Genomic DNA, 71,339 nt, shown 5'->3' with positions numbered 1-71,339 from the left:
CCCCAGTGCTGATTCTGCCGGATATACGCAAGGATTTCCAAGTGTATTGCGACGCTTCTCGCTTAGGACTTGGAGGTGTACTTATGCAACACGGACGAGTGGTTCCATATGCCTCACGTCAGCTTCGACCGCATGAGTTGAATTATGCCGCTCATGATTTGGAGTTAACAGCTGTAGTGCATGCACCCAAGACCTCGAGACATTTTCTTATTGGAAATCGTTGTGATGTGTACACGGATCATAAGAGTTTGAAGTACATTTTCACATAGAAGGAGTTGAATCTCAGGCAAAGGAGATGGTTGGAGCTTATAAAGGATTATGACATGAAGCTGCATTATCATCCAGAAAAGGCCAATGTAGTAGCAGACGCTTTGAGCCGGAAGAGTTATGTCAATACCCTCGTAAGCGAAGGATTACCAAAGGAGTTGGCGGAAGATCTCAGGGAGCTTCGTTTGGAGATAGTCCCTAGAGGTTTTGTCGCAGCAATGGAGGTTCAATCAACATTATTGGGAAAGATTCGAGAAGCTCAGAAGGATGACAAAGAGATTGCCGAGATAAAGGAGAGGATGAGTAAAGGTAAAGCCAAAGGTTTTCGTGAAGATGAGCACGACACTTTATGGTTTGAGGACCGTGTTTATGTACCCAATAATGCAGAGATCAGGAGGCTGATACTTCAGGAAGCTCATGACTCGCCATACTCGATACACCCCGGAAACACCAAGATGTATTTGGATTTGAAGGAGCGTTTCTGGTGGACTGGTATGAAGAAGGATATTGCCGAGTATGTAGCCGTATGTGATGTATGTCAGAGAGTGAAGGCAGAACATCAGAAGCCAGCAGGATTACTGCAGCCTATGCCGATACCCGAATGGAAGTGGGACAAGCTTGGCATGGATTTCATCACCGGATTGCCCAGGACCCGATTGGGATATGATTCTATTTGGGTAGTAGTGGATCGTTTGACCAAAGTGGCTCACTTTATCCCAGTGAAGACCACCTATACAAGTGCAAAGTTGGCCAAGATATATATGACCAGGATCGTATGTCTGCATGGAGTTCCGAGGACCATCGTATCGGATAGAGGGACCCAATTTACTTCGAAGTTTTGGCACCAGCTGCACCAGACTTTGGGATCTAGACTAGTGTTTAGTACAGCTTTTCATCCACGGACAGATGGACAGACCGGGAGAGTCAACCAGATTCTGGAGGACATGTTGAGAGCTTGTGCGCTAGATTATGGATCTAGTTGGGATGATAATTTGCCCTACACGGAGTTCTCCTACAACAACAGCTACCAAGCCAGTTTGAAGATGGCACCTTTCGAAGCTTTGTATGGAAGGAGGTGTAGGACACCATTGATGTGGGATGAAGTTGGAGACCGTCAGTTGTTTGGACCAGATTTGATCAAGGAGTCCGAAGAGAAGGTTAAATTGATTCGCAATAGACTAAAGGTAGCTCAGTCCAGGCAGAAGAGTTATGCAGACTCAAAACACAAGGAGGTAGTCTATGAAATCGGAGATAGAGCATATCTTCGTGTGTCACCTTTGCGAGGAGTTAAGCGTTTTGGAGTTAAGGGAAAGTTAGCCCCGAGATTTGTAGGACCATACCGAGTTTTGGAACGTATGGGAGAAGTGGCCTACAAGTTGGAGTTACCCGAAGGACTGTCAGGAGTTCATGATGTGTTTCACGTTTCCCAGTTGAAGAAGTGCCATGCTGAGATGGCTGATATTCCTCTGAGAGATACAGTGCCCCTGGAGGCAATTCAATTGGATAGTGATCTGACCTACGAGGAGAAACCTGTCAAGATTCTCGAGTTTGCCAGCCGAGTTACCCGCAGCAAGGTTATCAAGTTTTGCAAAGTTCAGTGGAGCCACCATACCGAGGATGAAGCCACCTGGGAATGAGAGGAAGATCTACGGAAAGACCATCCACACCTATTTTCTAGCCAACCCAAATCTCGAGGGCGAGATTCATCTTAAGGGGGGTAGGTTTGTAACATCCCAAATTTTCAATTTGAAATATTATACATAGGTCATCATATGCATATCATATTTTATTGGCATTTTGGTTTTGATCCTAGAAATTCTAAGCAACTCAAGGACCCACACAGAGAGTTGGGGATTTCTTTTATTTTCATATTTGAATTTTCTCAAATTTGAAAAGAGGATCATTTTGATTTTAATTATTTTTCCCTCCAAAATATTTCAATATCAAAATAAAGAGCGCAGATAAATGACTTCTCCAAAATAAATGAAATATTGGAGGAAAATATTAAAATCAAATAAATATTTTATTTGGATTTTTATTGCTATTTTATTCGAATTAGAAAAATATGCATTTTTCAAAAATTGCATTTTAGGCCAAGAAAATGTTCACTGTGTTCTAAGTATTTTATTTAGACGGTGAAAATTCTTTTTGGCATTTTTTGAATTTTTTTATATTTATTTAGGATTTAAAAAAGTCCCGGACCGAACTGGGCCAAAGGCCCAGCCGCTCGCCGCCGCCTTCCCCGCGCGCCGCCGCGCCTCGCCCGGACTCCGGGGGAGTCCGAGCTCCGCCCGACACCGCCCGACCCCCTCCCTAAGTCAGAGCGCCGTCGTCGCCTCTCCCCCCCCCCTTTAAATAGCCACCCGGGGCCCCCTCCTTGGACCCCGAGTCGCCCTGCCGCCAGCGCCGCACACCGCCGCCGCACTTCGCCGCCGCCCGCCAGCGCCGCCCGACGTCGCCTCGCCCCGCCGGACCTCGCTGATCTCGCCACCGTTTTTTTTGGTTTTTAGGTAAACCCGCTCGGTTTTTTATTAAACCCTAGTTTCGTTTTTTATTTTATTAGATCGGTTCGGTTTTTCCCGGTTCAAGTTACTTTGCGTTCGTTCGTTTTAACGAACGAATTCGCCCGTTCCTCTCTGTTAGCGGACGTTCGTCTGATAGATTTTTCTTTTTCCGTTTATTTTCGGCCAGGGACCTATCCGCGATTATTTTTATCATAGATTAGCCCCTGATCTTCAAACCCTCACAACATTTTAACCGTTCGTCCAAATCAAGTGAAACCAACGCCAAAATCTTCGTCTCGAGCCCTTCTTTCTGGTTAATCAACTTGAACATGATTTTGACAATTTAGAATTTGGTTTCAAGCAGATTTGATTTCGAAGTTCTTTTTACCGTAGTTTTAGTTCCGTAGCTCTGATTTGACCGATTCTTTTTGCAAATCGAATCTCTTCAGTTGAACTTTCAGATTGGATCTTCTTATTTGAGTTTTACCCTTGCATCTATGCTTGAGTGCTTATGTATGCTATTGTTTGTTTGCGATAGAATTCCTGGAGTGTGAAGCGTGTTACTACGAGTCTCTAGGGTTTGCAAATCGTCAGCAAGGCAAGTAACACATTGATCATACCCCTTTATTACCCAGTTTTTATGCATTAGTTACAATCCTCAAACATTGCATGATTAGGATGTGATTAACTTGTGGGTATTGGGAAGTAGATGATGAGGTAGAACATATTACCCTTTTATTATCAAACCCTTTGGGAGTTACTTCTACGTTATGCTTATATTGTCCTACTATGCTCGTAGACATGGATTGGGTTCGAGTGTATCCATGACAGATGTGAGATTGTTAATTAATGGTTAACTTAAGGTGGCTACTTAAACACACATCTGGGTGGATTGGTTGCGGTCACCTGGAGAATCCAGTGTCGTCATAGGATATCCCGGAGTACCCGTGTGATCATCCTATGGAATGCCACCCAGGCTCAAAGGGATCATAAGATTATTCATGCTAGAAACTTCCGTGTGCAGCCATAAGCTATTATGGGCTCTAGCATAGTTCAGTATGTTGCATGACCTCTTTCAGTGGTAGGCTAGCAGATGTAGGGGAAAGTAGGTGTAACTGTCTACCCAAAGTAAAGAGTTCATGCTTCTGAAAGACTGTGTCTCAGTCATCCGTTTCTCAAACACCATATAGTGCGAGAAATCCAGCGGAGGAGATCGAGTCTTGTGGGGAAAAGTGCGCAAACCTCTGCAGAGTGTACAAACTAATCATGGTTAGCCGTGTCCCCGGTTATGGACATCTTGAGTATCTGGTTCTTGGATTATCATGTTGATCTCATCACTCTAAATTAATCTGTTGGGTTATTAATACTACTTAATTGGGATTGAGTTGGAGGAACCTTCTCAATGTTTAACAACTACCATGATTGTTAAACAAAATATATTCCTTTGTTGTAGGGAAGAATTGGCTTTTCGCAAAAACATTATAACCATAGAGCCTCCACCAGCCATATATGCATGTAGTAATAGCATTTATCCTGTTCATTGCTCTACTGTGTTATATTTCAGCATATTCCATGTGCTGACCTGTTTCGGGCTGCAAAATATCATGTTGCAGACTTTTCAGACGAAGAGTAAGGTGCGCTAGGTCGTTGTCGTGCACTCAGCTATGCCGTTGGAGTTGATGGACTCACTTTATCTTCCAAGCCTTCCGCTGTTATCTTATTTAGATGGCCTTAAGCCATATTATTGTAATAAGTTCTCTTTTGAGACATTCGATGTAATAAGTGTGTGATTGCACTCTGTTATAAATCCTTCGAGTATTGTGTGTGTCAGCATTACCGATCCAGGGATGAAACTTATACACAGAGACTTGACCGTTTGAGGTCGGGTCACTACATGGGCCCAGTCATCTTGGTCCATTAACAGGCCTAAATGTAAACTGGCCCACAAGTAGATTCGGGCCTTTAATAGGCCGAGTAAACCGTCGACCCTATTTTCGCAAGAAAACTCAATGGGCTTTTAGGAGGCTGAAAAGTAGGTTGGGCCTGAAACGTGCCGAACAGCTCACGGGCCGGCAGCAGGCCGAAATAGACCCCGGCCCATGATTGTGCGAATCACATCATGGGCCGTTAACAGGCCAAAATTGTCTCGGTCCTTGTTTGGCCCAATCAGATTATCGGCTGTGAGCAGACCGGATGCAAACCGGGCCGTAGTTAGGCCCAACTATATGACGGGCTTTTAACAGGCCAAAAAAAATATAGGGCCGAAATGTTAAACGGGCCTTTAATAGGCCAAAACTAATATCAGGCCGAATTACTAAATGGGCGTTTAGCAAGTGGGCCCAAAAGTATAGCGTCCAGTTGACGGGCCGAATCTAATATGGGCCATAATTTGGCCCAAAGCCTCTTAAAGGGCCGAATCTTATCTGGGCCGTAATTTGGCCCAGAACATGGTAGGCTTTTAACGGGCCGGATCTCATATGGGCCTTTATTAGTCCCGGAACGTGGCAGGCTGTTAATGGACCGGATCAAATATGGGCCGGCATTTGGCCCAAAATATGGCAGGCTGTGAATGGGCCGGCCCACTAGTGTCCTCAAAATCTTGTGGGCCTTTAGCTGGGCCGGCCCATTATGGTCGGCAAAATCTCGTGGGCCTTTAGCTGGGCCGGCCCATTATGGTCCACAAAATCTTGTGGGCCTTTAGTTGGGCCGGCCCATTATGGTCTGCAAAATCTTGTAGGCCTTTAGTTGGTCCGGTCCAATATGGTCCATAAAATCTTGTGGGCCTTTAGTTGGGCTGGCCCATTTAACCTATATGGGCCTCTGTTGGGCCCTGCCACGTGTCGACGTATCATAGGCATGTCTCCTCCAATGGACAGGCGACATCTGGCCCACCGAGGAGCAGACACGTGTTTCCTCCGGCCAATGAGAATTTTACACGTGGAAAATCACCATTTGTCCGGGCTGTTAACGGGTTATCGGATCCAAAACCGGACCCGATAGCTTAACGGCGAGCCGTTACGGTGATGTCACGTGTCGGTCACCCTTGACGAAAGCACTTCTATGACGCGCGATTTATCGTCATGGAAGTGGACACTTCCGTGATGATAATTTTGGTAATGGCATGGAACACTTCTACGACAGCACAGGTATGACTATCTTGATTCTGTCTTAAAATCGTCATGGATATACATGCATGACAGAAAACGTGACCTACTGTGACAAACACGTATTATCACGGAGTGTATTTTTTTGTAGTGGATCCCGCTTCATCCGCCAACTGCTCGCGCGGGAGGGAGGTTTCACCTCTCTCCTCATCCTCCCATGAGGCCCATCTCATCTCGATGCCCTTGCCAACGGCGCACACGGTCAAACGCCCATGGCACTAGGAAGTAGGCCAATTGATGGAGGCCGCATGTGCCCAACTTCTAAGTCCTTCGCCCACCATATTTTCCCACCGCTCACGGTCATTCTCGTCATGTTTTCCCGTCATCGACCGCTATAGGAAGGTTGTCTCAGCCCCGTGTTGGCACAAAGCTCATCCTCCTCTTCTTCCTCTCTACTTCCCTCTCCACTTTTACCATATCGCTTCCCCTTTCGCCAGACTATTCCACTCTCAAAGGAGGAGGAACAACTGCTCGACGAGGAAGAAGTCATGACGCCATTGTTCTAAATTATAGTAAGCATTAGGTGGGAGATCCAATGATTTTGTACCATCCAGCTTGATATAATTTTGAACAACAAGGTCATGGGCGCTCGCGCCGCTCGACGGTCCTAGCTGTTGGACGCTCGGAGGAGGACACACGTTGTTGTTGGGCGGGCGTGCGTGCTTTGTGTGTTGTGTGTGTGGCTACTTGATTATTAATGGACGATGCGTGTGTGCTTATGTGTTATGTGTGCGCCACTGGAGCGACTGGATGACGCGTGTGTATATCACATGGCAGTTGCGACCACAGCTGTGTTGTCGGCGCGCGTTGTGTGGTCTCGGTTGGCTGATGTGTGCGTGAACCATATGAGGGGTGTGGAATTGCAAAAGAAATGTGTATCCAATGACGAATGGATCCTACATGTATTTTCTTTTAAACCATCTTTCAGGCGAATATGAGTTTTCGCCTCGCTTCGGCAACATAAATAATATTATAGAGTGCATGCCATACGTGTTATGGAGGCTTTCAATGTGGCAACTCTACCACAATTGTTCAGAAGGCATGGCATTTTATACAACAGTTGTCTATAAGCTGAATTTTTGGTATCACATTATGTTTCCTATAAATTTCATGGGATTTAGCATACACAACAAGAAATTAAAAAATTTAGCTATTAGAGCAACTCCAACGCGCCGACCCAAACGGATGGCGCTTTTGTCCGCTTTTCGTCCGTTTGGGTCGGCCGCCCGCCCGGCGTCCGCCCTGTTTGAGATATGGGTCGGCAGTGTGCCCAACGCGCCGATCCATATGTCTGGCCGCCCTTTTCAACAAATAGCCCAATTTTTTCACACATAACTTTTGCATTATTTCACAAGCAAACATATAGTACACAACCAAATAAATATCATAGTTTCAACCGGATAAAAATGGGGTAGTTTTACAAGCCGAATAAAAGTAAAAATGACTCGCATAATTTTGCAAGCCAAATAAAAAAGATACATTTATTGATTGCCAACATGAGCCCACATATGCTCAACCAAATCATTTTGCAGTTGCATGTGAGTTTTCCAATCACGCAAGTCATGATAAAATTGGGTGAACTGTTCAAACGTTGCCGCTCCTCCATGCTCAGGCATAACATTCTCACCCTGAAACTGAAACCCTTGATCATAGAGACGTTCCGGGCGCTCATCTTCTACGATCATGTTGTGCATGATCACACAAGCAGTCATCACCTCCCACAGTTTCTGCGTGCTCCAAGTATTAGCAGGATACCGAACGATGCCCCATCGAGATTGCAAAACACCAAAGGCACGCTCGATGTCCTTCCTAGCACTCTCTTGCTCTTGGGCAAATCTTTTCCTCTTCTCTCTGACAGGGTTGGGGATTGTCTTCACAATGGTGGTCCACTGAGGATAGATACCGTCACCCAGATAGTATCCTTTGTCATAGTTGTGGCCGTTGATAGTAAAGTTCACCGGTGGGTTGTTGCCTTCGGTAAGCCTAGCAAACACCGGCGAGTGCTAAAGCACGTTGATATCATTGTGTGATCCGGCCATGCCAAAGAAAGAGTGCCAGACCCAGAGATCTTGAGACGCCATGGCCTCAAGTATGACAGTGCAAGCCCTGACATGGCCCTTATACTACCCTTGCCAAGCAGAATGGCAGTTCTTTCACTCCCAGTGCATACAGTCTATGCTGCCAAGCATCCCTGGGAAGCCCTTGCTGGCATTCATCGCCAACAAACAGGTTGTATTTTCAGGAGTCGGCTCCCTCAAATACGCAGGGCCAAACACAGCAATAACAGCCTTGCAGAACTTATGCAGGGAGTCTAGGCATGTAGACTTGCTCATACGGACGTACTCATCAATGAGATCACCGGGCACTCCGTATGCAAGCATTCGGATGGTGGCAGTGCACTTTTTATAAGAGGAGAAACCAATCTTTCCAACGGCATCCTCTTTGCACTCAAAATAGTCATCATAGCCGGCCACCCCCTCTTTAATACGGTTGAAAAGATGCCTACTCATACGGAAACGGCGACGGAATTTCTGATGTTTGAACAACGGGTTTGTTGTGTCAAAGTAGTCCTTCCAAAGAAGGAAATGCCTGCTCTCTCGGTTGCGATTCAACGCCGGAATGTGCCCCGGAATGGAGCGACGGAACAACAGGCGCTGGCTATTGAGGTGGTGATGGACCAACACGGCAGCCAAGATCTCCTCACCATCGGACGAGGAATCGTCAGAGTCGCAAAGGAAATTGTGAAAAAAGAACTCGTCGGCGGAGTCCATTTTGTACCTTGGAAAACTGTCGAACAGCTTGCGGACGTCGACGAAGAAGACGGTCGGCAAAGGGAGTCGCACCGTCCTCGGACCAGGTAGCTGCCCTGGCAGCGTCCGACGAGCGTGTTGGTGAGGATCTGGACAGAGCGGCGAGGCGGCTTCTTGGTCGCGGTCGCGGCTGTGTCGGGGGAGCGGGGGGTGGGAAGCTTTCGGTTCCCCAACGACAAGACGGCGGTGGCGGGGCGACGTGGGAGGTGGCAGCATTGTAGAGGGGATGTTGCAGCGCCGGCAGCTGGCAGAGTCACCGGAGAAATGGGCGGCGTGGGCGGCGGTGGCGACGACGAAGGAGGCGGGCGAGGGCTTGTTGTTGTAATGGGAGAGGATGGCCAATGTGCCACCGACCAGCGGGCCAGGGGGAGGAGTAGGCGGGCGCGCGCGTCCGTTGCGTGTCCGCGCCGATGCAAATCCGGCTCAAAAATAGGCTGGGAATGGGTCGGCAGGCGGACGAAAAGCGGACGCACGTCCGTTTGGATCGGCGCGTTGGGCCGACTTTTCTGTCCGCGCCGACCCACACGGACGCGCGCGGACGAAATGGGTCGCCGCGTTGGAGTTGCTCTTAATATTAGTTGTGTCGATGCTTTTCACAGATGAATTTTCTGTTTGATCTTGAAATTGAAATTTTATGGAGAGCCTAGCCTACGTCGCTGGTCATCCCGGCCACGGTGGCCAGCCCTAGCCTCGCCGCTGGTCACTCCGGCCATGGCGGCCATTCACTGCCTATGCCGCTGGTCACTCCGGCCACGACGACCACCCTCTGGTGACCACCCTCCTCTTGCCCGCGCCGCTGGTCACTTCGGCCGCGGCGGCCACGACCTCCAGCCCACCCAGCCGGTCCCTTTGACAACTGCTGCGGCCGCCGTCGCCCTTAGCCAGCGGTTGTGGTCTCTCTGACAGGCAACGCTCTCCTGCTGCAACACTCCAACGTCCGACAGCCCTGGCTTGCGGGTCAGCTACACACGTCGACCCTCGCCGGTAAGGTCCTTCGGACGACAGGTTAGTTTCTTCTTTAGAGTTTGCTTTGTGATGCAACCCGCTCCTCCTCGCTTCCTCCACTCCTTGATGCATCCCCCGCCCCTCTTTCCTACATCCGTTCTACCGCATCAATCGTTGCACTAGCTTCACTGCTTCTCTGGCGTTTGGCTTGATCCATGGATGGCTCTAGCTTTGAGGATGACATGCTGGCCAAGTACGGTTGTGGCACGGTTGAAGTTGTCGCCAGTCGCCGCCGGCCTGCCGCCATGGCCGCCACTGTCCTCACCGATGGTGTGCTGCTCTCGCCTTCGGCTTTCGCCTCTCTTCTGGTCAGTTGGTTCGGGGGAGGAGCCAACGGCTACCGCGTTCAAACCCGCCAACGTGGCATTTTTATTTTTCAAGTTGCCCATGAGTGCATCGCCAAGGAGATCGTGCTCTGCGAGCCCTGGAGCTCTGGCATAATCTCTGTCAGTATGTCACTTTCTTCCTTGGGCTCATCTGCCTGTCGCGTTGCCACGTTTTCCCGCCTTGGTGAGCGTGGTCGTTCCTGGGAGACCAACTCGCTCTTGCCATCCATCCTAGGGCCGCGGCCATCGTGCACGTCCTCTCTGCACCCGGCCTGCGATCGCTCGGTGGAATCCGATCCGCATGACCTGATTTCAGGGGATCCCGTCGTCGCGTTGCATGGGACGTGTTCTCAGGCGTGCAGTTGCACACCTGCATGCAATCAATTGCCGGCTAGTCTAATCACCTCTAATCCTAGCCCCTTGCTGGCACCGCCTTCTGCTGCCCAATCGGTGGCCGTTCAACGCGCGGATTACGTCGGGTCTCTTGGCAACGCTTCAGCTGCCGGCCCTGACTCCCCTCCAGCTCCTCTCACTGCCACCTACAAGGAGGTGCTTCTCTCTAATAAGGATTCGTCGTATCCACCTCCTGCGCCCTCGGGTTCTGCTCCATATCTGCTTTTTCGATTTGGAAGGCCTAAAAACCTACACCGCCGCTGCTTCCGATGCCTCGCCTACAGCCACCGCCACCGCGATTGCCGGGATCCGGCTGTTTGCTGGACGTGCCGTCTCGTTGGGCACTTTAGCTATCAATGCCAATACCGTTTCCTTCGTCCCCCTCCTCACCCTGGCCACTCGGCTTTAAGTACCAGGCCAAGAACAGATGCCCACTCCACCCCTGCCCTCGCCCTCCCACCTCCCTCTGGCGCCCTCGCCCCACCTGCCAACACCTCTAGCCCGCCCTACTCCTCCATGGAGCCCGTCGTGCATGGCCGCCCCTCTTCCTTGGATGTGCACTACCCTATGGTGTCGGACCAGAACTCCCTAGTCTGCCTCGTCAACATCACCCCTCCAAAAGCTGCTTTCCTGCCTTGGCTCAAGTGAGTCTTCCGTCATCACCTGGGCATCACGGCGGTGCGCTTTGCTAGCACGACTGTGGGGACTGCCTTCGTGGTCTTCCAGCGGGAATCAGAGCAGGTTGTTGCCTTGCGCGCCAACCCGCTTGCGGTGGGGGACCGCACCGTCTCGATCCTGCCCCACAATGCCTTCCCCTTCGCTTAGTGCCATGTCGTCAGCATCTTGCTTGAAAAGATGTCGTTGGACTTGTGGAACCGGCGCGGGGTGGCGGCAAGCGTTGCTGGGTTCACGAACTAGTTCCGGCTGGAGCACGCCTGTCTCCACGGCAGCGAGTTCTCGAGCATCTTCGTCTTGGTCAAAGTGAAAGCGCTCCACCACATACCGCACCACCTCACCTTCCACCGCATCGACGGCAACGACACCTACGCCGACGTGATCATCAACAAGATCTGGGACGTCGCCCGCTCGCTCGGCGCGCCCACTGCGCCGCCCCGCCACGGTGGGGACGGGGGTTTTGAGGGCCCACTCCCGAACGTCCCGCCGCGGCATGACTGGGGTGGGGGCGAGGGTGGCTCTCGTTCTGCTGCGCCGCCACGTCGTGGGGCCGCTCCCCCCCCCCCCCCCGCTCCTCCGCGCCTGCCTACGGCCAGATGGAGATGGGCGAAGGCTTGGCTGACCAGGCCTTTCGAGCGTTCCTGCACCCGCACATGGCCACGATGGACGATTGCCTCGCCATGCTCAAGCTCTCTGCCAAGCCTAAGCTCATCAAAGGCGACACCTTCTCGTCCCCTATGGCAGCACAGATCGTTCATGAAGACAAGCTCCGCCTCTACCTCAACTCCTCGCTGCTGGCGGCCGACGTGCGTACCCCACGTGTCACGGTCTCCTTCGACATCGATTCTCTCTGCTTCGCCTTCACGCTGGAGCTGAACAACTGTCGTCCAATCACTGGGCTCATCCCTGTGCGTCCTGTGGTGGTGGGAGATGGCTTTTTCCCTTGCTACAACTACCTCACCGAGAAGCTTACGCGGGGAAGCTGCCGTTCCCTCCTCTTTGAATTCTGGCCCAAAATGGTGGATGGTGGGCTCTGCCCGCACACTCTACCTTTGCTTCCCTCGATGGAGTCCAGGTACCCACCCAAGCCTAACGTGCCGGCCTGCATCCTTCCTATGGTCGGCCCGCTGCTCTCGACCAATACTGCCAGCCCCCCTCCACCTCTTCCGGCCCAGTTCCCGGCCCAAGCTCACCTCCAGGCCCATCAGATCCTCACTACTAGACCCATCTGCACCTGTCCCCCCCCCCATCGCATCCCTTGACCAGAGCCTGGGATCCTCCCCACCGACCAGCTCTCTCCTGTGGTTGCCACTGATCTCAAGCATGGAGCCTGCGCGGCGCTTCCCGCGCATGTGGCATTAGTTTTCTGCAGCTGCCACGAGCCGCAGCGCGAACCCGCCGTCGCTGACCTCATCGCTTCCAGGGCCATGCTGCAGCTCTTCCCTTCCCCTGCTGGATCTGTGGCTCCCTCTCCAGGCTCCCGGAGCATGCTGGATCTTAACTTGGATCTGGCGGCGCCGGACTCGACGCTGGTGGAAGATAACGGGGGGGCTCTCCTGGCTACTACTTCTCTGGAGGTGGCGGTGCCATCCGATCCGTGCCCGCGGCGTAGCCCATGCATCCGGCGCGCCTACAACGGTGTACAGTTGAGCCCAGTGGAGCGTGCCGCCAAGCGCAAGGCGGCGGCGGCGGCCGACTCCAGCTCGAGTAGCGGCCCCTCTCGACGCTCTAGTTCCTCCTCGCATCGCAAGAAGGCGAAGGCGAAGGCAACACTTGTGGCCAGCATCCTGGAGCTGCCCCTGCTTTCGACCCCGACACCGCTCACCAGGGGCAAGCTCAAGCTGATTGCCCAAGGCTGCGACCTCAACGCTTCAGCCATCCTCGATCAAGCCAGGGCCCGTGCGGCCACCTCTTCTTCGGACGGGGCACCCGGCTCCCCTGCTGCGAGCTCCTCTTCTGCATCTTCTGTGCGCATCCTCGACTCCCCTCATGTGTGATTCTTCTGCCGCCAGTCGCGTCAGGGTGCTGACGCCCAAGTTTACCTCTATGCTTTTGTTCTTAGGTTTGCGTGTTAGCTGCTTTAGTCCTCTGGTTCCTGGCTTGCAGCCCAGCCATTGTAGTTCGTCTGTTGATTATGTCGTGAGTGCTACTTGTTGTATCAGTCAGTGCTGCACACCCAGCTTGTATCGGATTTGTTTCCTTCCCAACAAGAGCTATCCTATTTTAATCATGATCAATGTTGCACCCTGCATGTTTAAATTTCCTTTGCTCTCCTCTTTGGGGTTGTATGCTCATTGTTACTCTATGAAGATACTAAGTTGGAATGTCCGCGGACTCGGTGATGACGATAAGTGCTCGCTGGTCCGCGATGCCATAACTTCTTGTTGTCGTAGTGTCGTTTGCTTGAAGGAGACCAAGCTGGCTTCCCTATCCTCATTCAAGCTAAGATCCTTTGTACCGGCAAATTTCAAAGATTATGCTGTCACTCACTCTGAAGGCGCCTCAGGAGGTATTCTAGTGGCATGGGATTCATCAAGTGTCTTTGGTCAAATCATTGCAACACACAAATATCACATTACAGTCAAGATGTCGTTTGCTGCGGTTAACTGCTCTTTTCTGCTCACTGCCGTCTATGCGCCTTGCCTAAATAGCGAGCGCTCTGTCTTTTTTGAGGTTGTATCTGATGCTGCAGCCAATACTGATATGCCATGGGCTGTTATGGGGGATTTCAATATGTACAGGTTCATGCATGAGAAGTCAAGGGGTCGGATATGTTGGAACATGATGGAAAGCTTCAACTCTTGGATCAGAGAGCATGGACTGGATGATGTTCAGACCGAAAACAGACTATACACCTGGTCTAACAAAAGAAGCACACCAACCTTAGTCCGACTCGACTGTGTTCTGGTTAATGCTGCTTGGAACCTTGGTTTTTTGCAAACTTCTGCCACCTGTGTGCCCACAACGACTTCGGATCATGCGCTGATCCTGCTTCAATTTTCTGCTGACACTCCCAGGAGCAGAATTTTTTGTATGGAGAATCATTGCTTGGAAATGGCCGAGCCCAAGGAGATCATTACCAGCTGCTGGAATAGAGGGCTCAGGCACATCTCCTCTTTCGCCTCCCTCATCAACTTCAAAATGAGGCGGCTGCGGGCCGCTCTCCGGCAGTGGAGTAAAAGCAAGTCTAGCCTGCGGGTGCTGATTGACAGTAATAAGCATGTCGTCTGTTACCTCAATGTTGTGGAAGAGAAGCGACACCTATCTATCCTGGAAACTGTTCTGAGACAAGCAGCTTCAGCCAAGGCAGAGCAATTAATCCTGTGGCAGACAGCGCTTTGGCGCCGCAGGGCAAAAGTGAGGTGGTGTGTATCTGGTGATGAAAACTGCAAGTTCTTCCATGCAGCAGCCAATTGTCAAGCCCGTCGCAACAAGGTGAAAGTGATTGTCCACAATGGAGTTGAGCACCACCAAACCAGTCTAAAGCTTGGCATTGCCACTGGTTACTTTGCTGAGATTTTAGGGCAGCCAGCTCCTTCCATGCCTACCGTTGATCTCAGCTCTCTATACACGCCTCTAGATCTCTCTGGACTGATCGAGCCTTTCTCATGGGCTGAGATTGTTGAAGCTATAAACAAGGCTCCAAACAACAGAAGCCCGGGCCCATACGGTTTTACCAATGAATTCTATAAAGCCTTCAAGACTCTATTAAAGGATGATCTGCTCAGATTCTTCAGTGATCTACATAGCAACAGTGTTAATCTCGACGGCATCAACACTGCCTTCATCACCTTACTACCCAAAAAGGACACCCCTTTGGAGATGAAGGATTATAGGCCCATTTCCTTGGTTCACAGCACACCCAAACTTGCTTCCAAGGTCATGACCAATAGATTGCAACAATAGATTCCTGTCTTAATACATTCTCTGCAGTCCAGCTTTTTGAAGGGGCGCTCCATCATTGAGAATTCTGCTCTGGCTGCTGAATTAGTCCAGTGTGCTCACAAGAGGAAGTTGCCAGTCATTGCTTTGAAACTAGATTTTCACAAGGCTTTTGATAGTGTTAGCTGGGACTGCCTCCACCAAGTCTTGGATGCACGCAGTTTTCCTCAGCTCTGGAGACAGTGGGTTTCTAACTTACTTTCTACTGGTCGCTCGAGAGTCATGATCAACGGTGAGTTAGGGCCTCCCATACTTGCCAAAAGGGGCTTCCGGCAGGGCGATTCTTTGTCCCCATACCTCTTCATTCTGATAGCAGACGTGCTGCAAAGACTTTGTTGCTTACATTTCCAGGAGGGGTCCCTGCAGCACCCGTTGGGCTCTGGCAGTTTCTTTCCAGTGCTGCAGTATGCGGACGATACACTGATCATTTTCAAGGGGAATTTTGAGCAGGCCACAGTGATCAAGAACATTCTCACAGCTTTCTCGGCTTTCTCAGGTCCGACCATCAATTTTCATAAGAGCACGCTAGTGCCAATTTTATGGATGCAATTGTGGCTGTTGAGATCGCCGGGCTTTTTGGCTGCCCCCTGTCCTCCTTTCCTTGCACATACCTCGGGCTGCCTCTGTCTCTGAACAAGATCACGCACGGGTTGCTGCTGCCTGTTATACATAAGGTGGAACGCAGACTATCGGGTTGGTTGGCTACGTTCTTAACTTTGGGAGGAAGGCTCACTCTTGTCAACTCGGTGCTCGCCGGCATACCTGGTTATTTCATGTCATGCTTCCCTTGGCCTAAAGAGTCCATCGACCTGCTCGACAGCCTCCTGCGTGCTTTCCTATGGCAAGGCAAAAATAAGGTTAAAGGTGGCCAGTGCCTTGTGGCTTGGGACAAGGTCACACTAGACCGAGAGAATGCTGGTCTGGGTGTGAGGAATCTGCAAATTCACAATCAGGCAATGTTGTGCAAGTTCCTTTCCAAGATTCTGCAGACTTCTGACATACCATGCTACCAATGGTTTGCTTCACAATACCTCAAGAAGGCAATCCCGTTTGGTACTAATAACAGAGATACAGCTCTGCGGAGAGGCCTTAAGGATCATATCCCTTTGGTTCTCAATTCCTCGACATGCGCCTTGGGCTCCAGCGATCTCATATCCTTTTGGCACGACCAATGGCTTCAGGATGGCAGGCTATACCTGTTGTTCCCTATCCTATACTCCTTTGCCAGGAACCATTGTTGCTTGGTCCGATCGCAATTTTCTGATGGATCCTTGTCACGACCGGGTTTTCAATAAAATAATTATTGAGAGACCAATCCCTTTTACGGACCAGCGAGGAAGAATTCCTTCTCACTGGTAGACAATATCTTGGTCACAGAAGAAAAAATACCAGGAGTACTAAATATAATACAAGGTTGAGCAGAGACTGCCCAACAATTTATTACATGCGCGCCGCTAAAACAAAACGGCGGATAGGGCGGCAACTACTAACTCACGATAATAACGGTGGTGGAAATATCACCGCGAAGCGAGTGATATGATTCCAGAAGACTACAGCTCTTCGAGCGTCGGAGTGAGGCTCGAAAAGACTTATTGCGGGTGGCGGGAGCGTATACAATACAAGTGACCAATATCCGGGATCGCGCAGGACTGACTGGGACTCCTCTAGGCATCGGACGCGCTATCAAACTCTTCATCCAAGAGATCGCCTTCGTCAACATCTGGCCAAATCAACAAGCCAGGTGAGTACTATGAAAGTACTCGCAAGACAGTTCGGACATAAGATATAACAAATGTAAACATGAAGCATATGAACAAGTTAACTGGTGCGATTAGACATAACGGTAATAAATACTGGGTGCCAAGCGAGGGTCTGAATGACGCCTCGAGCGGAAACTGCAGAATAGTAATACTGGTGCCAAACGAGTGTCTGAAAGACTCCTCGAGCGGAAAATGCGGAATATTAATGCGGGTGCCAAGCGAGTGTCTGAAAGACTCCTCGAGCGGAAAATGCAGAATAATAATGCCACAGTCGGGCGTCGGGGCGACACCACATAAAGGGCTTATAATAGAAAATAAAGACAATGCATGCCGCAGTCGGACGTCTGAGCGACATCACATAAAGGGCTTATATTTAAAGTAAGAAACAAGTACACGCCACAGTCGGACGTCTGCGCGACGTCACATAAAGGGCTTATATCACAACTCATTAATACAATAGTTTGGGAACATAAATTATCACAGGCATGAGACAAATATAAAGTTAGTCCATCCACAGGAATAACAATAAATCTGGATTTACCACTTGAGCTTGTTCACCGGGGCAAGTTTTGTCACACAGATAGATATGGATATAATTCTTACACTGCTTGATCATGGGTACGATGATTTGGAAAGAATTGACTCTGCAGAGTTTGTACTTAACCACAGCCAACGGATTTCAGTAGTCACGGGGACTAGTTCCGTCTACGGTGTTTTGGAAGAAACACGTCTAACCAGTACACACCCAATTCAACCATCCGAAGCCAGGGATCACCCTCGGCAACTTTCAAGAAAAACCTTGAGACGGGGAGGCTACAACCTCGCGTAGCATGGGATTAAATTTCTATACGCGCGCTTTAAGGGGGTGCCCCCCCCTCTCGGTCCCAACCGGAAACACCCATGCCCCCTGACCGAATGACTGGCTTTAATCCTGGGCCAAGGTACCATCATCCCGGCCTCTCTGTTTGGTGTGTACACGGAAAGAGGTTACCAACTTACTAAACCGCATCCTGGCAATGAGACATGTGGTAGCACGGAAAGGGGAAAGAACGGTAACGCGGCTCCAACCATGTTAACGTCGGAGAAAGTCGGATGTCGCAAGGCTGGCATGCTACAACAGTACCACCTTGTTGCCATTCATGTCACCACATGATTTGGCCATCTCTCATCAGAGATCATCGCAACTCTGGAACATGCGGAAAAAGATCGATAACGTGGCTCCAACCACGTTAACGTCGAAGAGATTCGGATGACGCAAGGCTGGCATGCTACAACAGTACCACCTTGCTGCCCTTCATGTCACCACATGATTAGGCCACCTCTCATCAGATATCATCGCGACTTTGGAACAACCGGGTCATTGCCTTACAAGCAACGAGGTATTTACCGACACTCATATGCCACGCACAAACTCTCACGTGAACATGTAAAACACCTGTCATATCAAATGTTCAAAACATGCTTGCCTGGTTCGGAGAAGTCGGAGTCTAGCTCGGCGAAGTTCGCGGCTCCGTCACCTCCCCCGGAACCTACGGCAATCACGAAACGGGTACTAACGTGAATACCAACACATGCACAGAAACCTTCCCAAATATTTTTCAATTAAATCCCATAAAAAACTAGACAAAATTTGAAGATTGTCAGAAAAAGAATCACTCAAAAATACCTTTTTATTAAAAAGTTATAAAGGTTTCTGTCCAGGGACTTATCTGTAATGAAACAGAAAAGTTCCAGGGTTTTAACTGAGAAAACAGAAAACGCTTCGGCTGGGAATGCGCAAGCGCAAAGGAGAAAACGTATTCTGCCCGAAGGCGCCAACAGAAAACGGTTCGCGAATAAAAGAACAGAGGCTGACATGCGGGGTCCACATGTCAGGTTTGAAAAGCTCGCCGGCGCGCGAAGACTGCGGTGGACGCCGGCGTCGAACCACGGCGAGTTAGGAGGAACGGAGGGTACCAAGAGCTTCAGCGTCCTCTTCCGCATCGCTGGGTGGTGGACTCGTCCAACGGGGAGCACTACGTCGACGGCGACACTTTCTCCGGCGGACGGCGGCTCGGGTGAGGATGGGGAACTCCGGTGGAGGGCTGCAAGCTTCAAAATGGAGTGCGGGTCAGAAAGAGGGATGCATGGTGAAGCTACTGGCAGGAGAATGGAGGCGGAGGAGCACACACGGGGGCGAATCGGGCTGGATCCCGTGGCGGGTCGCGGCGGCCGGAGTCGAGGAAGGAGACCTCCTCGGGGCTCTTCCAGTGGCTCGGCGTGCTCTAGGGGGAGTGTAGTGCTGGTGGGTGCTCGAGTTGAAGCTCGGGGCCTCTATTTATAGGCAGATCGACGGGGTGGCCGAGAACGGAGAATCTCCGGCGAGCGATTACGGCGGAGCACTGGATTGGTAGTGGGTTTGAGCGGCCGGGCAGCATCAGTGGAGGTTACTGGACTCGTTTTGCAGCTAAACGGGGTCGGTCTTGGCGTAATGGCGTCGGTCCACGGTGAGGTGACCGCACGGGCTCAACGGCGGCAGAGAGCGCGCTCTGCGCCCTGCGGTTCACGACGAGAGCGGCGGCGCGTTCGGGGGAGTGGAAGGCCACGCGGCGAGCTCCGGTGGTTTGGCGGCGCTGGGTGGCGTCGTCGGCGCCGTGTCTCCTGCTGGCGTCCGCAAAGCCGCCGCCGGCGTCGGTCACGGGGCGGCGCACCTTCTGCTGCTCGTCGCCGACGCCCGCAAGGCGCCAGGCGTTCGTGCGGTGCAGGAACAAGGGGGCGGGGACGAGGAGCAAGGCGACGCGATGGCACTGGCGAGATCGACGTCCTCCTCTGAAGAAAACGACAGCAGCCACTGACTGAATCTCTGAACTTTCTGAACTTTGACAAAGACAGTGCACTGCAGGTGTTCGACAGAAGGTTTTGGCTATGAGATAAATTTTTCTGGGGCTGTAACTTGGTGAGATGACCACTCAATGCACCCAGAGGCTGCCTGATTTTACTTGGAATTTTTGGAGAAGGTTTGGAATGAATTTCACCAAATTTGGCAAATCTGGTCCAAACTTGCAGCAAGTGTAGTTTGAAAATTTTGAGCTGAAGACCAGTGGATCTTCATGGTTCTAGGTTGAGGGTACAAAGGACCAGGGAGGAGAGTTGGTTTGGGGGCAAAAATCAAAACAGAAAATGGAGTTCCTTTGAAAATCTCCAAGAGCTAGAAGAGAAGACATAAATTTATTTGAATAGAATTTAAATGGAAAAAAACCACATGGGGAGGTTCAACTTGCTGGATTTGATGCAGATCATGATCCAAAGGTGAGGGAAGGGTTAGGAGAGAGGATTTGCACTAAGGTCATGGCAAGAAGGAATTGTTGAAAGTGGCAAAGGACTTTCCAAAAGCCATAGTGCAAAATTTCAAGGAGGTTTTCAAAAGTTAATTTCCCAAGTGAAAAGTATTTTGTCTTGAGTCCAAATGAAAAGCAAGAACCTCCAAGATCAAAGACAGATCTTGGGTGAATCCACATAAAACTTTTTCCATAAAGAAAAAAATATTTGAGAGGGAGAGTTCTCTTGAAGAAAAATTTAAATCACCTCCCTCAAGTCAAATAAAATCTTTTGAAAAATCCAAATAAAAACTTGGGTGTCACAATCCTGGTCTGTGCAGCTACATCCAAACCTATCCCACTCTGCTGAGCATGAGCTTCTCTTAATGCAACAGCTGCTTGAGGCTGCAACCCCTAATGCTACATGACAGGATGTGCGCACTCCTTCCATGCTTGCCAAGCAAATCAGCGCAGGATATTTTTACCGTCTGCTCTCTTTTCGGGGAGTCCGTTGTGTTTTTCATCATTGGGTATGGGACGTGCTGATCCCTCTGAAGCACAAAACCTTTCTCTGGCTGGCTTTTTGGGACAGACTCAACACCAGAAATAATATGGACAAAAAACTCTGGGTGACCGTTGCTCCAAGTGCAGATTGTGATCTCTGCCCCGCTTCAGAATCAATACATCACATAGTGCTGCGTTGCCGGGCGGCGTCGGCCCTCTGGCATTGGTTGCTCCTGACCCCTTTGGCATGCAGATCGACCAACATCATAGCCTTTGTTCAACAAGCTGCCTCTCAGCTAGAGATCAACCACAAATGGAATGTATCCTTTGCTGCATGTGCTATCACCCTCTGGCATGCGCGAAATGATCGTATCTTCAATTCACGCTCGTGGACGGACTCCTGCATAAGGTTCAACGCTGCGGATCTACTACGCCTCTGGTGCCACAGAGCCACAAAGCAGCAGGACAAGGATGATCTCATGTTTTGGAGCAATTTACTAGCTGGATAGTCCTTAGTCCTTCCCCTTGTGTTGCAATCTCTACCCCCCTTATCATATTTCCTCTCTTTTTTCGTGAAGTTGCACCACGGTGTACCTCACTAGCCTCATGTTATGTTACCCAGGCTACAGCCTGTTTTGAAATATAAGGGTGCCCCGCGCCTCCTTTTATCTTCAATTTTATTTTTGAAATTTTGGTTCACAAGTTCACAAGGCAGACCAAAAAGAGCATCGTACACCACCCACCCACACCCACTACCGCCAGTCCACCGCGGTCCACGGCATCCCACGCCAGTCCCCATTCGTTCAGCCTGCTCGCCTCGTGTCCGCCGACAAAACCCTAGCCGGCCTCCGCCGCCATGGACGCCGCCGCAGGTGAAGGAGGAGGAGGAGGATTTGCGAACTACGCCGAAATCGCGGCGCACTTCAACAATCTGGCATTGGCGGTCCTGTCCGCGCAGGACCGCATCGATTCCATCGTCCCCTACCTCATCTCCCTCCTGCCCCCACCCTTCGTCCCCGCGCCCGACGCCGACGACTCCTCCAACTCCGACGACGACCACTTCTCCCTCACCTCCTCCGACTCCGAGGACGGCGTCGCCGACGACCGGCCCGCTGCCGCTCAGACGGCGCAGGACGATGACGGCCGGGACCACATCAGCCGCCTACCGGACGACCTGCTCTCCAACATCATCTCCCGCCTCCCCACCAACGAAGCCGCACGCACCATGGTCCTCTCCACCCGCTGGCGCTGCGTGTGGGCGGCGACCCCGCTCCTCGTCGACGACGCTCACCTCAGGGCCGCCGACGGGCTCTGCGAGCTCCGCGCCGTCCGCGCCGTCTCCCGCTGCGTGGCCGCTCACCCGGGCCCCGTCCTCGCCGCGCGCGTCACCCGCCTCTCCTTCGACCAGCACGAGTACGCGCTTCAGCAACTGATTGCCAACCTTGCCGCGAGGAACATCCAGGACCTCATCCTCTTCAACCGCCCCTGGCCGCTCGACCTGCCGCTCCCCGGCGATATCCTCAGCTGCGCCTCCCTCACCCGCCTCTACATCGGTCTCTGGCGATGGCGCTTCCCAGACACGACCGCCAACTCGCCTGCCTTCCCCAACCTTCAGGAGCTCGGCCTTTTCCACACCATCATCGAGGACAGGGAAGTCGATCCCTTGCTCGCGCATTGCCCCAAGCTGAAGATCCTCTCCTTTGCCATGGCGTACAGCTTCCCTTCTTGCCTCCGCATCAGGTCCCGCAGCCTCCGTATCGTGGTCGAATGGCTATGCAGCGTCGATGAAGTCATCATAGAGGATGCACCCTGCCTGGAGCGCCTGTTCTTCGAAAGCTTTGCCGACCGGAGGCCCGTCAAGATTGTCCACGCGCCCCGGCTGGAGGTGCTCGGTTTCTTAGACCTCCAGCTCCATGCGCTTGAGATTGGCGGCATTGTGATCAGGGTAACTGCGTCTTCTAACTTATGTATCTGCACTTAACATTCACTACGGTATTGTGCTACCAAACAGATTTCTCATGTTGTTTAATTTGCCTCAATGGCAGGCTGGGATGAATGTGAGAGCTAGCGCCATGCTGCCAAGTTTGAAGATACTGGCTGTCAAGGTGCAATTTTCGCATGCCACGGAGGCTAAGATGCTGCACACTCTACTCCGATGCTTTCCTCACCTTCAGACGCTTCACGTCATGGTAGTATACGCGTCATATTGATATCTGTTCATCCCTTGTATCACTCCAGTACTACTTAGTTCATCCCTTATATCATCCCATTAGTTATGGATGCAAGTTGCGACTCAAGACGGTAATATGGATGGATATCAGCTTATTCCAGTACTAGTTGTTCAATATTGATAATGTAGATATCTGTTCTGGTACTTCTAATTGTAATTTGGTGCAATTTGAGGATTGATTTGCTAAACGCTGACATTGTTTTTCTTGGCTCAGTTCCAGTCCATTGGATCCAGGTCACCTGATAGTGTTGATCGTGCTGACTTCTGGCAGTCCTTGGGCACATGCGATTGCCTTGAATCTCATCTGGAGACGCTTGTCCTCCACGGCTTCCAGGGCCTTGAATGTGAGCAGCTGTTTGTCAGTTACATACTGGAGAAGGGGAAGGTGCTTAAGACCCTGAGCGTTGTTTGTGTTGACATTGAGGATGTAGGAGTAGAGGAAGGCCCTATCTCAGGTTCTGTTGATGAGAGCAATGTGTCATCTGGTGGAAGAAGTAGCGGTGATGATGTGGTAATGGAGGGAGGCCTGATGTCAGGTTCTGTTGATGAGGGCGATATATCATCAGGTGGAAGTAGTAGCAGTGATGATGTGGTAACAGAGGGAGGTCCGATGTCAGGTTCCATTGGTGAGGCCAATGCGCCATCAGTTGGAAGCAGTGGCAATGATATGATTTATTTTTGTCCGGCCGCCTCTTGCTGGAGCTTTCAGAACGCCATTGACTTGTCAGTGGAGGATCCTTTCTGCGTGTTGTTGAGGCAGGCCCGGATCACTTATGTTGCTGCGGAATGAGACGGTGTGCTAGTTTCTGTTTTTGATGATGGTGCTTATGATGGCCGTATTTTGACACTTCTCTAGGATGTCGTAGTTACTTGTTTCTTCATCATTTTGTGGTGAACTGAGAATGTAGACTGAGCCCATCGAGGCCTGGAAGCTAGTTTCACTAGTATGTTGCACTCTTGAGTTCTCTATTAGGGAGACTAGTAGGATTCTGAACTGTGGAAGCACCCTGGCTGCATATTGTTCGAGTCTTTACTTTTGGCCTGTATAAAAGTACCTATCAGATGCACAATCTATATCAACTGATATCCTGATGTTATTCCACGTTTTTTCCATTGCTGCTAAGTTGATAACTCTGCCTAGTTCCTGGAATGCAAACTGGTTTACTAACCCGATATTATTCATCTGTGCGACGAACCATACAAATGAGGTCGTTTTTTTGCTGATTCGGAAGCTATGGTGGGAAAAATCCGCGCATTTTCAGGCTGGGTTTGGAATTTGTGGCTGCCGTTGTTTTCCAAAACTATGCTTGCATTTACATTTGTATAAGCAACAAAGACATGGTGTGCTTACCTGTTTTTTTTTAAATTTTAGTAAGTAAGTTGGTGAACATTTTAAGGTACCACGAGTGTTTGTGTGGTGCTGTCACTTGCGTGTACCCTCGAACCTATGTTAGCTCCGAAAATGAATGAAAACTGGAGTAGTTTTGATCACTCTGGCTAATCAAAGACAAGGATACAGTCCGAGTGGGAAATGCCAATTGTTAAAAAATACAGTTTGGTTGCCCAGGCACGTTGGCTACTTGCCCAGATTCTCTGCTCAGGATTCAGGCAGGAGCAGCAACATAGCTGAGCTGCATTTGCCAACGTGAAAAGACAGCCGAGGCGAGCGTTGGAACTAAGTTTCCAGTGTTGCGCCCAGTCACCGACAGCCACTGGTGGTGCCATCTTCAGGCTCGATTCGCTGTCCCCGCCGACGGCATATCAGCGTCTGTGACCACTGACCAGGTTGCGACGGTGGCGGGGATCAGGCACACGTACAGCAAGGATATTCTGCAAAAATATGCTCAAGTGATCAAAGGGGTATCCCAACTCTCATCTGGTCCGCCCCCCTAACATCTGGTAGTTCTGGTTGAAAGTTTTCAGCTTATCATAAAATTCATGCAGTGACTCATGTTTCATGCGCAGCAGTTCCACCAAGTCTGTTAGAACAAGCAGCACGAGCAGTATTATTTTACAGAACTGTTGAAACAAGCACGAGGAGTAACAAGTAAAATGATCGGGTCTTCATTTTCAGCATTACAGGACATTTCACATTTTCCAGTCGGGTGAACACAATCACCCATACATACAGCAGTTGTTTGGCATTTCTCTTCACACAAAGGGGGAACCTATGGCAACGGAGGAGGCGGCTAAGCATCACCTAGACACTTTTGAGCTTGCTATTTACGAGGTTTTCTCCATGAGCTGGATGGGCGCCAATATGTTCTGTTTGCTCGTCTCCACGATGCAACCATTCATCACCATCTCTTCGAGCATGAAGTGGACTTTCTCCAGATGGAACATGATGTCAAGCTCACACTGGCACGACCGGGCGTATCATTAGCCATAATAATTATGTGAGTGTATCTTCACAATACTGAATCATTGGGGTATTTGAGCTTACCACGTTGCCAAAGTGGCGGTCCATGGTTTCCACCAGAAGATGTATGAATTCGAGGATGGCTAACTCATTCTGTCAAAATAGATGCAACTAAGATATTGTCAGCAGACTCAAGGTAGAGATACATAGGCAGAGCTGTCATCGTTCAGTATTGTTATTATCACAGATGCGGGAGAAATAACACCAATGAAGATGATATCTTTTGATGTAATTTATTTGCACCTTTTCGTTCAAATATGCAATAGTTATCACTACCAAATCGGGCAATCAAAGGATAATTCAATAGCAATATCATGGAATTCCTGAAGAAAGATGACCCAATTCACATATCTGTGCCAATGTGCAAATCTTACACTAACAGGTGTGCAGCGATGCAGTTCAATAACCAGGATATGGCTGTCTGCTTGTTTGGAACTAAGAGAGCTAATCGTAAAATCTTGTATGATACTTTGCGTAATAAGGTGTGACTGGTTGGGGTGTATGCGCTTGGACTGCCATACTGAGTCAGTGCAAAATCTTTCGCTTTTTTTTTCATTGCTAGGTTGGGTGTAGCGATGAACAAACCAGGCTAAACTCATGCAAAAAGTTGATCAGTGGTAGGCTAAACTAATGTTGCTATCTCAAGATTGTACATTTGTATAACTAAGTGGATTAGATTAACATAAGGTTATAAAAAAATTAAGACAAATTTAAAGCCATAAAAACATATCTATTTTGCTAACATATCTTGTAAATATACATGTGGCAACAAAAACACTATAGTACTCCCAACAAAACAATATCTCTCCAAACTCAGACTTCCCACATACAGGAACCAAACAACATCTCCTAGATGACCTCATCCTGTTCAAACTCATCCTCGTTACATTTTTGCAGCCAAGCTAGAATCAGCCATCCAACTAACCACACCCTAAATGTACACTTTTGAGATAACAACCTTAGGCAAGGCAAGAAAAGACCAGTGGATGTTGAATGGTTCACTGAGATCCTAGTAGTCCACAATTTTAATCCTACCATGAATCCGAGCTACAGAAGGAAATATATTTATCTGGAAAGAGTTCACAATACATTAGTACATTTATAGTTACTTCACCTCTATTTCCATTTCAGCATCCACCCAGTTTTCATCTGAAGGTAGTGTGTCATAATTTACTTCTCATTTCATTGCAGTTAGAATTCCATTGCTGTTTTTTTTTTGTCGAGTTAGTTCTGAGTTCTGCCGACACACTAGGATCCAATCGAGTTCTACAGGCACCATATAGAACATGCCATGAGTTGAGTTCTAAGGTATCAACTTAAGGATAAAGATTGGTCATTTTTCCCTAAGCAACTTAACAATCCTAGCTTGAATATTCACGTGGGGTGATTCTTCTAGTATATCTCTCATTCCAATGATTTCATTTCCTTGGGTTCAAGGCTTCTGTGCCGAGCCCACAGCGTGACATTCCACTATAAATTTTCAAAATAAAACTGCTGCCTTAAAGATCTAAGTTTCCTACCAAAGATATTTTGAAACATAGGATGGCAAGGGCCAAGCAAGTGTCAAATTCCCACTGATATATGTTCAATAAAATACTTCTAATCATCCCCCAAAGCTTTCGACCAATACATTTGTTCATCACGAGTGTCTTAGATTTTGTTTTTGGATTAAATGTGATCTCAGGAGATGTCCGCCAATTGATAGGGCATTGAACGGATGAGATGATTCCGCATTCTAATTTTGTGGAGGAACTTTTTAGGACGTCCTTGGGGAAATGCACAATCTGGTGGCTTTAGAAGCATGTGTTCAAGCTTGCAGTAAAGGACTTGATCTTGCTCGAGAAGGAAATGAAATTATTCAGCAAGCTAGCAAATGGAACCCTGAACTAGCTGCAGCATGTGAAGTATAGAAGGCGGTTTCCAGAAACTAGAAGGCGCCTGTTTTCACAATATAAAAAAGAAGGAAATGTTTGAATGTGCTGACAATGACATAAAACATATGCTATTGGCTTGGCCATCAAGAGCTCTTGCATAAAAAGGGTGTCCAAAATATGCTGCATAAGGGCAGGGAGCAACTACATCGGACGGCAAAGGAAGCATTTAACAACACGGTGATGGGGTCCACCACTCCAATGAGGGTACAGGTAGGAGTGTAATTTCGAAGACCAAGGTTGTTATTGATTTTTCCCTGCCATTTCCCCCCGTCGTAGCAATTAGCTTCTTTAGTCAATTTGTTGGGAGTTGTCCTGTTAGTTATACTGATCTGACGGTACCTTTTGGTAGCCCGCCTAACTTAACTTGCATTATGCAGTACTTTTGTCAAGTACACAGCATATACCCATTATAATTCCTTTCAATTGGCAAGGATTGCAAATGGAGAAGAAAAAAATAACAGTAGAATCACCCATTACCCTATCACGTGCAGATTAAGTTCCGTTTAGCAAAGCCAAATGATTAGTTAGAGCCGAGCGCACAACATGTTCTCCTGAATCGACTGCGTCTAGATTCGCTGAGACTATCTAATTGGTGATGCAATAAAGAAGCTATGAAGACGGGATACAAAAGTGCTGGCGGAATCCGCACCTCATCGTTGTCGACGCCGACGAGGAAGAAGAGAGAGGCGTAGCGCCTGTAGACGACCTTGTAGTTCCGGTGCTCCACGAAAGAGCACTGCATTGGCACAGAGTTCCCGTGAGACGGGCATGAAAATCGAGGTCAACAACAGCCCATCCTGATCCAGATCCACAGGAACGTCGTTCTTGATTCGGGTTCAGGACAAAGCCAGGGTTCTTGGATCCAGGAAAAGAAGAGGGGGGCGAACTACAGGTGCTGGATTCAGCTGGCGGGAGGGGGAGCAGTACCTGCTGGTCGGTGCGGGCGAGGCACTTGCGGACGATCTCGCCCTCGAGGGCGCGGCGCTCGTCGAGGGAGAGGTGCTCGTAGTACTGCGCCAGCCGCGTCTGCCCCTGCTTGTTCACCAGCAGCACGAACCGGATCCCCATCTCTCCGCCCTCCCCTTCCGATCGCTCCCCCTTCCCCTTCCGAAGCTTCTCTGTGTTGTTCCGAGGCTTCGTCTACCTCTTTCTATCGCCTCCTCTTTTGTTTAGGTTCTTTTGTGGAAGACAGCAATCGACCGAGATTAAAGCACGTCTAAGAGTGCCCTCACATTGGTCAAACTCTCAAAATAACTGCTTTTTTTGAGGGTTAAGGCCCAAACTTGACGCCGAACAGAACTCTCAAACCTTTTAACCCTTAAAAAAATTTGAAGGCTGCACCCTCATTTCCCCACTGGACCTGCACTAATGCAAATTGAGATGCAAAACTAAAGGTGCCTGCATTTCGGTCAACACACGTACGCGGGAGGGAATTTTCCCCCAACTGCCTCCCCTCCTCCTCCACCCGACCGGGAGCCGGCGCGCTTGATTCGGCCACCACCGCCGTCCCCCGTCGTCCCGCCTCCCCGCCGCGTCGCCGCCGTCCCCCACCGCCCCACCGCGCCCCGATTTGGCTGCTGCCCCGCCGCCCCGCCGGAGCCCGTCCCCGCCGTCTGCCTCCCCGCCCCGCCCGAGCCCGTCCCCGCCGTCCGCCTCCCCGCCCCGCCCGAGCCCGTCCCCGCCGTCGCGCCGTCCGCCCACCGCCCCCCGCCTCCCGCCTCCCGTCGCCCCGCCGCCCGAGCTCGACTTCGCCTCCGCCCGAGCCCGACTCGGTAAGTCTTTTTTCCTTCTATTTTTGTTGTTTCTTTTCCGTTGTTTAATTGCTTGTTTAATTTGTTGACAATAGATGGAGATGGACATGGATTCGATGTCAGATTTTTCCGATTGGTCGTCTTCGGACGATTCGGACATCGAGGAGCTGCTACAAGACGATGACATGGAGATGATGGTCGCCATTCTCGCCGTGAAAGATCTTGAGGACCGCAAGAAGCTGCTGGATCAGAGGAAGGGGTCGCAGATAGGGCGCCTTTGCATCGAGAGGAACCGCGCACTCGACCACGAGCAACTCATGCAAGACTACTTTGCAGAGGTACCGACATACCCACATCGCGTCTTCCGTAGAAGGTACCGCATGCGTCGTACTTTGTTTGAGAGAATCGTCAAAGATTGCGAGGCCAACTCGCATTATTTCACGCGTCGTAGAAATGCTGACGGCGCCATGGGATTTAGTGCATACCAGAAGATATCGGCTGCAATGCGGGTGCTCGCCTATGGCATACCCGCGGACTACTGTGACGAGTATCTTCGCATTGGCCAAGATACTACCACCGAGTCCGTGCGTAGGTTTGCCAAGATGGTCATCCGGTTGTATGGTGATTGGTATCTTCGGGCTCCCAATGAGGAAGATACAAAGAGGTTGATGGAGATAAATGAAAAAAGGGGATGGCCGGGCATGCTTGGTAGTCTAGATTGCATGCACTGGAAATAGAAAAATTGCCCAAAGGCATGGCATGGAATGTATTGCGGGAAAAGCAATGATCCTACCATTGTGCTTGAGGCCGTGGCATCGCAAGACTTATGGATTTGGCATGCATATTTTGGTTTGCCGGGAACACTCAATGACATCAATGTGCTTCAAAGGCCCCCTTTATTTGCAAGACTAGCTTCAGGTGATGCTCCAACTTGCAATTACAAGGTCATGGACAATGAGTACACAATGGGATACTATCTCACCAATGGCATTTATCCTGAGTGGGCAACACTTGTCAAGTCCATTAAAGAGAAGAGAGGGATGCCCTTACCCCAAAAAGAAGCTAATTTCACGAGGGCACAAGAATCAGCCCGCAAAGACATTGAGAGAGCTTTTGGTGTTTTGCAAGCAAGATTTGCCATTGTTCGGGGTCCAACTCGTTTTTGGGACAAGAAAACCCTTGTGAACATCATGAAGTGTTGTGTCATTCTACACAACATGATACTCGAGGATGGGAGGGGGTTAAACTTGCCATGTTTCTATGACAATGTTGGTACCCGAGTGCAACCGGAGAGGAACCCCGATCGCATTCAAGCTTTCCTTCAAACACGTCGGAAATTGAAAATGCCAACACTCATACCCAGCTCCGCAATGATCTGGTCGAGCACCACTGGCAGCTGCTTGGCCGTCGCCAATGATGGACTATTTGATTCAAACATGTCCTATTTGATTCCATGTCTATTTGTGATACAAACATTGTTGTAAGGGATCTTTGTTTTACTTTTCTATGTACTATTTGATTCAAACATTGTTGTACTAAGTAGAATGATTGTTGTGAGCTTGAAACAATTATTTGATGTTGTAATCATAACTAGAATAATTATTTGTTGTTGATTATTGTTATGTTTGTTGTATGGAATTTTGTTGAAATAGTTGTTGTCCTGTTTTGAAGGTTTGAAGGCCGGGGCGCAGATCAGTGCCCTCAAACCAACCCTCAAAACAGAATATTCTGTTTTGAGGGTTGGTTTGAGGGCACTGATCTGCGCCAGGGATTTTCGGCCTTCAAAACGACATTTTCTCAGCCCTCAAATTGGTTTTGAAGGTTGAGTTTTTGAGGGCTCTGTTAGACATGCTCTTAAACAACTCTCAATCAAGTCGCGTAATATTAAAAAATTAATAAAAATATTGCGTTGTATTTAAGTCTCAGTCGACTGAGATTTAACAACATAGTTATAAAATAAGGTTACGTTTAACATGAATAGGTCTGTATAAATGATTCCTGACGGTCGGCCAGCTAGAATTTGGGCTGGTCGCACGTCATCCGGGTCGCACTTGCCACATAGGTGTGGGGCCTGCGCCACCGCTTCCTCTGTGCTAGACCTGGCCATACCTCGGGCCGGGCCGGGCTTCGGGCCGGGCCTAGCCAAGCCCGATGCAAAAAACCCAAGCCCGGGCCTGGCCCGGCCCGGCCATCGGGCCTGTTTTCTGGGCCCAAGCCCGGCCCGAACACAGAAAAGCCCGTCGGGCTCCGGGCCGGCCCGGCCCGACCTTCAGAAAAGTGCAAAAAGGACGGGCCTGGGCCCGGCCCGGCCCGGGAGCAGCGTCGGGCCGGGCTGGCCGGGCCGGGCTTCCCATGGACAGGTATACTCTGTGCTCACCTTGCCATTCCCTATCCTCTGTGCTCCGGCGACTTCTCCACCATGGGCAGCAAAACGACAAGCCCGCGCCGCTGCATCCAAAAATACTGACAAGATCCACTCCTAAACACCCTCCCTCCTCTCTTCTTTCTTCTCCACTCCCCTCCTCCTTGTCATGGAGCACGCCTCCGCTGCTTGCATGTAGTGCCGCGTGATACGTCTCCGACGTATATATAATTTTTTATTGTTTCATTTGTTATATTATCAATCTTGGATGTTTTATATTCATTTTATAGCAACTTTATATCATTTTTTGGGACTAACCTATTGGCATAGTGTCCAGTGCCAGTTGCTGTTTTTTGCTTGTTTTTTACTTCGCAGAAAATCAATACCAAACGAAGTCCAAATGCCACGAAACTTTTTGGAGAATTTTTTTTCCGCCCAGAAGACACCCAGGAGGCCCAAGAAGTGCACCAGAGGGGCCCTGTGAGGCACCAGGGCGCGCCAGGGGGGTAGTGGAGCCCACAAGCACCCCCTCCACCAACCTTTGCCTCTATAAATACTCAGAAATCCCAAAAACCCTAGGGGAGTTGACGAAACACAATTCCAGCCGCCGGAAGTTCCAGAACCACGAGATCCAATCTAGAGGCCTTTTCCGGCACTCTGCCGGAGGGGCCAACGATCACGGAGGGGTTCTTCATCATCACCCTTGCTCCTCCGATAATGTGTGAGTAGTTTACCATAGACCTACGGGTCCGTAGGTAGTAGCTAGATGGCTTCTTCTCTCTTTTTGATCTTCAATACAATGTTCTCCTCGATGTTCTTGGAGATCTATTTAATGTAATGACTTTTTGCGGTGTGTTTGTTGGGATCCGATGAATTGTGAGCATATGATCAGATCTATCCATGAATATTATTTGGGGTTATGCTGAACTCTTTTATGCATGATTATTATAGCCTCGTATTTCTTCTCCGAAACTTTGGTTTAGTTTGGCCAACTAGATTGATTTTTCTTGCAATGGGAAGATGTGCTTTGTGATGGGTTCGATCTTGCGGTGCTCAATCTCAGCGACAGAAAGAGACATGACACTTATGTATCATTGCCATTAAAGATAAAAAGGTGGGGTCTATTCCTACATGAATAGATCTTGTCTATGTCATGTCATCATTCTTAATGCATTACTCCATTTTTCCATGAACTTAATACACTAGATGCATGTTGGATAGCGGTCGATGTGTGGAGTAATAGAAGTAGATGCAGGCAGGAGTCGGTCTACTAATCTTGGACGTGATGCCTATATACATGATCCTTGGATATCATCATAACTATTCGCTTTTCTGTCAATTGCCCAACAGTAATTTGTTTACCCATCGTATATTATTTTCTCGAGAGAAGCCTCTAGTGAAATCTATGACCCTCGTGTCTATTTCCTACCATATTAAAACCAAAAATACATTGCTGCAATTTTTCTTTCTTTATTTTATTTTCTGTTTTTGCAAGATCTATTTGTCAAATCTCATACAATTTTATCTATCTCAACACCGAGGATGGATTGACAATCCCTCTTACGCGTTGGGTTGCCAATTCTTGTTATTTGTGTGTAGGTGATATTTACATAGTGTTGCTTGGTTCTCCTACTGGATTGATAACATTGGTTTCATAACTGAGGGAAATACTTACCGTTGATGTGCTGCATCATCCTCCCCTCTTCGCGGAAATACCAACACAGATACAAGCAATCACTGCGGCGAACCCCACACCACAGGGTGAGCGGCTACTGAAGACGTGGTGCTGGAACCGACGAGGTGATGCACTACAATTGGTGGGTATGATGTTGGGGGTGCGATGACAGTGCATTAGTGGTTGCAACCGGCGGGCTCGATAGCGACACAGAATTAGTTGCTGCTTTTTGGCTGGAACCAGTCGAGGCAGTAACTAGAACCAATAGTTTTTTGTGTTGCAAACATGCGACGCGGAGCTGGAACCAACACTATTTTTGTACAACCGGAGGGATGGTTATGCGGCGATGACAGGGCGGAGTCATGATTTGTTGCAACCAGCAAAGCTTCCACCAACGCGCGACTAGGCCCGATAAGGACCGACACGGCGGGGTGTTGCAAATATGCCCTAGAGGCAATACTAAAGTTGTTATTATCATAATTCACTATTCATGATAAGTGCTTATTCTCCATGCCATAATTGTATTAACCGAAAACTCAAATACATATGTGAATACATATACAAATATTGTGTCCCTGGTAAGCCTCTACTAGATTAGCTCGTTGATTAAAGACGGTTAGGGTTTCCTAACCATGGACATGAGTCGTTAATTAATAATGAGGTCATATCATTAGGAGAATGATGTGATGCACAAACCCAGTCATAAGCTTAGCATCTGATCATGTCACTAAGTTTCAATTGCTACAGTTTTCTTAGTGTCAAGTATTTGCTCCTTAGACCATGAAATCATACCACTCCCTAGTGCCGGAAGAATGCTTTGTGGGCATCAACGGTCAATTCGTAACTGGGTGATCATAAAGGTGCTCTTCAGGTATCTCGGAAGATACTAGTTGGGTTGCATGGATCAAGACTAGGGTTTGTCACTCCATTGGACGGAGAGATATCTTTGGGCCCTCTCGGTTATACAACATCTTAAGTAGCTTGCAAGCATGTGACTAATGTTTTTGGTCACGGGGATATTGTATTATGGAACGAGGAAAAAGAACTTGCCGATAACGGGATTGAACTTGGTATGATGATGAGGACATCACTAACAAAGTTACACCCACAGCCCCTACTGATACATATACAAGACCAATTACTAGAGCTCACGCACGCCAATTAAATTACCAGGTACTTTCGTTTCTTGGTAATGATTCTAATGTTCATGAGAATACGATGCTGCCTAAATTGGATACATTTGTCTTGCTTACAAATGAAGGGCCTAGCTTGGACAAGAAGGATGATCATTGGAGCAAGATCAAGCATGGAGATGATGGCATGCGCAAGCGGAATAAGAACAGAGTTACAAGTGATGATTTCAGGACTTTGAAGCCACCATAATGAGTGTGTGAAGCCTTGGATGAAATATACAAGATGCCACTTCATAAATTTCATCCAGAGGCTATTATAGGTGCTGTGTCACCTTATTATTGGGCCAGGCCCATGTAATTTTGAAATACTTGAGTATAGGCTGTTTTTAGAGTCCGTATGTGTGGGGAAACAAGAGTTAGGGTTGGTTTCGGACCCCTCCTCCAAGGGCCACAAAATTCCCCCTCTTCCTCCATATATACAGCCCTTAGGACGTCGTTTAGACTTCGGGTTTTGTTTAGATTAAAGTTCGCCATAGCTGCAACTTTGCGTACTTCATTTGTGTTCAACGACCAGACAAAGGCGTCACTAAACCCCACCTTGATCAATAGAGCTTTCCTCTTATATTCGCAATATCCAGATTGCAATCTTAGTTTCTTGCTTGTTCTTCGGTTGCCTGCAGTAAACAGACCTTCGTGGTCAGGTTGATCGTGCTCCGGCGTGGTCAATAACCTCTCGGAGTTGGTTTAGCGATTGCTAAGGCGCGTCGTCCTCGCACGTTCGTAGTCGGATCATCAAAGCCGACTTCCTCCAAAACGATAGCCACCATCTCATCGAAAGACGGGACACCTTTGCCTCTATCAAGTGGTATCAGATTTCCAGGTTGTTCAGTGAGATTTTATAGTTCCTCCAAAAATAGGGTTAGTTCATCATATACGAACCAGTCTGAGCCTTTGCATAGTCTTTTCAGTATTTTGCTTTGTTGAATTTGCTGTTGCATCGTCGTGTCAAGTTGCTGGTCTTAGCGTCTAATTTTCCTTAGAGTTTCAAGTTCTGTTCACAAGTTATCACGCCGCCGCCGCACCATCGTCATCGCTCCTGCCATCTACCACCACCGCTTATCTGCCACCAATCCGTATCCCTATACCACCACCAATCCGTATCCATATACCACCACCGCTACCATATACCACCACCGCTGCCATATCTTACGATCATGCATCCACAACCAATCCGAGTTCTTCTCATATTAGGTTTGTTTTCGAGATCCATCTATTTTCCGATTCGTGTTTCCTTGCCTGAGTAGGTTTCGGGAAAAAAAGAAAAAAAAAAGAGTCTGGAGACCCCTGGGCAGTTTTTAGGCCAAAATTTCGACGACCGGAAATATTTTTCCCTATCCTATTTTTAGGTCCCAGGGAGCGTTTTGAGACACTCGCCATCATAGTGATTTTTTGTCGCACTTTTTCGTTGTCCCTGCCCTGATTTCCGGAAAAAAAATTGTCAAAAAAATTTCGTGCCTATCCCGTTAGTTTGACTTGGGAAGAGTTTTGAGACACTCGCCATTATAGTCATTTTTCGCAAAAAAAAGAGGAGCCCAAAAAAAGAGCAGATTTTTTTCTTCAGAGTGTGCTTTTCCCTTGTTTACGTGTCGCGCCGTGATTTTGTTCGTGTTCTAGGCTCGCGTCTCTAGTACGGTCTAGCCTAGGACCAGCACAGTACCGTCGTTGAGCATTTATTTAACTTTGCATCTCTGAATTGATTATTGCTGACCCTTTTTGCTACCATATTATAAGCCTTCCCAGCTCCACATACATCTACGTCGTCTGTTTGACTCTCCCTGGTAATTACTCTATCCAAGCTTTGAGAGTTTTGACTACACCGGTTGCCGATCACCACCTGCTGCTTGGTAAGAACTGGTAAGAATTTGAGATTTGCTTGACGGATTTGTGACGCCCCACCACCACCATTTTCTAGTAGTCTGTAGGATCATATTCTTGTGTGTTTCTATTGCTGCTAACCATGGCAGGATCACAAGTCAATAAGACTGACTGGGAGAACATGACGAATAAGGAGTTGCATGATAAATTTCAGCAAATGATGACTGAACAGGTGCAAGATGTGCTCAACAATTTTGAAGAGGCCATGGATAAGATAACTGGCCTGGAGAAGACGTTCGAAACAAAGCTCGAAAACAAATTTAATGAACTGCTTGCGCGTCTTCCACAACCACCACCGGCTGCACCTGCCGCACCTCTGCAACAACAACAACAACAACAATGACGACGACGACGACAACGACTACCTCCGCGTCGCGAAACAGCCCTCCGCCGAGCGAGCCATGTCCCTCTTGAGCCTGGCCAAACTGTTGGTGCTGTTGTTGATACTTTTGTGGCTCCTGCTGCTGATGAGGAGGAGGATGATTATGCGGGAGATTACGAGGATGAGGTTGATCAAAATCAGAACTACGTGCAACCACCAGCACCACAACAACCAGGTCGTCCACATGCAAATAATCACAGTGGTAGGGCTCCCCCTCGGGTACGGGATCATGACCATCTCCCTAAGCTGAAATTGAATATTCCACCATTTGAGGGTAGATACGTTCCTGATATATATATTACTTGGGAGTTAGAAACCGAACAACGTTTTACATGTTTAGAATATCCCGAGGAGAGACGTGTTGCTGCTGCACTTTGTGCTTTCACTAGTTTTTCTTGTGTGTGGTGGTCTGAACATCGTAGATTATATCCGAATAATATTCCAGCTACTTGGGCTGCTTTGAAAACTGCTATGCGTACTCGTTGGGTTCCACCATATTATCAACATGAATTACTTCAAAAATTGCAGCGTTTAAGACAAGGAAAAAATTCTGTAGAGGAATATTATCAGGAATTACAAACTGGCATGATTAGATGTGGTATTGTTGAGGATAATGAAGCTATGCTTGCACGTTTTATGGGTGGATTAAATAGAGAGATTCAGACCATTCTAGAGTATAAGGAGTATAATAATATCACTCGTTTATTCCAACTTGCTTGTAAAGCTGAATGTGAAGTGCAGGATCGACAGGCATTGGCACGAACTAACTTTTTTGCAGGTCGACCTTCCTCATGGACACCGCGTGCATCCTCTGCTTCCACACATTCTACTGCATCGGCACCTCCATCAGCTGCCACCTCTAGTCGTGATACAAGAAAGCAGGCACAACCACCACTATCTACCAAGAGCACACCTGTCGGGCCTGTACAGAGCTCTTCTTCTTCCATGGCATCAACAGGGCACACAAGTGATATTATTTGTCGTCGTTGTAAGGGAAGAGGTCATTATGCGAGAGAATGCAAATCTCAGCGTGTGATGATTGCTACTGAGGATGGTGGTTATGAGTCCACTAGTGACTATGATGAGGAGACTTTGGCTCTTATTACACGTGAAGAACACGGTGGAGATGATTCTGAAAATGAGACGCAATACATGGCTCCTGAAGACGCTGACAAGTATGAATGTTTAGTTGCTCAACGTGTTTTGACTGTGCAGGTCTGTCGGATTTCGGGTTCCGGCAAAACCCTCGAGGTTCGAACACTTGGGTGCTCACGAAGATCTCTCTCTCTCTCCCTAGATCGCTCTCGCTACAATCGCAAGGCCTAGCTCGACGAACCCAAAGAACGAGAGACACAAGAGTTTATACTGGTTCGGGCCACCGATGTGGTGTAATACCCTACTCCAATGTGGTGTGGTGGATTGCCCCTTGGGCTGAGGATGAACATTTACAAGGGAAGAACAGCCTCCTGAGGAGAGGTGTTCTTGTGCTTGCTGAACTTGTGTAGTTGAGGATGATCTGAGTGATCCATGCCCTCCTATGATGGTGGCTAGTCCTATTTATAGAGGCCCTGGTCCTCTCCCCAAATATTGAGCGGGAAGGGATCCAACAACGGCCAAATTCAAAGGGAGATAGCTAGTACAGGTTATCCTAACTAAAGGTGGTCTTCGCCTGCCAAAGGCTCTGGTGGTGACGCCGTCTTGGGCTCCACGGTGACCTCCGTCCTGCCGTCCTGCTGGTCTTGGTCTTGTTGCACCGATATGGAAACCTTTGCCTGATGCCTCGGGACTCCTCGCCTGCGCTTGCCTCTTTAGCACCAAAGAGGAAACGAGGACACTGCGCGCGCTGGCGCCCGCCTGGCTCTAGTCGTCATGGCTTACGTCATAGGAATCTCGCGAGGTGTCCCTTGCCTTGATCTCTCCGCCCCTCGTGAGCCAGCCTGGTGAGGCCGCCCCCGAGGAGGTCTTGTGTCGTCCGCCTCACGAGGCTTGGCCCCTCGCGAGGGTCTTGGGTGTTTGCTGGTGAAGATGGGCCGTACAGGGCCGCTGGTGGAGCCACGTGATAACCCACAAGTATAGGGGATCAATTGTAGCCTCTTTCGATAAGTAAGAGTGTCGAACCCAATGAGGAGCTAAAGGTAGAACAAATATTCCCTCAAGTTCTATCGACCACCGATACAACTCTACGCACGCTTGACGTTCGCTTTACCTAGAACAAGTATGAAACTAGAAGTACTTTGTAGGTGTGATAGGATAGGTTTGCCAGATAATAAAGAACGTGTAAATATAAACTAGGGGCTGTTTAGATAAAGAAGCAATAAAGTAAATATAGCTAGTGTGTAAAAGTGGTGGTAGGAGTTGTGAAATTGTCCCTAAGCAATTGACTACGTTACTAGACCGATAGCAAGTTTTATGTGGGAGGCATAAGCTAACATACTTTCTCTTCTTGAATCATATGCACTTATGATTGGAACTCTAGCAAGCATCCACAACTACTAAAGATCATTAAGGTAAAACCCAACCATAGCATTAAAGCATCAAGTCCCCTTTATCCCATACGCCACAACCCCCTTACTCGGGTTTATGCTTTTGTCACTCAAGCAACCGACTATAAGCGAATCATGAACGTATTGCAACACCCTACAGCAAGAATCCCTCACGCTTGCGCGACACGGAGAGCATCATAGGACAGCAACATAACCACAAGCAAATTAAACCAATCATAGCAATTCACCAATCACCGATAGGACAACGAAAATCTACTCAGACATCATAGGATGGTAACACATCATTAGATAATAATATGAAGCATAAAGCACCATGTTCAAGTAGAGGGTATAGCGGGTTGCGGGAGAGTGGACCGCTGAATATAGATGGGGGGAAGGTGATGGAGATGTTGGTGAAGATGGCAGAGGTGTTGGTGTAGATCGCGGTGATGATGATGGCCCCCGGCGGCGTTCCGGCGCCACCGGAAGCAAGGGGGAGAGAGCCCCCCTCCTCCTTCTTCTTCCTTGACCTTCTCCCTAGATGGGAGAAGGGTTTCCCCTCTGGTCCATGGTCTCCATGGCGTGGGAGGGGCGAGAGCCCCTCCAAGATTGGATCTGTCTCTCTGTCTCTCTCTGTTTCTGTGCTCTTTCTACCCTCTGTTTCACCGTTTCTTTTATATCCGGAGATCCGTAACTCCGATTGGGTTGAAACCTTCGCCCAGATTTTTCTTCAAAAATTAGCTTTCTTGCGGCAAAAGAAGAGCGTCAACCACCTTATGGGGTGCCCACGAGGGTCAGGGGCGCGCCTGCCCCCCTAGGGCGCGCCCCCTGCCTTGTGGCCCCCTCGGGCATCGTCTCCGTTGATTCTTCTTACTAGATGTCACAAATATTCCAAAAATATTCTCTGTCCGTTTTTATCCCGCTTGGACTCCGTTTGATATGGGGTTTCTGCGAAACATAAAACATGCAACAAACAGGAACTGGCACTGGGCACTGGATCAATATGTTAGTCCCAAAAATAATATAAAAAGTTGCCAAAAGTATATGAAAGTTGTAGAATATTGGCATGGAACAATAAAAAATTATAGATACGACGGAGACGTATCACCATGCTGTGGGCCGCAGGCAGGCAAGTCTGGGGACCCCCGTTCCCAGGACGCCGACAGTAGCCCCCGGGCCCAAGGCGCGCTCGGATTTGGCTTCGAGGCGAAGCCAAGGGACAAGTGCAGAGTGCCGCGGGCCCCAACAGCATGCGGCCTTGCTTGACGCATGGCGGTTGATTGGACGTGGGCGGCCCCGCTTCCCCACGCAGCCTTGATATCCGCCTGGCTAGGCGGCCACGTCGTCCTACACAGTTATTTCCCCATTGCTGGCAACGCACTCCCCAACTTCCCCGCTTCCTCGAACCTCAGCTTCCTCGCCCAATCTGACCCGAGCTCAGTCCTCTCCATCGCCATGGCGCCGAACCGAACGGAGAAGGGGAAGAATCCCCTGTCCTCAGCCAGCCCACCTTCGGCCGCCGAGCCCGCCGTCGGCCGATCGCGGGTGCTCAATCAGGAGGCCATGGACAAGGTCTGCCCTGCGCTCACCACCAACTTCAATGAATGGGGAGGGACGGTGGCCTGGCCTGCGTCCCAAGCTTCTGTCGATAGAACAGCCACCGAGGTCCAATTCTTCATCGATGCCCTGTGGGCCGGCCTGGTCCCTCCCTTCTCTGCCTTCTTCAACATCGTGCTTTCCCATTACCAGATCCATATGCTGCACCTAGATCCCCAATCTTTCGCCCTTCTTGCCGTCTTTGCCTTCGTCTGCGAGGCCATGGTGGGCATTTCCCCCTCCGTGGGACTTTGCGTTGGTATGCTCGGGATCAAATTTATATGTCCTTGATGAGGGTAATGTACTTCGCTGGGACTTTGTGTTTCTCCAAGGCCCACCACATGACATTCTGCGGTATCTTATCATAGGCCTTCTCCAAGTCAATAAACACCATATGCAAGTCCTTCTTTTGCTCCCTATATCTCTTCATAAGTTGTCGTACCAAGAAAATGGCTTCCATTGTCGACCTCCTAGGCATGAAACCAAACTGATTTTTGGTCACGCTTGTCATTCTTCTTAAGCGGTGCTCAATGACTCTCTCCCATAGCTTCATTGTATGGCTCATCAGCTTAATTCCACGGTAATTAGTACAACTCTGAACATCCCCCTTGTTCTTGAAGATTGGTACTAATATACTCCGTCTCCATTCTTCTGGCATCTTGTTTGCCTGAAAAATGAGGTTGAAAAGCTTGGTTAGCCATACTATCGCTATGTCCCCGAGACCTTTCCACACCTCAATGGGGATACGGTCCGGGCCCATCGCCTTGCCTCTTTTCATCCTTTTTAAAGCCTCCTTGACCTCAGACTCGTGAATTCACCGCACAAAATGCATGCTGGTCTCATCAAAGGAGGCGTCCAGTTCAATGGTAGAACTCTCATTCTCCCCATTGAACAGCTTGTTGAAGTACTCCCGCCATCTATGCTTAATCTCCTCGTCCTTCACCAAGAGTTGGCCTGCTCCGTCCTTCATGCATTTGACTTGGCCAATATCCCTCGTCTTCCTCTCTCGGATCTTGGCCATCTTATAGATGTCCCTTTCGCCTTCCTTCGTGCCTAACCATTGGTATTGGTCCTCATACGCCCGACCTCTTGCTTCACCAACAGCTCGCTTTGCGGCCTACTTCGCCATCTTGTACTTCTCTATATTGTCTGCACTCCTATCCAGGTATAGGCGTCTGAAGCAATCTTTCTTCTCTTTAATCGCCTTCTGGACATCATCATTCCACCACCAGGTATCCTTATCTTCGCTTCTCCTTCCCTTGGACACTCCAAACTCCTTCGAGGCCACCTTACGAATGCAAGTCGCCATCTTGTTCGCACACACACGTCACGTGTACCCTCGACGCCGGGGGTGATGCACCGCAGCTCACGTCGAAGGAGTCTCACCGAAAGCGTGATTCGCAAGACGACCGGAGAGAACTTTTGAGGACCCGAAACCCCACACTCCCGGGAGGGACCCCGTCGGGGAGTGCGGCGGCTATGGGCTGCCCTAGGTCGGTCAAGCCGCCCCTAGAGCCTCGGGATTCGCAGCTCTCCAACACGAAGAACGACGAAGAACGAGGGAGCAAGAACGGGGGGAGGACAAAACGTAGATGAAAAAAGTGGTAGATGCATTTGCGATTGTGTGTTGTTATTCAATCGACCATCACCCCTTACATATATATGAGGCGGCTGGACTTTCCGTACAAGAGAAGGACTGAAATCCCGTCCAAAACATCAAAAGATAACCTAACTCGGACTACGAGGGCTGGAACTTCCGGTCAGCTCGGAACTTCCGGGCTAAAATTACATCAAGTAGCCCTCTTGTATAGCTCCTGCAGGTTGCACATGGCCTCGGATCGCGATGGTCCAAAAAGCAAAGTTGTAGATCTTGCAATGGAGAAAAACTCTTCAGTTCATCACTTTTTCATCCGAGGTCATCTTGATATTGAATTCTGGCCTGCAAATCTGTAAATAATGTTGAAATTCCAGCTTTCGGGGCGAACCGCGTGCGAACTTTCTGTTTAGCCCGAAACCTCTCCGGAAGTTTTGCCCGGAACTTTCAGGCTAAAATTTTGCAGCACACTATTTTGGCTCTAACTTTTTCATACGAACTCCGATGGAGACGTTCTTTATATCAAAATCGATCATTTCGACGAGACGAAGACAATCTGTGTAGAAAATTTTCCCATAGGAGGTCGTCTTGAAGGCCTAATTGGCCGAACAATATTCTGAATACAAAATCCTAATATTTTGAGCATAGTTTCGGCCCTCGAGATGAGGTCGGATGGCGATAACCCAAACTTCAAAGATGTTCATATCGACAGTATGAAACTTTTTCATGTAGATCACTTCTCTATTTGAGGCCATCTTAATAAAGTTCTTAACCGCGCCAAAATCTGGTGGCAACACATGCCCCCCTGTTTTTCGGCAAAACTTGCGTGCCGAAAAATAATTTGCAAAGTATTTGTTCTAAGGACGATGTCAACACTTCATCGGCCATTTATTTTTCTCAGGACGATAATTATGTATCGGCCATGTTTATGCTAAGGGCGATAGTTATATATCAACCGTTTGCCTATTTAGGCTTCTTGCCACACACTTGGTTAATACTTATTTAAATATTTGCCATTGAGAGCTCGAGGTAATAATGTGCCTTGTACGGATTCCACCAAATATGAGTTTCCGGGAACCACTCTTGTAATCTTAAAAGGACCTTCCCAACTTGGAGACCACTTCCCGAATTTTCTATCTTTTGAACCAATTGGTAGAATCACCTTCCACACAAGATCGCCAACTTGACAATTCTTCAACTTGACCTTCTTATTGTAAGCTCTTGCTACCCTCAACTTATCTCTCTCTATGGCATTCAAAGCAGACAAACGTTTATCAGCGACTTCATCAATATTGTCCATCATCAAGTTATAGAAGTCCACCGCCGATAAATCATTTTGTTTGGCTATTCTCAAAGCATTCAAATTCACTTCCACTGGTAAAACGGCCTCTTGACTATATACGAGCTCATACGGAGTTACCTTTGTAGCACCATGCCTTGAGATTCTGTGTGCCCACAAAGCTTCGGACAGTAGCTCATGCCATCTCCTTGGATTATCCTCAATCTTCTTCTTGATGAGCTTGATTAATATTTTATTACTAGAATCAGCTTGTCCATTGGCTTGGGCATAATATGGAGAGGAATTGAGCAACTTTATCTTATATGATTCGGCAAATTCTCTGACTTGATGTGACATAAAGGATGAACCTTGGTCTGTAGTTAATGTTTGAGGAATGCCGAATCTATAAATAATATGCTCAGCTAAGAATTGAATTACCTCTGTATGCGTCATGTTTTTTAGTGGTATTGCTTCAGACCATTTAGTGAAATAATCAGTTGCCACCTACACGAACCGATGCCCCTTTGAAGAAGAAGGATGAATCTCTCCAATAAAGTCCAATCCCCAACCTCTAAAAGGCCACGACTTGATAATAGGATGTAACACAGCAGCGGGAGCTAACTGAATATCACCAAACTTTTGACAAGTTTCACATCCTTTATGGTACCGGAAGCAATCATTAACCATTGTCGGCCAATAAAACCCAGCACGTCGTAGTAACCATTTCATCTTGGGAGCCGACTGATGAGTGCCACAAATACCTTCATGGACCTCTCCCGTAGCAACTCTCGCTTGGTCCTCGTCCAAGCATTTTAAAAGAACATCATCAACCGATCGACGATAGAGACCATCATCTCTCATTTTGTATTTGAAAGCCATACGCCGAATAGTCCTGTCCACCCTTTTATTAGGATCACACCAATAATCAATAATGGGTTTCCTCCAGTCTTGATTTTCTCCTGCATTAAATATTTCATTAGTGGCCGAAACGGTGGGCTCCGGTTCGGCCTCCCCTACGTTGGCAAGACTAGACATCGACCTTTGAGAAATATGAAACATGCCACGATTAAAATGATAGCCGGATGCTTGTTGTGCCAACTCATTTGCTCTCCAATTGTCATGTCTAGATATATGAGCAATGCTAAAGTAATCCAAATTAGAAATTATATCTAGACATTTATCAAGATAAACATTAAGCGATTCGTCAAAACATTGAAAGACTTTGGATATTTGTTGCACTACTAATAACGAATCACCAAAAGCCTCAATATGTGTAGCACCTATGGCAAGCAACATCTCTAAGCCGAATAACAATGCTTCATATTCGGCTTGATTATTTGTGCAAAAGTATTCTAAGCGGCATGAGGCTTCAAAAACATCACCACGAGGAGATATATAAACAATACCAACACCTTGGCCATTGCTACAAACTGAACCATCAAAATATAATCTCCATGGTACTAATGAGACAAGGTTTATATCAATATCATGCTTGTCATCAATCCGATGCTCAACAATAAAATTAGCAACAATTTGGCCTTTCATGGATTTCAGAGATTCATAAGCCAAATCATATTCAATTAAAGCATAAGCTCACTTGCCAATTCTACCACTAAGAATTGGCCTATGCAACATGTATTTGATGACATCGGTTTGACAAGCTATAATGCAAGTACTAGGCACTAGATAATGTCTCAATTTTGTACAAGCATAATATAAGCATAAACATAATCTCTCAATAAATGTATACCTTGTCTCGGCGTCCAATAAGCGTCGGCTCAAATAAGTAATAGCATGCTCCTTTCCTTCGGTCTCTTGAGTCAAAACAGCACCAATAACACCTTCCCCCGCCGCAATATAAAGCTTAAAGGGCTCTCTATGTTTGGGAGCTTTCAACACCGGAGGAGTGCACAAATAACTTTTTATCATATCAAATGCTTCTTGCTGTTTTGCCCCCCAAGTAAAATTGGCATCGTCCTTTAACCGAAGGATGGGAGTGAATGCATCAACCTTCCCCGACAAGTTGGCTATGAATCTCCTTAAATAATTGACTTTGCCAAGGAACTTTTGCATATCTCTCTTGCATGTTGGAGCCTCCACCTTTTGTATAGCTTCTATCTTTTTGGGATCAATCTCTATGCCATTTTGATGAATAATGAAACCCAAAAACTTTCCAGCCGATACACCAAAAGCTCACTTCAAAGGATTCATCTTTAGTCCATATTTTTTCATTCTCTCAAAAGCTAAGCGCAAATCGGCTAGATGAGATTCAAAAGCATTCGATTTGACAACAATATCATCAATATAAACCTCAAGTATAACACCAAGCAAATCATGAAAAATTAAATTCATAGCCCTTTGATACGTGACACCGGCATTTTTTAATCCAAAGGTCATCACTGTCCACTCAAATAAACCAAGGAAACCGGGGCATCGAAAAGCCGTTTTGGACATGTCCTCTTCGGCCATAAAAATCTGGTTATACCCCGCATTACCATCAAGAAAGCTAATGACCTTATGTCCAGAAGCATCATTAATAAGCATATCGGCTATTGGCATAGGATACTCATCTTTAGGTGTAGCTCTATTCAAATCTCTGAAATCAATGCACACCCTCAACTTGCCGGAGCCTTTCTTATCTACTGGTACAATGTTAGAAATCCACTCGGCATACCTGCAAGGTCTAATAAAATTAGCTTTAAGAAAACGACCGATCTCTTCCTTGATCCGGTCATACGTTCTTGGATTAAACTTTCTAGCCGATTGCTTGTATGGTCTAAAACCGGCCTTTATAGGTAAGCCATGCTCCACTAACTCTCGGCTTAAACCTGGCATCTCATGATATTCCCATGCAAAGCAACAAACATATTCTTTCAATAGCTCGATCAACTTAGCCTTATGATCGGCTCTTAAAATTTTGTTTACAAATGTCGGCCTAGGAATTGAACCATCTCCTATATCTATCTCTTCTAATGGATCGGCCGATGTAAAACCTTGTCCTAATTTATCCATATCATCTAACTCTTCTATGGACTCATACATATCGTTCTCATTGGACCGATATTCTACAAGATGCTTTTGTAACCACTCTGAGTTAGGATCCATTTAAATACATCATACCTTGGAGCCTTATCGCCAATCGGCTTTAAAGAAATGGGCACGAAACCACTTTTTGTGGCGCTAAGAAAATCAAATTCTGATAAGTCGCGCCCCGTCAAGCAAGTAGCATTGGGATGTTGCCAATCCACCGATGCATGGGCCAAAGCAACACAAGCCGAATTATCCGCATGAATGACTTCTACTTCATCATCAACCCATTGAATTAAAAACTGGTGCATAGTAGATGGCACGCATTGGTTTGCATGAACCCAATCGCGGCCTAATATCACATTGTAGTTACCTTGCACCTCTGCGACAAAGAATGCGGTAGCCAAAGTTTTGCTTCCCACCGTAAGCTCCACATACATTACACCTTTGGCTTCAGTTTTCTCTTTGCCTTCAAATCCATTAAGCACCATGTTGGTCTTTATTAACTCTTCATCACGCAGCCCTAATTTTTTGAAGACCGAATATGGCATAAGATTCACCACAGCACTGCCATCGACAAGCATTCTAGCAACCGGCAATCCATTAATATGACCTTTAAGGAACAATGGCTTCAAGTGCGTCACCGTTTCTTTTGGCTTCTCGAATATAGCATTTTTAGGACCAAAATCTAGCTGAGCTACTTCCCCTTCTTCATCTATAGCATGAAATTCAGCGGGTAAGTAATACACCATATTAATATCCATACCTTCATGAACCGGTGTAGACTCATAATCAAGCATTTCATCTCCTTCCGCAAGCATGTCCACTGACTCCGAAATATCTTCAAGGGAAGAGGAAGTAGTAGGCAAAGTGGACGATGTAATAGTAGCCGCATCATCCTCCGTTGGTGGTGTAGGTGTTGCTATGATCAATGCAGAAGCTGCTATGTTTTCCTTTTGCTTTGGCCTCCACACTTGTTTTGGGGGTACCATGGGATGGCTTTCATTGAATAATGTGTCCCTTAGTTTTTCTGCTTCTTGTTCCTCCTTCTCGTGGCTCCTCATGCGTTGCAATCTCCTTTTTTGCGCCTTGATCAGACCGGGAGGACACCACTTAGGCTGAGTATATTTTGGATCCCTCGACTTGGCCTTGCTTGTGCTAGCTTCATGATCATTAGCCATGGGGCCTTGCTGGACCGCAGCCACATCTTTATTATAATCAGCCGAATTATCAACAACAATCGGCTCTTTAATTATTATTTCTTTAGTGCCTATCATAATAGTTCCAGCACTAGTATTCTTCTCCTTTTGCTTGCTAGGGTCTGAAATTTCGGCACTTGGTGATTTAGCATGCCACACCTGCTTGTTGACCCTTTTTTGATTATATTGCATTGGGTGATTGACACCATTGTTCAAACGGCCTCGTGTGGGATAAGAAAGCCTCTCATGAACAGGCCTCCTTGGTTCAGCCCAACCCGGATGAAAAGCATAAGGGGCCATTGGGGGCTGCCCCCATCCTCCATTGTAGCCTCCCATGTAGTATGGCGCATAGGGGGGTGGCGCCATCCATGGTCCCGGTGCCCATGACCCATATGGCCTTGCATGATGCTGAAATTCTTCCCGAGGAGGTGACCTTGAGCGCTTCAAATTTGATGCCCGGTCAGAGCTAGAACCGGCCGCTTGATTGGCATACTTGGACAACATCATATCAAAAGTTGGCTTGATTCTCTTGCGCTGCACTTTAGCTTCATTCATCTTCCACTTGCCAACCTCTGGACTCTTGGGCTTAACAAATTTGACATGAGTGTTCTCTTGCACTTGTGGTTGCCCCCCTAGTGTAGGATTCTTGATGGTGATCTTGATTACCTCCTTGCCACCGGGTTGCTTGTCAAGCACAACTTGTCTCCCCAAGACCTTGTCACTCTCCTTATTTTTCCTGGGCTCACCAATGAAAATATTATTTTTATTAGCTGATTCGGCTATGCTGGGCCGAATTAACATCTTCTTCCCCTCCAAATCCATGGTGTTCATTGGGAAAGGCTGCTTATCAACTTGCATCTCAGAAAAGTTCAATCGTCCGTCATTAATGGCCGATTGTATCTGTCGTCGAAAAACATTACAATCATTAGTAGCATGAGAAAAAGAATTATGATACTTGCAATAAGCACGCCGTTTCAGTTCTTCAAACGGCGGTAAAGTATGAGATATTCTAATAATCTTCGCTTGCAATAAAGCATCAAATATTCTATCACACTTAGCAATGTTGAAAGTAAATTTCATCTCTTCATCATGATTCTTATGAATCGGCTTTAAATCATTGCAAGTAAATGGTTTAGCCTTAGATGGTCAAACAAATTCAGCAGCATAAATATCGCCCTTATCGTCCGAGTGGTCACTATCATACTCAACCATATTCATCTTAGGATTATCAGTTTTATACCTATGCACCTCTTTAAGATCTTAGCTTCGGCTTTCTTGATCCAAAGCCCTTTGCAAGACTTGGTTGATATTTAAAAACTCATGTCCTTCTAGCCTTTCTGATGAGGACATCAATACCATTGTTACACCCACATCCCCTGCTGCTATACATACTGGACCAATTACTAGAGCTCGCGCACGCCAATTAAATTACCAGGTACTTTCGTTTCTTGGTAATGATTCTAATGTTCATGAGAATATGATGCTGCCTAAATTGGATACATTTGTTTTGCTTACAAATGAAGGGCCTAGCTTTGAGAAGGATGAACATTGGAGCAAGAACAAGCATGGAGATGATGGCATGCGCATGGGGAACAAGAACGGAGTTACAAGTGATGATTTCAGGACGTTGAAGCCACCATAATGCGTGCATGAAGCCTTGGACGAAATATACAAGATGCTACTTCATAACTTTCGTCCAGAGGCTATTCTAGGTGCTGCGTCACCTTATTATTGGGCCAGGCCCATGTAATTTCGAAATACTTGAGTATAGGCTGTTTTTAGAGTCCGTATGTGTGGGGAAACAAGAGATAGGATTGGTTTAGGACCCCTTCCCCAAGGGCCACGAAATTCCCCCCCTCTTCCTCCATATATACAGCCCTTAGGGCGTCGTTTAGACTTTGGGTTTTGTTTAGATTAAAAGTTCGCCATAGCTGCAACTTCGCGTACTTCGTTTGTGTTCAACGACCAGACAAAGGCGTCACAGAACCCCACCTTGATCAATAAAGCTTTCATCTTATATTCGCAATATCCAGATTGCAATCTCAGTTTCTTGCTTGTTCTTCATTTGCTCGCAGGAAACAGACCCTCGTGGCCAGGTTGATCGTGCTCCGGCGTGGTCAATAACCTCTCGGAGTTGGTTTAGCGATTGCTAAGGCGCGACGTCATCGCACGTTCGTAGTCGAATCGTCAAAGTCGACTTCCACCAAAGCGATATCCATCATCTCATCGAAAGACGGGACACCTTTGCCTCTATCAAGTGGTATCAGATTTCCAGGTTGCTCGGTGAGATTTTACAGTTTTTCGTAGTTTAGATCGAGTTTGTTCTTCATACCTATAGTCCACGAAAAAGCCAAAAAAAATTAGGGTTAGTTCATCCTATCCGAACCAATCTGAGCCTTTGCATAATCTTTTCTGTGTTTGCTTTGTTGAATTTGCGGTTGCATCATCGTGTCAAGTTGCTGGTCTTAGCGTCTAGTCCTTTAGAGTTTCGAGTTCTGTTCACAGGTTGTCATGTCGCCACTGCCATATATCACCACCGCATCATCATCATCGTTGCTGCCATATACCACCACCGCACCAACTTCATCGCCGCTGCCATATACCACCACCACATATTCACCGCCAATCCGAGTCCATATACGCCATCACATATCCGCCGCCATCACGCCAATCCGAGTACACCTGCAACATATATCCGCCACCAGTCCGAGTTCCACCAGATTCATCTCTGCCACCAGTCCGAGTTCCACCAGATTCATCTCCGCCACCAGTCCTAGTCCAAGTCCAGTATTTTGTTACTCTATTTTGGATTTCCAGATCACGCCATACTCCGAGTCGTGACAGAGAAGGACTCCCAAACTTTTGTGTTACCCGCAGTAGAAAAATAGTTCCAGTATCAAAAAAAATAAGTCTGGAAAATTCTGGCTAGGCAGTTTTTAGACCATATGTAGACTTTTTCGAAAAAAATTGTTGCGGAGCAAAAAAAAGTGAAAAAAAATTCAGAGTGTGCTCCTCCCTTGTTTACGTGCAGCGCCGTGATTTTGTTAGTGTTCTAGGCTCGCGTCTCTAGCACGGTCTAGCCTAGGACCAGCACAGTACCATCGTTGAGCGTTTATTCAACTTTGCATATCTGAATTGATTATTGCTGACCCTTTTTGCTACCATATTATAAGCCTTCCCAGCTCCACATACATCTACGTCGTGCGTTTGACTCTCACTGGTAATCGCTCTATCCAAGCTTTGAGAGTTTTGACTACAACGGTTGCCGATCACCACCTGCTGCTGGGTAAGAATTGGTAAGAATTTGAGATTCGCTTGAAGGATTTGTGACACACCACCATCACCACCACTTCCTAGTAGTCTGTAGGATCATATTCTTTTGTGTTTCTATTGCTGCTAACCATGGCAGGATCACAAGCCGATGAGACTGATTGGGAGAACATGACGAACAAGGGGTTGCATGATAAATTTCAGCAAATGATGAGTGGCCAGGTGGGAGATGTGCTAAACAGATTTGAAGAGGCTATGGAGAAGATAGATGCCGTGGAGAAGTCGTTTGAGACAAAGCTGGATAACAGGTTTAATGAATTGCTCAAGCGTCTTCCCCAACCACCACCGGCTGCACCTGTCGCACCTCTACAACAACAACAACCACATCTCCAACGCCGCCTTCCAAATCAAGTGGGACGAGCACAGCGCGTTCCAATTGAGACTGGTCAAAATTCGGGTGCCGCTGCACCTACTATTGATGCTTCTTTGGCTCCTGCTACTGCGGCGGCTGAGGAGGATGACGATTATGCGAGCGATTATGAGGATGAGGTTGATCAAAATCAGAACTACGTGCAGCCACCAGCACCACCACCAGCAGGTCGACCTCAGGTATATATTCGCAATGGTAGGCCTGCACCACCACCTCAGGTACGAGATCATGACCATGTTCCTAAACTAAAATTGAATATTCCATCGTTTGAGGGTAGATACATTCCTGATGTATATCTTACTTGGGAGTTAGAAACTGAACAACGTTTTACATGTTTACAATATCCCGAGGAGAGACGGGTTGCTGCTGCTGTTTGTGCTTTCACTAGTTTTGCATGTGTATGGTGGTCTGAACATTGTAGATTATATCCTATTCCAGCTACTTGGGCTGCTTTGAAAACTGCTATGCGTACTCATTGGGTTCCACCATATTATCAACGTGAATTGCTTCAAAAACTGCAGCGTTTACGACAAGGGAAATTTTTTGTAGAAGAATATTATCAGGAATTACAAACTGGCATGATTAGATGTGGTATTGTTGAGGAGAATGAAGCTATGCTTGCACGTTTTATGGGTGGTTTAAATAGAGAGATTCAGACCATTCTAGAGTATAAGGAGTATACTAATATCACTCGTTTATTCCATCTTGCTTGTAAAGCTGAACGTGAAGTGCAGGATCGACAAGCATTGGCGCGAACTAACTTTTCTGCAGGTCGACCTTCATCATGGACACCGCGTGCATCTTCTACTTCCACTGCACCAGCACCTCCATTAGGTTCCACGTCCAGCCGTGATACAAAAAAGCAGGCACAACCACCACTATCTGCCAAGAGCGCACCTGCCGGGCCTGCACAGAGCTCTTCTTCTTCCATGGCATCAACAGGGCACACGAGTGATATTATTTGTCGTCGTTGTAAGGGAAGAGGACATTATGCGCGAGAATGCAAATCTCAGCGTGTAATGATTGCTATTGAGGATGGTGGGTATGAGTCCGCTAGTGACTATGATGATGAGACTTTGGCTCTTATTACACGTGAAGAACATGGTGGAGATGATTCTGAAAATGAGACGCAATACATGGCTCCTGAAGACGCTGACAGGTATGAATGTTTAGTTGCTCAACGTGTTTTGAGTGTGCAGGTCACACAAGCAGAGCAAAATCAGAGGCATAATTTGTTCCATACAAAGGTTCTGTTCGCGTCATCATAGATGGAGGGAGATGTAACAACTTGGCTAGCATGGAGATGGTGGAGAAACTATCTCTCACCACAAGACCACATCCACATCCTTACTACATCCAATGGTTCAATAACAGCGGCAAGGTTAAGGTAACACGTACTGTTCGTGTGCATTTTAGTATCTCTACATATGCTGATTATGTTGATTGTGATGTGGTACCCATGCAAGCATGTTCCTTATTACTTGGTAGACCATGGCAATTTGATAAAAATTCTGTACACCATGGTAGAAACAATCAGTATACTCTTGTTCATAAGGATAAAAATATTACTTGCTTCCTATGACTCCTGATTCCATTTTGAAAGATGACATTAATAGAGCTAATAAAGCAAAACAGGAGAAAAATAAGAGTGAAAATCAGATTGTGGCAAAAGAATTTGAGCAACAAATGAAACCTAATAATAAACCATCTAGTGTTGTTTCTGAAATTAAATTAAAAAGTGCATGTTTACTTGCCACAAAATCTGATATTGATGAGCTAGATTTCAACAAACCTGTTTGCTATGCTTTTGTGTGCAAAGAGGCATTATTTTCATTCGCGGACATGCCTTCCTCTTTGCCCCCTGCTGTCACTAATATTTTGCAGGAGTTCGCTGACGTCTTTCCACAAGACGTGCCACCGGGATTACCACCTATTCGAGGGATTGGGCATCAAATTGACTTAATTCCCGGTGCATCGCTACCCAACCGTGCACCATACCGTACCAATCCAGAGGAGACGAAGGGGATTATGCATCAAGTACAGGAGCTGCTCGACAAAGGTTATATACGCGAATCTCTTAGTCCTTGTGTTGTTCCTATTATAGTTGTGCCTAAAAAGGATGGTACATCGCGTATGTGTGTTGATTGTAGAGGCATTAATAACATTACTATTCGTTATCGTCATCCTATTCCTAGGCTAGATGATATGCTTGATGAATTGAGTGGCTCTACAATATTTTCCAAAGTTGATTTGCGTAGTGGATATCATCAAATTCGTATGAAACTGGGAGATGAATGGAAAACAACATTTAAAACTAAGTTTGGTTTATATGAGTGGTTAGCCATGCCTTTTGGGTTAACTAATGCACCTAGTACTTTCATGAGACTAATGAACGAAGTTTTACGTGCTTTTATTGGACGATTTGTGGTAGTCTATTTTGATGATATACTGATTTATAGCAAATCTTTGGAAGAACATTTGGAACATTTACGTGCTGTTTTTATTGCTCTACGTGATGCACGTTTGTTTGGTAACCTTGGGAAGTGCACCTTTTGCACCGACCGAGTATCTTTTCTTGGCTATGTTGTTACTCCACAGGGAATTGAAGTTGATAAAGCCAAGATTGAAGCTATTGAGAGTTGGCCGCAGCCCAAAACGGTCACACAAGTGAGGAGTTTCCTTGGCCTCGCTGGTTTCTATAGGCGTTTTGTGAGAGATTTCAGCACCATTGCTGCACCTCTCAACGAGCTTACAAAGAAGGATGTGCCTTTTGTTTGGGGTACCGCACAGGAAGAAGCCTTCATGGTATTGAAAGATAAGTTGACACATGCTCCTTTACTCCAACTTCCTGATTTTAATAAGACTTTTGAGCCTGAATGTGATGCTAGTGGAATTGGATTAGGAGGTGTGTTATTACAAGATGGTAAACCTGTTGCATACTTTTCTGAAAAATTGAGTGGGCCTATTCTGAATTATTCTACTTATGATAAAGAACTATATGCTCTTGTTCGGACTTTAGAAACATGGCAACATTATTTATGGCCCAAAGAATTTGTTATACATTCTAATCATGAATCTTTGAAACATATTAAAAGTCAAGCTAAACTGAATCGTAGACATGCTAAATGGGTTGAATTCATTGAAACTTTCCCTTATGTCATTAAACACAAGAAGGGTAAAGAAAATGTTATTGCTGATGCATTGTCTCGTCGCTATACTATGCTGTCACAACTTGACTTCAAAATATTTGGTTTGGAGACCATCAAAGATCAATATGTGCATGATGCTGATTTTAAAGATGTTTTGCAGAATTGTAAAGAAGGAAGAACCTGGAACAAGTTTGTCATTAATGATGGATTTGTGTTCCGTGCTAACAAGCTATGCATTCCAGCTAGCTCTCTTCGTCTTTTGTTGTTGCAGGAGGCGCATGGAGGAGGATTAATGGGACACTTTGGCGTGAAGAAGACGGAGGACGTACTTGCTACACATTTCTTTTGGCCAAAGATGAGACGGGATGTTGAGCGTTTTGTTGCTCGCTGCACTACATGTCAAAAAGCTAAGTCACGACTCAATCCTCATGGTTTATATATGCCTTTGCCTGTACCTAGTGTTCTTTGGGAGGATATATCTATGGAATTTGTTTTAGGTTTACCTCGAACAAAGAAAGGGAGGGATAGCATATTTGTTGTTGTGGATAGATTCTAAAAAATGGCACACTTTATACCATGTCATAAAAGCGATGATGCTGTTAATGTTGCTGATTTGTTCTTCCGTGAAATTATTCGTTTGCATGGTGTGCCAAATACTATTGTTTCAGATCGTGATACTAAATTTCTTAGCCACTTTTGGAGATGTTTATGGGCTAAGTTGGGGACTAAACTGCTTTTTAGTACTACTTGTCACCCCCAAACTGATGGACAAACTGAAGTAGTCAATAGAACATTGTCTACTATGCTTAGGGCTGTTTTGAAGAATATATAAGAAAATGTGGGAAGAATGCTTGCCTCATATTGAGTTTGCTTATAATCGTTCATTGCATTCTACTACTAAGATGTGCCCTTTTGAAATTGTGTATGGTTTCCTACCTCGTGCACCTATTGATTTGTTGCCTCTTCCATCTTTGGAGAAGGTTAATTTTGATGCTAAACAACGTGCTGAATTGATCTTAAAAATGCATGAGTTAACTAAGGAAAACATTGAGCGTATGAATGCTAAATATAAACTTGCTGGAGATAAGGGTAGAAAACATGTTGTGTTTGCACCTGGAGATCTTGTTTGGTTACATTTGCGTAAGGATAGATTTCCTGATTTGCGCAAATCAAAGCTAATGCCACGTGCTGATGGTCCTTTTAAGGTGTTAGAGAAAATAAATGATAATGCATATAAACTTGAGCTGCCTGCAGATTTTGGGGTTAGTCCCACTTTTAACATTGCAGATTTGAAGCCTTATTTGGGTGAGGGAGATGAGCTTCCGTCGAGGACGACTTCATTTCAAGAAGGGGAGGATGATGAGGACATCAATACCATTGTTACACCCACAGCCCGAAATGAGGGAGATGAGCTGCTATACATACTGGACCAGTTACTAGAGCTCGCGCACGCCAATTAAATTACCAGGTACTTTCGTTTCTTGGTAATGATTCTAATGTTCATGAGAATATGATGCTGCCTAAATTGGATACATTTGTTTTGCTTACAAATGAAGGGCCTAGCTTTGAGAAGGATGAACATTGGAGCAAGAACAAGCATGGAGATGATGGCATGCGCATGGGGAACAAGAACGGAGTTACAAGTGATGATCTCAGGACGTTGAAGCCACCATAATGCGTGCATGAAGCCTTGGACGAAATATACAAGATGCTACTTCATAACTTTCGTCCAGAGGCTATTCTAGGTGTTGCACCACCTTATTATTGGGCCAGGCCCATGTAATTTCGAAATACTTGAGTATAGGCTGTTTTTAGAGTCCGTATGTGTGGGGAAACAAGAGATAGGGTTGGTTTCGGACCCCTTCCCCAAGGGCCACGAAATCCCCCCCTCTTCCTCCATATATACAGCCCTTAGGGCGTCGTTTAGACTTTGAGTTTTGTTTAGATTAAAAGTTCGCCATAGCTGCAACTTCGCGTACTTCGTTTGTGTTCAACGACCAGACAAAGGCGTCACAGAACCCCACCTTGATCAATAAAGCTTTCATCTTATATTCGCAATATCCAGATTGCAATCTCAGTTTCTTGCTTGTTCTTCGTTTGCTCGTAGGAAACAGACCCTCGTGGTCAGGTTGATCGTGCTCCGGCGTGGTCAATAACCTCTCGGAGTTGGTTTAGCGATTGCTAAGGCGCGACGTCATCGCACGTTCGTAGTCGGATCGTCAAAGTCGACTTCCACCAAAGCGATATCCATCATCTCATCGAAAGACGGGACACCTTTGCCTCTATCACTTTCTCTAATGTGAGTTCTCAAACCACTAAGCACAAGATCAGCCAAATCTCTCTCAGTTATCACCAAACTATAGCACCGTTTTTTTGTATCTCTAAATCTCTTGACGTAATCGGAGACTGGTTCATCATGCTTTTGCCTAACCGATGTAAGATGTGACAACTTAAGCTCATTATCACCACTATAAAAATGATCGTGAAACTTTTGTTCCAAGTGAAACCATGTAGTAATAGAACCGGGTGGTAACGCAGAAAACCACGAGAAAGCAGTACTGGTTAAAGATAAAGGAAAATAACGTACTTTCCACTCGTCTCGTGAACTTGCCTCAGCTAATTGTGCCAAGTATTGACTAACATGCTCCCATGTAGTCTTTTTTCCCTCTCCGCTAAATTTAACAAAATCTGGAACTTTATATCCGGGAGGACATGGCACGGCATCAAAAATTTCTAGATATGGTTTCCTGGAAATTCGTGGTTTAGGTAGTTCAATCCCACAATGCTGTCGGAACACCCTAGACATCTCCTCTCTGACATTAGCCAAAATATCACTCGTATTGAGTGACGCTGCATGTGGTTGTGGCGCATGGTGAATATGATTTCTAATAGTTGGTACAGTGCTAGTCGGAAGAGATGGTGGTTTGTATGTTGTACCATAGTTCGGCAGCAATCCACTTGGACTTGCCGAATCGTAACCTAGCAATGTAGTTGGATTCACTGAACTTGGTACGTTCATGGTAGGATTAAAGGGTGGAGCAACAAGTTGGTTTGTCTGACTGGGATAAGAATTCAACGGCACGGGCGGCGCCGATCAAATAGGTAAAGTTTGACTAAAGTTTTCCACACCAGCAGACATACTACCACTACCATTATATGATTGAGGAGTATTATTTCGAGCAGTATTATTGTCTATGATAGCTTGGTAAATAAGATCATTATTCTGAGCAATAAGAGTGGAAATATCAGCCGACTATTCAGGAGAGAAGATTTTGCTTACAGCCGGTTCTACCTGCTCATTGTGAAGAGGAGGAAACTTGATTTCTTCAATTGAAGTGATGTTGCCTTGGCGATCCTTTTTGAACTTAGCAAGGAACTCCTGCATCTCCTTCTCTTCACGCGCCTTCTTGTACTCCTCAAAAGCTCGCGATGCTCTGCCGATAATTCCTCAAAATTGGGCTTGATGATGTTATCGGCATCCACTTCAGATGGCTTGGGAAGATCGACCATGATGGATGATGATGATTGCTCTTTATCCCCAGCGGAGTCGCCAAAAAGTGTGTTCGCACACGAACACGTCACGTGTACCCTCGACGCCGGGGGTGATGCACCGCAGCTCACGTCGAAGGAGTCTCACCGGAAGCGCGATTCGCAAGACGACCGGAGAGAACTTTTGAGGACCCGAAACCCCACACTCCCGGGAGGGACCCCGTCGGGGAGTGCGGCGGCTATGGGCTGCCCTAGGTCGGTCAAGCCGCCCCTAGAGCCTCGGGATTCGCAGCTCTTCAACACGAAGAATGACGAAGAACGAGGGAGCAAGAACGGGGGGAGGACAAAACGTAGATGAAAAAAGTGGTAGATGCGTTTGCGATTGTGTGTTGTTATTCAATCGGCCATCACCCCTTACATATATATGAGGCGGCTGGACTTTCCGTACAAGAAAATGACTCAAATCCCGTCCAAAACATCAAAAGATAATCTAACTCGGACTACGAGGGCCGGAACTTCCGGTCAGCCCGGAACTTCCGGGCTAAAATTACATCAAGTAGCCCTCTTGTATAGCTCATGCAGGTTGCACATGGCCTCGGATCGCGATGATCCAAAAAGCAAAGTTGTAGATCTTCCAATGGAGAAAAACTCTTCAGTTCATCACTTTTTCATCCGAGGTCATCTTGATATTGAATTCTGGCCCGCAAATCTATAAATAATGTTGAAATTCCAGCTTTCGGGGCGAACCGCGTGCGAACTTTCTGTTTAGCCCGAAACCTCCCCGGAAGTTTTGCCCGGAACTTCCGGGCTAAAATTTTGCAGCACACTGTTTTGGCTCTAACTTTTTCATACGAACTCCGATGGAGACATTCTTTATATTAAAATTGATCGTTTCGATGAGGCGAAGACAACCCGTGTAGAAAATTTTCCCATAGGAGGTCGTCTTGAAGACCTAATTGGCCGAACAATACTCTGAATACAAAATCCTAATATTTTTAGCATAGTTTCGGCCCACGAGATGAGGTCGGATGGCGATAACCCAAACTTCAAAGATGTTCATATCGACAATATGAAACTTTTTCATGTGGATCACTTCTCTATTTGAGGCCATCTTAATCAAGTTCTTAACCACGCCAAAATCTGGTGTCAACACATCTTCATCCACACACTGTCCGCATCTCCTCCTTCCTTCCAAGGGCCCTCCTTAATGACCCTCTCCTTGAACGCCTGAGCTACCTCCCCCTTGATCTTCCACCACTTCGTTCTAGCAACTTTGACACGCTTATCCCGCTGGACAAGAATCCGAAAGCGGAAGTCAGCAACCAGCATAAGCAGGTATCACCTTACAGTCTAGGCACGCACGCCTATCTTCTCTTCTCGAGAGGATGGAATCAATCTGGCTAGAGTGTTGGCCACTACTAAAAGTCACCAAATGTGATTCTTTCTTTCTAAAGAGGGTGTTAGCTACAATCATGTTGTAGGCTAGAGCAAAGCTTAAGACATCTTCTCCTTCTTGATTCCTGATGCCATAGCCAAAGCCCCCATGCGCCCCTTCAAAACTTGTGTTAGATGTACCCACGTGGCCATTGAGGTCTCCTCCTATGAAGAGCTTCTCACCAATCGGTAAACTCCTAACCATGTCTTCCACGCCTTCCCACAACTACCTCTTGGTGTTCTCATTGTGGCCTACTTGCGGGGCATAGGCGCTGATAACATTGAGAACCAAAAGTCCTCAACTGCCAGCTTGAACAGGATAATCCGGTCCCCACGTCTCTTGACGTCTACCACTCCATACTTGAGGCTCTTGTTGATCAAGATGCCTACGCCATTTCTGTTTGCAGCCGTCCTCGTGTATCATAGCTTGAAGCTGGTATCCTCCACCTCCTTCGCCTTCTGTCCTCTCCATTTGGTTTCTTGGACGCCAAGGATATCAACACCTCTCCTCACCGCTGCATCAACTAGCTCCCGGAGCTTCCCTGTCAGAGACCCTACGTTCCGGCTACCTAATCGAATCCTCCTAGGCTCGGCTAGCTTCCTTACCCCTCGCACTCGTCAAGTCAAATACGAAGACCCTTGCTCATTTTCCACTACATCCGGGCGCCGATGTAGCGCGCCACTAAGGATGCGACGGCCCGATCCTCGCTCACTTGCCACCGTATCCGGATCAAGATACGGCGCGCCACTCTTTTGGGTTTCATCTCCATAAGAGTGGCTGAGTTTTTACGTTGGCTCGCCAAGCCTATCACAACCCTTCTCCTTTACCCGGGCTTGGGACCGGCTATGTTGAGACAACATAGGCGGAGTTAAAATACACATTTTGAAAAGTTAAAAAATTCGGAACAAAAATCCCGCAGGTATATCCGGACATTCTATGTGCATGCACAAAGTTTCGGTGAAAAATGACGTTTTCTGTGGCTTGTGTAAAAAAATAAAGAAATGGAAAATGAATAGTTGTAATGAAGCATCAGAAATTGTCTTTTTTACACAAGCCACAAAAAACCTCGTTTTCACCGAAAACTTTATGCACGCATATAGAATGTGCGGATATACACGCGGGATTTTTGTTTGGAACTTTTCAACTTCTCAAAAGTATTTAGACAATGAAGGCATATACACCTAGAAGCCATTGCCAATTTCCGATTGTTTTCCTTTTTTACTGGAACTGTTGTCAAAATAAATGAATGGTTATTTGCCATATCTTCTTGTGCAGCGAAGCAAGCATAAGTTTGACAGATCGTTATGGCAGTTCCGGCGCAGCAAAGCGCGCTAATGCTTCTAGTACGTGTGCTTGTTCGTTGGCTAGGAAGGAAGGCTTCCGCCTGGATTTGAATTCCTTGCACTCGTTGTAATCGTGAAATTCCATTCCAGTGATTCGTGAGTGAGAGAGCTAGATCTTTACAAGTGACGATTGATTTTGATCTGTAACCGGTATTATGGGTTCCTTTTTTTTTGTCGCAAGGGTTGACACCTTTTTTTTTTGGCAAGATCAATAGTAGTTTATTCTTAAAGGATAGGGTTACAATCCGACAGCAAGAGTTCCTCAATACACGGGGTTCTCTATCAAGCCACACACCCGTGGTCCGCTCTCAGAGCGACTATACCTTGCCAGGTTTGACACCCTAATTCTGCTCATGTGGTACGTGCAGGTGGCTGTTGCTAGATCAGTAGTTACTGTGACCTCCAGTAGGTACTCCATAGCTATTGGTTTCGACACAAAAGTGCAGCACCTCACAACACTCTTGGTCTGCTTAAAATGTTGGGCAACATTTTTTTTTTGTAGCGACAGAGTAAAACTGGAAACAGGTAGCCACACCGTATCGTTGTTACAACTGTCGACACAAGCATAATTTTGGGAAACAATGGGAACTACAAATTCAGAACGCAGCCTGAAAATGTGTGGATTTTTCCGCCATAGCTACCGGATCAACAACAAAACGGCTCCGCCTGTTTTTGTTCATCAAGGATATTATCACCCCATGGGGCGAGAATCAGTCAACTACATTGCATTCCAGGAACTATGTTACTCCCTCTGTAAAGAAATATAGGAGTGTTTAGATCACTACTTTAGTAATCTAAACACTCTTATATTTCTTTATGGAGGGAGTACTAATTTATCAGCTTAGCAGCAAGAGCACACACGATGAAATAACATCAGTAGAGATAGATTGTGCATCTGATAGTAGGGTACTTTTACAAGCCAAAAGGCCAAACAATTTTCGGCCAGGGCACTTCCACATCTCAGAATCACATTAGTCTTCCCCAATAGAGAACTCAAGAAAGAGTGCAACATACTAGTAGTAAAAATAGCTTCCAGACCTTCATGGCCTCATTCTACCTTCTCAGTTCACCGCAAAATTATGCAGAAGTGCACAACTAATAAGTAAACTACCACACCCTTAGCAGCTCAAATAAACATGTCGATGTGAAATACCACCAGCATCAAAAACAAAAACTACTCATGCCTCAACTCGAGAAGCCCTCCAGGCCCTGGCACGCCTCAACACACAGAAGGGATCCTCCACTGACAAGTCAATGGCGTTCTGAAAGCTCCAGCTAGGGGAGGCGGGGCAAACGTAAATAACATCACTGCCAGTGCTTCTGCCTGATGGCGCATCGCCCTCACTAACAGAACCTGGCACGGGAACTCCCTCCATTACCACATCATGGCTGCTACTACTTCCACCTGATGACAGATTGCCCTCATCAGCAGAACCTGAGATAGGGCCTCCCTCCACTACCACCTCATCACTGCCACTACTTCCACCCGATGGCGCATTGCCCTCGCCAACAGAACATGTCATCCGGCCTCCCTCCGATACCACATCATCACTGCCTCTACAAACCATTCCCAGCGTCTTAAGCACCTTCCCATTCTTCAAGATGTAACCAAGGAACAACAACTCACAGTCCAGGCCCTGGAATCCGTGGAGGACGAGCGTCTTCAGATGTGATTCGAGGCAATCGCAAGAGCTCTGAGACTCCCAGAACTCAGCACAATGTACACCATCAGGTGAAGTGGATTGAATGAACTGAAATTGAGCAAAAAGAAACAATGTCAGCATTTAGCATATCAAACTTCAAATTACAGCAAAATTCAATTACAAGTGCAAAGAACAGATATCTACAATATCAATCTGGGTCATGTAGCAATTAACTAGTACTGGAATAAGCTGGTATTCATATTATCATCTTGAATCACCATCGATAAACAAGTATAGGAAAGGTATCAAAATGCCATATTATCGATAAACAAGTATAGGGAAGATAACAAGTGCTAAAACGAATATCGTACCTGAGTAATGCTACGCACACGGGGACTTTACGGGCTAATTAAAGATTAATGGCTGTGATTTAGTTAAGTAGGATGGGCCCCACCAGTTAAATTCAGGGGGGGGGGGCAATTAAATTAGGCCACGTTCTTCAGCCCATGAAGTTCGTTGAAACATCCCCGTGAATCTAGTATCATCGTATCTACAGTATCAAATACTCCCTCTGTTCATTAATATAAGACGTTTTGGCAGTTTAATTTGAATTGCCAAAACATCTTATATTAATGAACAGAGGTACTATATAGCAATGGGTAACTAGCAGTTGAATAAGCTGATATCCATATTATCGTCTTGAATGGCAATTGATAAACAAGTGCAGAGATGAACAGATATCGATATGGCATACCATGATGTGAAGTGTTTCAAGGCGAGGAAAGCATCTGAGAAGGGTGTGCAGCATCTTGACCTCCTTGTCGTGCGAAAATCGGACCTTGACAGCTAATATCTTCAAACTTGGCAGCATGGCGCTAGCTCTCACATTCATCCCAGCCTGCCATTGAGGCAAATTATAAAAAAATAAAATGAGAAATTTGTTTGGTTGCACAGTCACGTAATGAATGCTAAGTGCAGATGACAGAAATTACAATAAGCAGTTACCCTGATGACCATGCCACCAATCTCGAGAGCGTGGAGTTGAAGGTCCAAGTAGCCGAGCACCTCCAGCCTAGGGGCGTAGACAATCTTGACAGGCCTCCGGTCCAAAATGCTTTGGAAGAGCAGGCGCTCCAGGCAGGGAGCATCCTCGACAATGATTTCATCGAAGCTGCATCCCCATTCCATCACGACGCGGAGGCTGCTGGACTTGATGCGGAGGCGTGAACGGCTAATGTACGCGATGGCAAAGGAGAGGATTTTCAGCTTGGGGCAGTGCGCGAGCAAGGCATCGACTTCCCTGTCCTTGATGACGGTGTGGAAAAGGCCGAGCTCCTGAAGGTTGGGGAAGGCAGGCGAGTTGGCGGTCGTGTCTGGGAAGCGCCATCGCCAGACGCCGATGTAGAGGCGGCTGAGGGAGGCACAGTTGAGGATGTTGTCGGGGAGCGGCATGTCGAGCTGCCAGGGGCGATTGAAGAGGATGAGGTCCTGGATCTTCTTGGCGGCGAGCCTGGCGATCAGGTGCTCGAGCGCGTACTTCTGCCGGTAGAAGGAGGTGCGGGTGAAGCGCACGGCACGGACGGGGCCGGGGTGAGCGGCCACGCAGCGCGAGACCGCACGCACGGCGTGGAAATCGCGGGGCCCGTCGGCGGCCCTGAGGTGGGAGTCGTCGACGAGGAGCGGGGTCGCCGCCCACACGCAGCGCCAGCGGGTGGAGAGGACCATGGTGCGCGCGGCTTCCTTGGTGGGGAGGCGGGAGATGATGTTGCAGAGCAGGTCGTCCGGGAGGTGGCTGACGTGGTCCCGGCCGTCACCATCCTGCACGGCGGGCCGGTCGGCGGCGGCGGCGGCGGCGTCCTCGGAGTCGGAGGACGTGAGGGAGAAGTGGTCGTCGTCGGAGTCGTCGGCGTCGGGCGCGGAGACGAAGGGCGCGGGGAGGAGGGAGATGATCTGGGAGACGATGCCGTCCACGCGGTCCTGCGCGGACGGGCCCTCCAGTGCCATGTTGTTGAAGTACTCCTCGATTTGGGCGTAGTTGACAAATACTTCTCCCTCTCCTCCCCCTGCGGCGGCGTCCATGGCGGCGGAGCCCCGCTAGGGTTTTGTCGGCGGGCGGGAGGGAGAGACCTCACCTCCGCGAGGCGAGCAGGCTGAACAAATGGGGACTGGTGTGGGATGCCGTGCACCGTGGTGGACTGGCTGTACGGGGCTCTTTGGTCTCACTAGTGTTGTGAACTTGTGGACCAAAAAATTGCTGTCCAAACAAAAAAACTTGTGGACCAAAATTTAAATTTCAAGTTCAAACAGATAAATTCAGCTGTGAACAGTTGTTGACGGTGTCCCGGCGGCCACTCACGACGTCGGTTCTCGGTCTGATGGGCCGGGCCAAGGACCCCTTTGTCGGTTCCGCCCTAGGCCACTTCGGCGGGACCATCACATGAAAATTCCAGAAGACTTACATGCAAGACAAAAAACTGGGTCGTGGAGAACTCTGCCTCCCCGTACGTAGCCAGGAGAACTCTGCCTCACCGTACCTAGTCAACTAGGATTTGTACCTCTAGGGTCTCTGGTATGTTAAATAAGCCGGGGTCATGATGGTCAAAAGTGATCAGGTTGTGCTTTTCAATGGTACAGGTCTCTCGAAGAGCTCTCTTTCGTTGATTTCTTGGTGAGTGAGTTTCGTAGATCATATGTATGTCTTTGGCCTCAGACGTGTATTGTTCTTCTGTATGGTAGATTTCTACACCCCAAACCCTTCCATTATCGGGGTTGTTGAGGAACTCCTAGCCTCCTTTTGCCACTTGCCTGACAACCCAACAGTTTCTGCTTTTGTGGGTGGCTGGTTTATCCGATGAGGCAAACTGGATCGTGCAAGGGTGGTCAAGTATCGTGTCCAGCAGTGATTTGACTCCCATGCTGACTACCCGACTCTTCTTCTATGGAAGTTGCTCGTCGTGTGTATCAATATTGTTCCGCTTGGAACGTCGGTTGCTACGGCCGTGCCTGCCTTCTGCTTCGTGTAACCCCGAGCTGGGGTCTCCAGCAATATTGGTTGACTAAGCGGGAGACCTTTATGGCGCAATAGTTTGTCATTAGGTCGGAGAGTGTGGTGAATGTCCTTGGATGATGACGGTCGATCTCTCTACTGACCCCTTTGTCGTAAACATTGAGACGGAATGCTGATGAGTCCAATTTATGTGATGATTTTGACATACATTTTATGCCTACATGATGGGCTTTGTGGAATTTTACCGCGCCCGCACACCACTTTTTGTTGGTAATCCCTCACGTAAATTTTTTTGGATCAATTATCATTTAATGAAGGAATCCTAAAAAATGGTAGTGGAATCATGCATCTAAAGTGATAATCCCCTACTGAAAGGATCTAGATGACGACTAGAGGGGTGTGAATAGGCGTTTTAATTTTTTTTACAGATTTGGCTTTATCCTAATGCGGAATTAAACTAAACGGATACTTTTCAAGCACAAATCCTATATATGCTAGGCTCAATTAAGTGCACAAACAACCTATGCTAAACAAGATAGGCACTTAAGGAAACTAGGAAGCACAAACTATATCACAAGATATGGAAATGTAGGAACAAATAAAGCAATTCAACTAGCACAAGATAGATCAATATAAGCAAGTATGAATTGCGGAAAGTAAAGGGCGTGAGTATGAGATAACCACAAGTGAGTCGGGGACGCGGATTTATCCCGAAGTTCACACTCGTGAGAGTGCTAATCTCCGTTAGAGCGGTGCTGAAGCCAAAGCTCCGGGGAGTCACCAAGTGACTCACCGTATTCTCCCTTTCAAGTCACCCCCAACGGATGAGCCTTGATTCACTCAGAGTTGGTCTTGAAGGCGACCACCACACCTTTACAAACTTCTCTGGAGCACACCACAACCATGGAAGCTTCCTGAAGAACTTGACCACCTAGGCCACTTCACTCCCTTCCCCGGAGCACACCACAAAAGGAAGTTTCCGGAGGAACCTTGGCCACCTATGCCTCTTCACAAACTTCTCAATATATCACCAAAACGTCTAGGAGGTGGAAGCCTCCAAGAGTAATAAACTCATGGGCTCTCACTCGAACACATCGATGCGGGGAGATCAAACCAATGCGACAAATGCAATGCAAGATCAAGCAACAAATACTCAACTCACTCTCTCAATCTCACAAGATGCACTCCCGAAAGTAGGAGATTGAAGAGAGGGGATGCAATGGATAGAATCAACAAATGACTCAAAGATCCATCCACATATCCCCCTTCACATATAGGGGAGATAGGGGTTTGGGAGAGGTGGTAAGAGGCTCTAAAATGATGTTTAGAAAGTGTGTGAACAACCCCCAAACCGGTGGGGAGGAAGGGCTCTTTTATAGACAACCTCCAAAACTAGCCGTTGGAGCTCCAACGGACACATCCTGAGCACTCTGTGTGCACGGGGCCCATGCCCACGGCCTCAAAACCTCGTGCCCACGAGGTACCCAGAAACAGTCCAAAGCAGGAAACTAAAACATGCATAACTTTGGCATACAAACTCCGAATTCGATGATCTTGGGCTCGTTTTAAAGCTATGGAAAATCACAAGGTCCTCATATAGAGAACCAACCAAGATCAACAAGAAAGGATGATGCAAATCATGAAAAGGTTTGAGCTCTCTACATGCGACATGATCAAGCTACTTGCCCGAAAGTCCCTCTTGATAGTACGGCTATCAAACCTATAATCCGGTCTCCCTCCAAGCACCATGAGGCCGGAAAATCTAGGAAAACCTAGCTAAGTTATACCTTTGCCTTGCACATTCCACTTGAGCTTGATGATGACTTTGATGCTTGCCTCAAGTTGGAATCCTTTTCTTGTCCACAATCACTTGGTGAAGATACTCTAAATGCTTCCTCATATTGCAATGAGGGAAGCGTTTACTTAGGCCCATCTTCACATGCACATTATCATGATGTGGGCCACAAGCTTCAAATCATATAACCCCCAGCTTCTCGTCTTGCATTTGGACTCCTCGAACCCGATGACCATCACCACTTGATGCCATCCACACATAGGCTACTTGAAATCTTTCCTTTTTGATGCAAGCCCATGAGAAAAACCTAACCCACATAGACATAACAAACAGATAGTATGGGTTAGGTAAAAAAGCACAATTCACAATTACTTACCATACCACTAGATCACTTGATCCCATGTGGTACAAAGATTGCACTTTGAGAGTTGACCATCTAGATAATCTTCGAGCTTCATCTTGGTCAACCAACATCTTTACTTCATGCTTTATCTTGGTTTCTTGGAAGTCATGATGAACTCTCATTTCCCTTCATTCCTTCAAGAAGAGATCTCCAAAGACTCTTTCATGACCATATCAAGTTTCACTATGAATATCATATTGGTCATGATTTGCTCTTCTAAAAACTTCATCATAATCTCTTGAGAGGCACAATGAACTCTTCGCTCTAGTTGCTTGCTTCAAGACTTGATCAACTGAGACCCAACACATGAGCTTACCATGATCTTGTCTTGAAGCTATAACTTGAATTCTTCTCTTTGATTTTTATCCCAAGCCCTTGATTCTTATAAGCCCACATATGTCAATCTTTGAGATCCTCTAACGAACTCCACCTTGAATATATTTGGTTACACATTAGAATCAATCTTGATGGCTTCAACAGAAATCCCCAAAGACCAACCTGAGAACTCATTGGATATGGGACCTCAAGTGCCAAAACCTAGGCCCTATGTGCACGGGGGTCACGAACCCCGTGCGCACGGGGTATCCATAGAAGGATACCATGAGGACTTCCTCGGATGTTTTGATGGCATTCTTCACAAACCAACCCAATGCACTTCAAGCATCACTGATGTGACCATAAACCGCGCTATTCTATGTACACTGCAGATTGGAGGTTTTTGTATTGAGGTGCCGTCGACACAACCAGAGAAGCAAAAGATCAAACCAACCTTTAGAACACCATGCAATTTCTTTTGTATTGGTCGTCTGTGCGAGGAGTACCAGGACGTGAAGGCCGAAGCCCCAAGGCAACATGGAGGAGTCCAAACCATGTTGACTTAGCTTTAACATACGTACGTTCCTTGAGTGCTAGTCTGTTTTGGATTTTTGTGATCGGCTTGCCGGATACTTAATTAGTTAAATCATGATTAGTTAGAATAGGAAAGAGATAAGAGTCCGTATCTTTTTAGCTTGTTTGTTAGGTCGGTTGGTTTAGGTTTAGTTTTGCCTATAAAACAGGCAGGCCTCGGCCTTGTACGGGACGGAACTTTTTGGAGGTGGGTGGAGAAAAGCATCAGGTTGGATGCGTCAAATATATGTCTTGTTTGCTGATCCTTGAGGGATTTTGGAGCTGCTATATGTGTAGGATTTGATCCGATCAGATTCTTGCTCAAGTTTTTTTTCTTTGGTGTTCTTGCGTTTTTGCTTGATCCGAAGAGCCACTCTACTATTTCGACCCACGTTGCTGTTGCGACGATCGTTTGTCGACGTTCTTGCTATTTCATTGAGTACCGTGAAAGATTGGGCCAATAAACGACTCGTCATCTAGTCGGGTCCCATCAGGTGGTATTCAGAGCAAGGTTGATCACGGTACGAATTTTCTCGCTGGTTTTTGAGTTGATCTACTTGAGTTGCTACAATGGTGAATTCACAGAAATCAAATTCAAGTGTGCATGGTGCACATGAAGGAGATGCGGAAGATGAGCTGCCCTTGCCCACCTATGATCCGAGTGTTGCGCCGGCTATCGTGCTAGGCTTGGAGGCAACTCGTGACTATGTGCTGAATCTAGTGGGGAGGCGCATCGACAAGGTTGAGGAAAGTCTAGGAAAAAAGATTGCTGATTTGACTGAGGCCGTTCATCGATTGAGACCACGTTCACCACCTAGTGATGGGTCTGCTGCACCGCGTCGTCATCGGCAATTATCTGGACAGCGGGTAGGCGAACAAGTTCGCAACAATGTGAGCATCAAGACCATCAGTCTGAGGGGGCCGGTAGCTATTATGAGCCTGTGCGGCATGCTTATAACCATCATGGAGGTGGCCTACACCATGGGGGAGGACATGAACGTCCGCGGCGCGCCTACGAAGATGATGGTATTGGAAGAATAAAAATTTCCATACCGTCGTTTAACGGCAAAGACAACCCGGATGATTATTTGGAGTGGGAGATGCGCGTGGATCAGATTTTTGATGGACAACGGTACAATGAGGCGAAAAAGGTTCGTGCTGCATCTATTGAGTTCACGGGCTATGCTTTAATATGGTGGAACCAACTATGTCGCGCGGGAGGACGTCCGGAGTCTTGGAATCAGATGAAGAGTATCATGAAGAGACGCTTTGTTCCGGAGCACTTCACTAGGACCTTGTACACATGCTTGCAGCAGCTTCGACAAGGTAACTCTAGTGTTGAGGAGTATTATAAGGAGATGGAAATATTACTGATTCGTACAGGGGTAGAGGAGCCTGAAGAAGCTACAATGGCACGGTTCATGCATGGTCTGAAATCAGAGGTACGAGACCGTGTCGATATGGTAGAATATAATGGATTACAGGGATTATTACACCATGCCATTCGAGCGGAGCAGCAAGTCAAGCGTCGTGTCGATCATGATAATTTATCAAACTCGGTGCGGCGTAATTTTCAGAGAGAGGGTGGACGTAATAGCGGTTTCAAGTCAGATTCTAAGTCGGCTACCAAGGAAGTATCTCAACCCAAGGTTGAATTGTCTCGTGCTTCTAACGCCCGGACCAGTGATATTGTGTGCTTCAGGTGTGGTGGCAGGGAGCATAAGAAGTTTGAGTGTCCTAATGAGAGGAGGGTTCTCCTCACAGAAGAAGGATACATGTCTGCGAGTGATGGAGAGAAAAATGTTGACACATCTAGTGAGAAATCTGAAGATGATGAAAAAGTTACTGCGAGTTTTGAAGCCGCAGAAGCATACCCATCATTAATGGTGCAACGAGTGCAAGAAGACCGTGTTGAGGATAAGGGGCAGCGATGGAATATTTTTCAGTCTGTGTAAGATCAACAACACCAATTGCAAGTTGATAATAGATGGTGGAAGCTACACCAATGCAGTCAGCAAAGGGTTGGTTGATGCTTTGGGGTTGCCTCTATGGAAGCACCCGCAACCCCATCGTGTCGAGTGGATGTATCATGTAGGGAAGTTAAAGGTTACTCATAAGGTGCGCGTCAAATTTTCTGTTGGTGATTATACTGATATCGTGATATGTGATGTCATACCTATGGATGCATGTCACTTGTTATTGGGGAGACCATGGCAATATGATCACAATGCTACACATGAAGGTCGGACGAATACATATTCATTTTGGGATTCTGGGAAGCGACGCGTGCTACGACCGATGTTCGAGAATGCAATCAAGGTGGATGGACATGTCACATTGAAGAAGAAGGTTGCAAAGACTGGCTCAAAACCGATGACGGTTTCTTTTGAAGGGGGAGGGGATGATGTGACCATAAACCGCGCTATTCCATGTACACTGCAGATTGGAGGTTTTTGTATTGAGGTGCCATCGACACAACCAGAGAAGCAAAAGATCAAACCAACCTTTAGAACACCATGCAATTTCTTTTGTATTGGTCGTCTGTGCGAGGAGTACCAGGACGTGAAGGCCGAAGCCCCAAGGCAACGTGGAGGAGTCCAAACCATGTTGACTTAGCTTTAACATACGTACGTTCCTTGAGTGCTAGTCTGTTTTGGATTTTTGTGATCGGCTTGCCGGATACTTAATTAGTTAAATCATGATTAGTTAGAATAGGAAAGAGATAAGAGTCCGTATATTTTTAGCTTGTTTGTTAGGTCGGTTGGTTCAGGTTTAGTTTTGCCTATAAAACAGGCAGGCCTCGGCCTTGTATGGGACGGAACTTTTTGGAGGTGGAAAATTA

General features: G+C 47.2%; 4 protein-coding genes across 4 annotated transcripts; 2 read left to right on the top strand and 2 right to left on the bottom strand.

The window, feature by feature from the left end:
• The first annotated feature begins 21,396 nt into the window (after window positions 1–21,396).
• On the top strand, window positions 21,397–23,982 carry LOC109740420 (putative F-box/FBD/LRR-repeat protein At5g52460). Its single transcript, XM_020299480.4, has 3 exons — window positions 21,397–22,591; window positions 22,692–22,835; window positions 23,091–23,982. Exons 1-3 carry the CDS (start codon window positions 21,503–21,505, stop codon window positions 23,664–23,666), a joined length of 1,809 nt encoding a protein of 602 aa, XP_020155069.1. The 5' UTR covers window positions 21,397–21,502; the 3' UTR covers window positions 23,667–23,982.
• Window positions 23,983–24,779: 797 nt separating this feature from the next.
• On the bottom strand, window positions 24,780–28,429 carry LOC109740421 (AP-4 complex subunit sigma). Its single transcript, XM_020299481.4, has 4 exons — window positions 28,157–28,429; window positions 27,879–27,965; window positions 25,320–25,388; window positions 24,780–25,234 (listed from the first exon to the last, which is right to left on the bottom strand). Exons 1-4 carry the CDS (start codon window positions 28,295–28,297, stop codon window positions 25,100–25,102), a joined length of 432 nt encoding a protein of 143 aa, XP_020155070.1. The 5' UTR covers window positions 28,298–28,429; the 3' UTR covers window positions 24,780–25,099.
• A 515-nt stretch (window positions 28,430–28,944) lies between these two features.
• LOC109740412 (uncharacterized) lies at window positions 28,945–30,639 on the top strand. The gene is made up of 2 exons (XM_020299468.2): window positions 28,945–29,001; window positions 29,076–30,639. The coding sequence occupies exon 2, from the start codon at window positions 29,076–29,078 to the stop codon at window positions 29,715–29,717; it is 642 nt and encodes a 213-aa protein (XP_020155057.1). The 5' UTR covers window positions 28,945–29,001; the 3' UTR covers window positions 29,718–30,639.
• Window positions 30,640–61,624: 30,985 nt separating this feature from the next.
• Window positions 61,625–64,591, bottom strand: LOC109740418 (putative F-box/FBD/LRR-repeat protein At5g52460). Its single transcript, XM_020299479.4, has 3 exons — window positions 63,410–64,591; window positions 63,159–63,302; window positions 61,625–62,512 (listed from the first exon to the last, which is right to left on the bottom strand). The coding sequence occupies exons 1-3, from the start codon at window positions 64,481–64,483 to the stop codon at window positions 61,940–61,942; spliced, it is 1,791 nt and encodes a 596-aa protein (XP_020155068.1). The 5' UTR covers window positions 64,484–64,591; the 3' UTR covers window positions 61,625–61,939.
• Between the last annotated feature and the right edge of the window lie 6,748 nt (window positions 64,592–71,339).

This window comes from Aegilops tauschii, chromosome 6, assembly GCF_002575655.3.
Source record: "Aegilops tauschii subsp. strangulata cultivar AL8/78 chromosome 6, Aet v6.0, whole genome shotgun sequence".
Classification (NCBI taxonomy): domain Eukaryota; kingdom Viridiplantae; phylum Streptophyta; class Magnoliopsida; order Poales; family Poaceae; genus Aegilops; species Aegilops tauschii.
The sequence above is the reverse complement of the archived record's forward strand: the minus strand, read 5'-3'. Positions and strand labels throughout refer to the sequence as shown.

Bases quoted from the DNA above. Each gene is read 5' to 3' on its own strand.
- LOC109740420 (XM_020299480.4), top strand. From the start codon at position 21,503: ATGGACGCCGCCGCAGGTGAAGGAGGAGGAGGAGGATTTGCGAACTAC. The intron at 22,592-22,691 runs GTAACTGCGTCT...CCTCAATGGCAG, and splicing joins TTGGCGGCATTGTGATCAGG to GCTGGGATGAATGTGAGAGC. The intron at 22,836-23,090 runs GTAGTATACGCG...TTCTTGGCTCAG, and splicing joins TTCAGACGCTTCACGTCATG to TTCCAGTCCATTGGATCCAG.
- LOC109740421 (XM_020299481.4), bottom strand. From the start codon at position 28,297: ATGGGGATCCGGTTCGTGCTGCTGGTGAACAAGCAGGGGCAGACGCGG. The intron at 27,966-28,156 runs GTACTGCTCCCC...GTGCCAATGCAG, and splicing joins TCGCCCGCACCGACCAGCAG to TGCTCTTTCGTGGAGCACCG. The intron at 25,389-27,878 runs GTGCGGATTCCG...CTATTTTGACAG, and splicing joins TCGGCGTCGACAACGATGAG to AATGAGTTAGCCATCCTCGA.
- LOC109740412 (XM_020299468.2), top strand. From the start codon at position 29,076: ATGGAGATGGACATGGATTCGATGTCAGATTTTTCCGATTGGTCGTCT.
- LOC109740418 (XM_020299479.4), bottom strand. From the start codon at position 64,483: ATGGACGCCGCCGCAGGGGGAGGAGAGGGAGAAGTATTTGTCAACTAC. The intron at 63,303-63,409 runs GTAACTGCTTAT...CCTCAATGGCAG, and splicing joins TTGGTGGCATGGTCATCAGG to GCTGGGATGAATGTGAGAGC. The intron at 62,513-63,158 runs GTATGCCATATC...GCTCAATTTCAG, and splicing joins TTGAAACACTTCACATCATG to TTCATTCAATCCACTTCACC.